The following is a 72089-nucleotide window of genomic DNA, read 5'->3' as shown; positions in this document are numbered from 1 at the left end:
ATCTTCCAGGTGTACGACGGGAGGAGAGGTGTCTCTCAGGCGGGAGACGGTGAAAATCTGAGGCGACCAACTCCCTTCCGAGCTCTTATGAAAACCTTTTCTGTGAAGTAGGACCCTCACTTTATCCCCCAGTTTGAGCTTCTTTTTCACGGAGGGTACGACGGGCTTCCCATTTATCTTATTGAACAGCTCCAATTCGTTTTTGGGCGTGACTTCGGACGGGCGGATGCCCAAAGTCCTGTGTTTGGTGGTGTTGTAGTCGCGCACGATCTTGGGAAGCGCGGAAACGAAGCGGTATTTTCCCGTTACTCTAAAATAACGGAATATTCTGTCGCGTAAAGTGCGTATGACGCGCTCTGCCTGCGACGCTTTGATTACTGGAGAGAAGGTAGAATACATCTGTACCTTCTTTCGTGAGAGATACTCCTTGACGGTCTTGTTGTAGAATTCCCCGCCTCTGTCGCAAAAGATGCGTGTAGGTACGTTACCTCCCCGAAAAAGTCTTATCATGGCCCTTTTCATTTCGGCGGGGCGCTTCGACTTTAGCGGGAGGGTGCGCAGAAAGCGGGAGAGGGAATCGATTGCTACGAGAATGTAGCGGTAGCCACCGTTGAATCTCTTGTATTTTGAAAAATCGGCGAGGTCCATTTGCCACACGTCGTTGATCTTGAGCGCGATGATGCGTCTCCTATTAAACTTTCTTCTGACCGGATGGTGGAGCGTGTAGGCATCCAGCTTTCTGAGAATGGCGAGAGCCTTCTTTTTGCTCAAGTGATGCGCTTTTCTATAGCGTTCCACACCCCCCAAACCACCCTCTGGTTTCTCATATCCCTCCATAAGTCGTCCACGCAATGGAGGCCTGCTGCTGCTGCTGTTGAGGCTCGCGAGATTTGGGTAGAGAAATCAGACGCAATAGTTTCGAGACTTTTGGGAACCAGGAAGGTTTCTTTCCCGTCTTACGTTGCAACAAATAATTGACGAGTTCGTAAACTGAGGAGTGTCTGATGGGCTTGCCCGACACGGAGACACAACCCTCGCGATCCCAGGAAAGAACCTTCTTTAATTCCGAGACGACCCTTTCCGCTTCCTCTTCATCCACCTCTGGAGAGAGGAGCGAATACTCAAAGTCATTTGTAGCGTCGGACGCCTTGTTTTTATTGTCGTAGGGGTCAAATCCGTACTGCTTGAGTATGCGATACAGTGCTTGCAGTATGAGTTTCACTTTGACGTCGTCACTCTCCTTCGAGGAAAGAATGTTTCCGATGGAGGAGGAGGAGGAGGTGGTCACTTCAATTCTCTTGGCCATTGGCGAAAAGGTTCAACACGGCGGAAAGCAGGAGAGGAACCACCGACGAAAGAACGCCCTGTCCTCGCTGCTGAGACAGATAGCGCTTCAAACGTTGCGGATTCTTGTGAATCTTTTTGTAGGCGAGCCGTCGTAAAAAGCGTTTGTGCTTCTTCAAACGCGCGAACGTATCTGGAGCTAGAGCCACCTTTCCGTTCAATACATTGAGGCAAATTTCGGAGAGGTGTTTCATGTCGGACGAGGACGAACGTCTCAAGACGTCGCGGCGGCGTGGAGGGGGTAGAGTGGAGAGTACTTTGAGTAAAGTGAGGTGAGGGCGGAGATTCATTTCGGAGCGTAGATATATTGACGTTCTCCCGGAAAGATATTGCTACGCAACCTGTGATCCTCGTGCGTATAGTTGTGAAGATCCACGAGTAAATATGCGTGGGGCGACGACATCGCTTGTTTATATGCGTCCAGAAAATACTCCAATCTTTTTCTGCCAAATAGCTGTTGGCCGAAATGTTCCATCTGGTGCACGCTGCGCACGGTGCGCCACAGGACGACGTAACTGGCGTTGTAGGATATTGTTCTAAAATGGCTACTGTCGAAAAAGATGTTTTGAACGAGTAAGAAGATCGACGCGTTGGCGTGGTGAGAACCCCGAATGAAAAGATCGGTCACCTCCTTCAAGGAACCGGCGTCGGTCATGTGATCGTCGACGACGATCAGCGTAGCGCGCGACGTGTCCCACTCTCGCGGTAGCTCCTTGGTAAATTTTACGGAGTCCCCGAATTCGTCCTGCATGCTCGGCGAAGCATATTTCTGCACGTAGAATATTTGTGATGGAGGCTTGTCCACCACGTCGTTCAGGTTCCTCAACACGTTAGCAACGAAAGTAGATTTGCCGCACATGGAGGGACCGCTTAAGATACAGCGAAAGGGATGACGGAAACGAAAAGGTTCGGGGGAAGACATGTTACGTGCGTACACGTTGCACGAAGAGAAAGAAGAGACTGAGACTCGAGGAGAAATGCATCGCTTTTATTTACACATCCTCGTCGTCGTCGTCCTCTACATCGGAACTGCGTTCCCAATACAGATTGTCCAGGCTAAAGTTGGACTTCTTTTTCGCCAGTCTGTCCGCCGCTAAGATGCGGTCGAGCGTCTTCATCTTGTCCTGACACATTTCTTGACGTGCTTGCAACCATTCCAGACGGTGGACTTGAAAGGCTTCCTCCACGATGCCGCGTATAAATTCGCGAAGTTCTTCGTTTTTTGTCTTTTCCTTGCGACGACGAGAAACGCAGGAGAATAAACCACACATGGCGTTTTCCACGTATCGGTCAGAATGATGACGCGAGCGCGGTGCGCCCTGCCTTTATAGAGATAAACGCGCGCGCGCGCAAAGAACGGAGAATGAAAGCGAAACTGAAAAGCCACCCGTCGCCGCTAGGAGCGCGCGCGCAGCAGAGAGCCGAAACCGAAAACACCCGCGGCCGGCGCAGGGGGCGCTAGGAGCGCGCGCGCGCGCATGCGCGGACGGGTGGAGCAGAGGGCGCGCGCGCATCCATAGCGGCCGCTGCGCGTCGCCTCTCTCAGTTTCTCTCGGACCGTCGCGGAAGACGGACGTGCGCTCCGCGCGCTCGCTCACTTTCTGGCTGCCCCTCGTAGAGAGCAGACGTATGTTCTCCGCGCTCGCTCAGTTTGTGATTTGACGCGCTCCTTTTCTCGTATGTTTGCCGTGTTTAGCGGTGACCGCGCTCGTGCTAAGCCTTTTCTCGCATGTTTAGACTTGTTTTGCGGTGTCCAAGCCTGTTGACGCATGTTTAGCGATGTGTGGTTCCCGCCTTGTGTTAGCTGCGTAGTGTTGAGGATAGGCCTAAGCGATCGCCCCCCGTAAGCCTCTTTCCTCGTATGTTTGCCGTGTTTAGCGGTGACCGCGCTCGTGTTAAGCCTTTTCTCGCATGTTTAGCGATGTGTGGTTCCCGCCTTGTGTTAGCTGCGTAGTGTTGTGGTTAGGCCTAAGCGATCGTCCCCCCCGTAAGCCTTTTTCCCCCGATGTGTACTGTTTTCTGTTTAGCAGTAGCGGTTAGACCTTTTCTCTTGCATGCCTAGACTTGTTTAGCAGTGCTGTCATTTTTACCTGCCGCTAGTATCTTGTTCTCTGTCTCTCTCCTCTAGAGCTATGATGGTGGCGCCATCTGGTGTGATGCCTTGCAACTAAGTGGCCACCTGTCGTCGATCTCTGCAACTACCCGACGTCAACAAGCACTGGTCACCCCGGAGCCGTTTCTTCGCCGCGGCATCGTTGATTTTCGAATAAATTGTTTCTCTCCACTCTATTTCTATCTTTTCATTTTATTTTCTACCTATTTTGTTTATTTTTTATCAGCTCAACTAGCCGGCAAGTCACATCTTTGTCTGGACGTGTCTTAGATGATCCCCAATTAGTGTAATGACTCCCTGGTGGGTCCTGATTAATGTGGGGGGTCCCAATTAGCTCTAATTACTCATTAATGGCGTCCAGACAAAGATGTGACTTGCCGGCTAGTTGAGCTGATACATTACTACTTCAGGGCAGATTTCAAGCTTCCTGAGCGCGCACAGACGGTGATCTCAGTTGTCTCGCGACGTAACAGACGGAGAAAGACACCGGCTGTCATACGCACAGCCATCCTGAAGGCTATGCCCATCTTTGTTGATGCACCCACGAATCCACAGGAAGACTGCCGAAGCTCTCCCACTCGTATTAAGTACCTGTAGCTTCAACTACAAACAGTTTGGTGCACACTCCCCAAAACGAGAACAGCTGATTGCTGAAAGATGAAAGATGAAAATGTTAGCCAGCTGTAGGGGTCGAACCCACATATTCTGGATTACAGTTTCTCTCTTGTTCAGCTGATTGCTGATTTCATGGGCGCGGCCATGCGAGCCGAGAATGGCAGTTCAACAAAGGAGCAATTTTAGGTAAGTTCGAACGTGGCGCCAGTCGTCGGTGCAACAATTTCCAGAGTGAACCGAGCTCGATCAGCTCAGATAACGCTTTGTTCATTCTTTTTCTTTTTAGTATTATGTATTATTATTTTTGATTCATTTCCAATTCTAATTCCAATTCCAGCTCAACCGCCCAGCGCGCTGACACTAGCGCAACGTAGAGTCAATAAATTTCTCGCTTCCTCGCTTCCCTATTGAAAAGAGTACTTGAAGTATATTCGTGTTTTGTGATTCCTTTTTCCCTCTCTACGTTCTAGAAACATACGGTTTCTGAGCCAAGACAATATAGTTACGAGCGCAGTTGACATACAGAAGTGTCCCGTACCGTGAAGACAACCACCCCCACCACCCCAAACGTGCACTCTTAAAAATGAACTTCATCAGAGCACGCTCCTAGCCAACAATCATCTCGAGTGACATCGTTCTCTCCCCTGATTTGTTGAAAACGAGAGGCGTCCGCCTTTTTGTGACACTTATGTAGAAATGTTAATTGTCACAGAAAGGCGGACGCCTCCCGTTTTCAACAAATCAGGGGAGAGAACGATGTCATTCGAGTTGATGGTTGGCTAGGAGCGTGCTATGTCGTGAAGTTCATTTTTAAGAGTGTGGTTGCCACGGTGTCGGTTTTGGGCCATTTGCATGTCAAAATTGAGGGATGGATATTTTAATACACGTACGTGTTTCAAAATTTTTAAACGTGGTGTTGATTTTAACTAGGACAGTCTCCCATATCGGTATCTGGCTTTTGTTCAAGACGTCCTTATTAGAGTTAATTAATGAATTTAATTGATTAGTCATCCTTATTAGTCATTATAGTCTCTCTTGGAAAAGATACGCGCCCGTAGAACTCAACTGTGAAAATGACGTGCTCTGGTGACTTTTTTATAAAAATTTGTCCAAGCTGTAAACACACACCCACACACAAAATAAACGGGGTGCCACAAACGCATACTTCGTGGTCGTAGCCATTTTTAATAGAGATTTTTTTAAATAAAACAACTAGGACTACGTGTACATTAGTTTCGCACTTACGCGTATGCGAGTGGAGGAAAACCGTATCTGCAACGTATTTTGGCATTCTAATTTCCAGAACTCACTAAGATGTTTTTTTTATGAAGCTGTTTTTCTTTCTTTCGAGAAACAGAAAGAGCAGAATTGCTGGCAATCGTTTTAGCTATGAGATGAATCCTTCATCTGTATGCTTCAAATTATTATCCACAGAGGTGTCATTTGTTTTTAGTGCACCGTTTCAGGCTTTCCATTATGCAGATACCTCGCTCGCACTAACTCGGAAGTCGGCAAGAGGGAGCGAGCCCTAACCCAACCTAACCTAAACTAACCTGAAGGAGAGCACTGCGGGACATGGAGTTAGAGATTGAGAAGTATGGCATATACAAAGAGGTCATCGGAGGAAAAATTCGGGTGGGGGGATGGGGGGCAGTGCCAGCACCGTGAAAACTCGAGGAGCGGTGGACTGTTCCCCATGCCCCCACATTCCGATTGATACCGAAACTAAACAGGAGCAGCTTTCCACGCTAGGGCTCCGGAACGAACCGACAACAGTAAAAAACAATAAAGAAAAAAGAAAAAAAAAACAAAGAAAAGAGAGGAAGGAAGCACAAAAAAGGTAAACGATGAAAGATCCAGCCTCAGAACATCACTTCCCTCATGTACAAAAAAGGTATATTCGCTTGAACCGCAACGGGACAAAAAACATTGCAACATTGTTCCAGCCTCAGAACATCAGTTCTTTCATGGTCAACAATTGCAAACACGTTTTTCTTTTGCCGGCCATCGGCATTTAGCAGCCTTTCTGAACCCTGATGTGGATTACAGGCCCAAATAATGACAAATGAGCAAGCAAGCATCCTCGCTGCTCATGTGTTGGTATTTTACGTCGTTTGAAGTGAAAATTGTTGCGCCTACCACTAGCGCCACATTCGCGTTCAAATTGCTCCTCTGTTGAACTGTCCTTGTCGGCTCGCATGGCCGCGCCCATGAAATCGGCAATCAGCTGTTCTCGTTTTCTGGAGTGTACACCAAACTGTTCACAGTTCAAGCTACAGATACTTAATCCGAGTGGGAAAGCCTCGGCGGTCTTCCTCTGGATTCGTAGGTGCATCAACGAAGATGGGCATAGTTTTCGGGATGGCTGTGTGTGTGACAGCTGATACCTGTGCGCTGAACTGAACTTCTATTTTTTAAAAAACAACTTCAATATATTGCAGTTGTAGCGAGATAGTTTCCTTGGTTTTGTCGCATATTGGGTTCACTTCATCTGCTTTTTCTTTTCGCCAAGTGGTGTAACCCACGCTTTGACTATTGCGGGTCCCTAAGGTTTGTGTGTTAGTTTTGGAAACACTGATATTGTTACATATGACACATTGTAGTGTACTGCAGCCAGCTTCACTGTTTGACTGATAATTTGCACGGTTACTTCTTCAATATTATTTGAATTACTTTCATCTGATACTGTAGCATTAAATAGGATAGGAATCCACTATGGTTTAGAATTATTTTTCCTTTGCAATGTCCCCACACTGATCTTGGTGACAAGTTGTCTCTCATTAAATTCCTTTTGAGTTGTATTTCACACTGCTTACAGCATAATGTGAGAATGAGAAAATGTATGCTTCACATGTTCTCAGCATCCTCTACAGCAACTGCTCCTGGGCTTAAAATCCAGAAACTACACACGAAAAAAAAATCAATGTAGAACAGACGACACATAAAAAAGGACACGACAAAATGATTGGGACTGTGTTATGCTATACATTTTTGTTTGTGTGTGTGTGTCTCTCTGGTTCTGCATTTTTGTGAACATGTGCCATGCTGCCGGCACCCTTGCCCTCTTGACACAAAAACGCCCTCAGACATAAAAATGCAGACAAAAAAGTAGAGAACTCCAACTTAACATAACAAGAGAGAACAAAGATGGGGACACAGGAAGCTTCTAGAGTCTTGGCCCATACGCAGTGACCCCTCGGTTTGTAACAAAAACCGTGGCCCCTCCCCGAACAATAGGGACCGTGCGACACCTAAAGGGGGCGCGCTGCTCCGTCGCGACAGCGCCGCCAGTGGCAGTCTTGGACGTATCCGACGTGATACCACGCCGCCCGTTCTATGCATTCTCAAGTGGAACCGTAGCTTGCGTGGCGACCACAGTAATTAGAAGGGCTAATTTTCGAAGTGCAAATAATGTGGAACCTTTCTGGGGCGCGAACGAAGTGAATGGAGACAAACTGCACAGAAGCAACCACCGTATTTATAATGCATCTAACAGTACAGAAGGAGAACAGCCACTCGCGTCTGTCCGGTCAAAACACCTGTAAGTGATACGTCGAGAGGATGGTTATTTGACTCCTCACAAAATCCTGGCTTGCTAGCGAAGGCTATATACGTGTATTCCTCTGACTCCAGCCATTTGTAATATCATGTTTTTCACTGAGTCTTGTTCTTGTATTCCTTTCGTCGTCTTTGCACACACATAGCTTCGTCACTGAAATTTACATCGCGCGTCCGTTTTATCCATACAATTAAACACGTGGGGTCACAACGTATTGCCTGAACTTGTACTGCAGTTTTTCCAGTATCTTCAGATACAATAACGCTAAAGAGATCCTCAAAGAAGAGAGTATGAGCTTTTACCTCGGCTACCGCCGTAGGCTTGCGGGACGACAGCTGTGAAATGGTCGGTGAGTAAATACTAAACCTTTTGGACAACGTAGAACTTCTGTTCTCACTGTGAGACTCGTCATACCGGGAGCAATATCGGCTCTGGGCACTGGCGATGAAACACCTCAATCATTATCTCGAAATAGGTTGCCGTTTGGTCGGTGCATTTGACGGTGATATTCAGCGGCGTTTCACCGTCACGAAAGTGGCAACTGTAAATCATTTATCATTTTGCAGGTCCTCATTCAGTTTCATTGAAACTAGAACAAAAGAAATAGAATATATTCGCTCATGTTGTGCACACCTCATGCAATGGCCAAACGCGCGTCACAAACGCTATTCGCTGCGAGTCCTCGGTGGTATTGGAAGCGAAGAAATCACGAGAAATTAAGCATCTGGTCCCTAATGAAGAGTTCTTTTAGGTGCTGGCACAGTTAGCGATGCTGTGGCAAAATAAGATGCCCGCACTTCACATGTAAACAAAGCTGGCTACCCGGCGGCTATCACGCAAGGTACTTTCTCCGGAGGCCGCATCGCGGCGCCACCAGTTTGTCGCACAGTCCCTATTCTCCCATTTCCTTAAACAGCGAACGGTTGTGCAATCTCTCATTCAGTTTGGCACTGATGATGTCCGTCGCATGATGGATGAAATGTCTGAGTAAACCTTGTTATTTTGTTATGTTAAGTCGGAGTTCCCTACTTTTTTGTCTAGTTATGTCGTCTCCCGGCTTTTGGAGTATTTTTGCATAAAGATGCAGGTTGTGAGAGGCACATAAACACTGCTTACATTGCTAACCTGTCTATCACAAGACATGTGAAAGGATTGCTAAATTAAAATTCAATAATACAAAAATGATTCTGAAATACATAATTCCAATAGAAGGGAGAGTAAACATTGGAATAACAGGTAAAGGTAAAGCACTGAAGTGTTGGCATTCTTCTGATGTGTATGATATACTGCTCTATTTAACCCATGACATATATGTTGTCAAACATTAACTTCTTGCATTCAACATCAAGATACGATACCTATTCCATCTAAGCGACTCGTCTCTACACGGACACGTGGCACACCATTTTGGCACAAGCATTTGATATCTCTGCTTGTTGGACATATAAAGCAAATACTGTGCCAAAATTGTGTTACCTACATGACATACTGCATCTGCTGAGATATGTTACGGGAGAAATGCTCCTGAAGCGATTAAAGGAAGTGCATACGAGTACATATACTTTGCAAAGTTGTTCCAAAGTTCCAAGTAGTTGTTACAAAGTATGTTCGTGTTGAATTGGCAAAGCATTATTCATCTCATAAAAGAAACTAGTGAGAAATGCGAAGCCGCAAGCACTGTTGCATAGCCATGTTCACAATGGGCAATGACGCTTTTCACTTTACGTACCGCGGACTGACTATGCTCAATGAGTGGTTTGCAGTGTTTATGATTGATGTAGGCCATGGCAACTACCGATGAACTTTGCAGATTGTGCAATGATATCTTTTGTGAACAAGACAAACCTCAATATATTCCCATATAATTTTTATCCTACAATTAATTGAGTTGAGGGTTTCAGGTATTTAAGTGTGCACCTCTCTTCTGATATTTAGTGGAAATCACACATTAGTTACGCATCCTCTAAGCCTCTTAAAAAATTGTCTTCTTGAAGTGGACACGAAAACTACCTTTCGCAGACAGTACGCTGCTGGCATACAAAACCCTTGTACAAAGTGCCTTAGAAACGGTACAAATGAACCATACTGTTCATCATAAAAACAAATGACATCACACTGTTCAACAGAGCCACCAATTTGGTACAGCTGAGCTACGCTCAAAGCTAGGGGGGACGAGTTCGCGTCAAAAAGGCACGGTCTTGAGGGGATTATGGTGGTCTCTGAGAGAGCACGCGACTTTCGGTCCTACTTTTCTTTCAAGAGGAGGCAGCGAACAAGTGCCCATTCGTGGAACCCAGCCCTCCCCTTCCGATTTGTTTCGGTATCAGTCTGTCTACCAATGTCATGATTACATTCATATTCTGTTGGGTTTCTTACGTGCCGTCCGGGGCATGTATGTAGGTAGGTATGCCAAGAATTTTTTTTTATTATTAACCTTTTTTGTAGTTTGAATCCCTCGAAAAACCATTGCACAGCACCAGAACACAAAGGCTACATAATGACCCAGTTTCACCAACCCTTTTAGCATCTGAACTAAGATGAACGGTCATTAAACTATCTGCTTCACTAAAGGAGTTATTACTGAAATATTCACCACATCACCGATGGAAAAAAAGAAGTGTCTGTTAAGTTGAAGAATTGGCAACCCTTGATATTGGTTCAGTTAACCAGAGTTGGTGAAACCGTGCCTATGGAAGTCACCGAAACATTGATCACATCACAAACCAAAGTTTGTAAAAAGAATTGAGTGCTAGCATGAAGTTTTGGCAATTGTGAGTAGCATTTGAACTGCTGCCTATGTAGCTCCAGCATAATTACAAGTAATTCAGAAAAAGTAGTACAAAATTTGAGGGTGCTCTACTCTATCTTCCTCTGCATGGTACTAAAAACTGTGATGATTCCAAGTGCTCATCCTCTTGGCCCAGATTCTGCAGCAAATTTATCAGCCATTTGTGTTCCTATTTGTGGTACTGTGGCAAACTAGCCACTCCACCCACCAACCAGCATTCCTAGGTTACACATAACATGTAGTTGAAGTGTATACGAAGAGGGGAGTCAAGTCCTGTAGACCAACGACGCGTTCCGGCTCTGCTTGCGCCTATGTGATCCCGCAGTTGTCAGCTGAAGGATGTGCAAGACTCTCACACCGCACGTCGGCGGCGGCGGCGGAACTGCACGCGATTTGTATGGCGCTTGTCTTCATTGCATCCTCTCCATCCCCAGCTCAGTGGTCCATCTACACCAACTCCAAAGCCGCCTTACAAGTCCTTCTCCACTCTACAGGATCGGGATGTCTGTCTCCAATGGTGCATGACGTCCTTGAAGTGTACACTTCTGCCGTATCACGGGGACATGACATCCAGTTGCAGTGGGTCCCTGGCCATTGCGGTGTTCCCGGAAATGAGGCTGCGGATGCAGCTGCCAGGCGTGCCCATCTAGCGCGTGGCGTTCGCACGCACCCCGTCTACTTCACAAGAGGGGATGCAAAGAGCACGATAAACGCAGTAGTGAAACGTCTGAGCGGGGAACACGGGCGTCGATGCGTCCCAGTTAACTCACTGCTGCACAAAGTGGACCCAGACCTGCAGTTTTTAATGCCCCCAGCGCTCCCCCGGGCCGTTACCTCCATCATTCACCGGCTACGTCTCAATGTGCCATACCGGCCGCCTCCTCTTAAACTTGGGAAGGTTTCCACACCGAATTGTTCCGAGTGCGGGGTATTGGAGGACACAGAGCATGTTATAGAAGCCTGCCCTCGATACAGAGAGCCTCGTCTTTCCCTTGAGGCGGCACTAGCCCGCCTTGACAATCGCCCTTTCTCCGTTGGGAAGGTTCTAGGCTGCTGGCCCGCCCAACACCAGGTGCCGGCATTGCGCGCTCTTGTGGACTTTATTACCGCTTCGGACTTGCTGGACACTCTGTGAAAACTTCGGTGACATTGTGTTCGCACTATATCTGACATTGTGCAGTGAGTGTTTCTCGGCGTCGAACGTCTCCCCCTTTCCTTTCCCCCGTCTTCCTTTATGCTTTATCCTGCTCGGTTGTTTGTTTGTTTGTCCTATTTTTCGTAGCTGACCTTTTTTCTTTCTTTTTGTTTACCAACAAACGCGTTTTGGAGTAGCCAGTTCTGACTGGGTCGGGACTAACGTCTCCATATTTTTCTTTCTTTTCCAATCCAATCCAATCCAAGTTCTGTAGATCACATAAACAACATACAGAAACCGACGCTGAAGATTTTTGTTTAAGTTTAATTTGTACAAGCTTTCGCGTGGAGGTCCACGCTTCCTCAGGTAGGACCTGAGGAAGCGTGGACCTCCAAGCGAAAGGTTCTACAAATTAAACTTAAACAAAAATCGTCAGTGTCGGTTTCTGTATTTTGTTGATGTAACATGTAGTTATAAGAGTGGTTTAAACCACCTCGCAGAAGTTGCAGATGTTGTTCATCAACTTTATTTTGAGATGGACAGGGAGTTTCATTGCCTGGGGCGATACTCTACCATAACTGCTTGTGGTGTGAGGAAGGAAATAATGTCCCATGGAGTCCAAAATTGCCAAAAGAGCTTTGAGAGCAGGCATTCGTGGGCTCGATTTAGCCACAAACCAAGCAATTTTACCTGAAAATGGCAGTTCGGAAAGCTTGGTAGTGTGGGCAGTGACACAGAATATACTCTGGGTCTTCTACAGCACTGCAGTGACAGTATCTGAGACAGTCAACTTGCCTCAGATGGTAATGACACTGAGCTGTAAATGCCCCATTGAGTCACAGTCCATGAATCACAGTGCACCATCTTGGCGAGAAGTGTTTTGTGGCATCCAAAAACCAAGCTCTGGGTCAACATTGCTCAGTATAGACGGGAGGAAAATGTCAGTTGTCCATTGACTGGAAGACTATTTTTACAATCCATTGATGTGTTGGTGAACGAGACCTGCTGTCTACATGACCACTAACAGTCCTTTGCTATCTTTCACTGTGATTTAATTAAACACCTCCTTCATGTGACGGTGTTCCCTGCACAGTTTTACCTTGCTGAACCACTTTTCGCGGCTCTTATCAAACATAACATTAGCAGTTCTTCGTAAGCTGAGGCCGAGGAACGCAAGAGACGTTTACATGATGTTTACGTGATTACCGTCGTGACCAATGGTCGACACAACAGTTTTGCGGTACGTTTTACATTGCTCACCCTGGACATTTTTCGCTACCCGATTTCCTGTCCAAAACAGCTACGACTGCATCAATGTCACTTCACCCATGAATTCCTTCATCAGTTGCACGCGCGTGTTAGCACACCAAGTCGTTACACGTCTGAAAAATAAATACCTGACGAAATTGGCAGAAGAAACATACGCTCTATTAGAGCGTGCAGTGATTATCCTTTTTATGCAGCACATCCCGCAACACCATACGGCACCGTCGTTACTCCATTTTCTCAAATAGCCTCGTCCTCAATGGTAGCCGAACGGCCGAACCGCTGAAGCGTTGTTTTCCTAGTATTCATACGCGTAGTTATTTACGCCTGTAACTTGATTAAATTAATGAATAATTGAGGGATACATGCTGAATACGACACAGAATTGCATAAGGACTCGTTATTCTGGAGTGTGACCCTCTTAAACACTGATTTGCTCACGTAAAACCATGCTTAGCACTGGACTGCATAGACCCATTGTGATTTATTTTGACAGCTTGGATTTCAAAGGATTGGAATTTGAAGGGTGGATTTCTTAGCGTGGATTTTAAAAGTTTTATTATTACGAGTGGGTAACAGGGTACACCCCTTCCGATACATTCGGAGCTCCGTATAACATGCGCCCCGCTAGTCAGGTCGACGTCAGAATTTCCGTCCTAGTAGGACTTGAGTCGCTCTACGATCGGTCAAATGGAACCATGGGTTGGTCTTTAGAAGTTCGGGGGTTGTGTGCAGAGACGCGTTCGTAACTCTATTTTCTAAACTTTGAGGCCCTTTTTCGGAAGGAAGCCCGCGTCGGACAGTTGTCATCTTTCTGGAGTGTACTCGCCTCAACTCGGTGAACGTGGGAAAATTTACTACAGCTGTCAAAGTCTTCTGGTTCTCGAGCTACCGGTTTCCGTGTTTACACTCCTCCCAATACATGGGACTGCCGGCTCTTTTTTTTTTCTTCTTTTTCGAAAAACGTTTCCATTGCACCTACAGAGTCGCGTTTGATATAGTTTGAAGCTCTTGACCTGCTCTCTCCAACCGCTTGAATCGCGTGAGCGCGCGACTCTCCGTTTCCCAGATATGGGCTTTGGAGTTGGAGGGTCATGGCGCTGGCGCCAGCAAGTCTGGCTGACGCCGCTCGGAGACGCTTGCGTGGGTGCCGTTTCTTTAGTGCCATAATCTCGCTTACCTAACGTCCAATTTACTGGAAATTTTGGATGCGTGTTCTTCGTTCTTTTCTCTGCAACTTTTCAATTCGCACCCCCGTCTATTTACTACAGGTTATGGCGTTCTTCCCGAAATTCCTTAGGCTGACTCTCCTTCTGCAACCTTCGTCCCTGTTTTTAGGTTTGAACCCTGCGGGAGATCTGAATCACCTATTAACGGATTCGTGCACTCCGAACACCGAACGGCTAGAAACATGCGGGATCTTTCTATCTCTCTCCATTCTCGAGTGAGGACAACATGGCAAGAGCGGCTGGCATACATGGGGCTGGGGGCATTTTTTTCGATGTCGGTTGTTTGTTGGCGTAGAAATGTGATTGAAGACTTATTTTGACGGGTAAAACGTCCTCTTTCCAATGGCACTGGTCGCCCGTACACGCGACTTTCTGCAGTCTGGATGTAGCGCGAGGAGAGCATGAAGGAGAGCCGTTACAGCCAGGCGGCGCCCTTGGAGCTTGGAATACCTCCAGCTCATTTGGAAGGGAAATCTTAGATGCGTTCGAACGCATGTCCAGAGAGCTCTCGTTCGGGAAGCGTCTTTCGTCGTAGTTTTGGTGGTTTTGATGGCCCGCAGTGCTGTGACTGTATTTCGTGCCTTACTAGTGGTATCTGGACCTGTTTCTGCGTGTGTACCTTGGAAGACCGAAAGCTGTTGGATTTCGTGAATTGAAGGTTAGTTGTGTGCTTGTAATGCCATGTTTTGTGCACTTTTTGCGTTGTATTCTTCCTAGCGTGTGGGTTCCTATAACGTTATCCGCTCAGTGCGATCATTACCCTATTGTTGCCTATTGCCTTATCCTCCATCTGTAATATTGTGCTCTAACCCTGTTGGTTAACCTGTATCATCACTTAACATCAGGTTGATATCATGTGTGATGCTTCAGCGGCCCTGCTACAGGGTACCCGTGCTCTAAAGATACAGATCTTCCTTTTTTGGTTATTAATTCATAATAACTCAGCTTGGGTCATGCATATTTTCCCCGGGTGTGGAAGAAATATGCACAGAATGTAAATAATCGCGGATATTATAACTCAACGTGCATTGTTTTCACCCTGTTCAGGTAATATCTTAAACTGACACCCTTGCTGTAGCCCCAGTTGTCATAGTTAATTGATCTTGCTGCTAACAAACAAAACAATTGTCTTTGGACCTCAAGTAACAGCATAATTGGGAAGTCTGGTTAACCTGTGCACGGGTTTTGGCACATTTTATGTGACACATAATGTATTATCCCTTGTTAAATCTGGCTTCCTAACTCGCTTTATTGTTTCAGATGCCTCCAAGAAATATATCTTAGGGCTATCATCTAGCATGATCTGTAAAGGTGTTGAAGACGCTGTACATCAGGCAAGAGTGTGATTGTTCAACAGACATGTCAGAGGGATGATTGTGAGGCAAGATTGACCAAGGGAACGGGTGATGAAAGGTGTTAACGCGGGTGATGGACCCGATGTCCCTGGCTATCTGCCAAACTCAAAAGTAAGATTCAGGAATACGGCATTTGGATAACACACAGACAGTTTACTAACACTCTGGTATGATACATACAATGAAAGACAGTAAAGATATACCTAGCAATTTGGGTGATGAAGGGCCGAATGAGCTAAAGCGAGGATCCAACAGACTAACGACGTATGGTGATGAACGTCGTACAATGAAAGAACTCAGAACAGCACGTGGCGCGCGCTTATAAGCATGTAGCGGCGCCACTGCTGGCTTATGACGATGACGGTGAGGCCGAATTGAACAGTGGTTGGCTCTCACACGCCCACCTCTAACAAAAAATGAAATGTCCTCATTTCGTTATTACACTGAGGAAAAATGAAACGTTACAATAGCGTTAATGCAGAAGTTAACTTTAAAATCGAAGCTGTTCTGAAACAGGATAAAAAAAACAAAAGAGAACATGATTCATGCCAGGGCCCTTGGCAGAAGCATGCAGCATCTTTTGTCCTGAAATGCAGAACAACCTAGATTTAAGAGAGTTTAATAATCCACCCTCAAATGAAGTAGTAGAATCTCCTGATTCTAAACACATTGTGAATTTGATAACATTGAAGAAGAAAGTTCGTAGTACATGATATAGCACAGCATAGCATGAGTAGCATTGTGACATGCAGTACATACACAGTACATACAGTGATACAAAAATGAAGGGAACTAGTGCGAAGAAGTGACTAAATTCTAAACTAAGCCACTAAATTCGAAATGCAGAAAGTTGATCTGAAGAGGTCAGTAGAAGGGGAATGCTAAACAGCAACAATGTAAGCGTGTGTTTGAGTGTGGCTGTGTGCGTGAGTAACTAAGAAATGTGGAAGTAACCCAAAACGAAAAGCACAAAAATGACCGCAAAAATTCATATTGCAGACACTGGATACATTTAAAGCAATGTAGTACAAAGTCATTTATGGACCAGAGCGTCCCCTGTCCATGAATGAACGACATTCACCAAGGCGTCCCTATGGAATGTGTGTACTTTGAAACAAAGTCAAACGAGGTCGTACGCATGTAATGGTACCCTTTGTTTGGTGACGCGTCCATACCTTGTCGTGTAAGGTGGACTAAGTGTTTCTTCGGATTCTGGAGAACTGTCTTGATGAACAGAGACATTCTCGTCACTGTCTATATCATGAAACGTAATGTTAGGATCCCAATCTGGCTGATCCTTGAACAGTTTCATTTGTGAAACATGAACTGTTTTTGTTATTCCTTCATCCAGACTTTGAACAGTACAAATGTCATGGGGATGTGTAGAAATAACTTTGAATACCTTGTCCTTGTACTTAGGATCAAAAGGTGAAGTTGAAAAGGATTCAATCCAAACTAAGTCACCCGCAGAGAACTGCGATGGGTTTCGACCGTAGTCGTAACGTCTCTTCTGAGAGGATAGAGCTTTTCCTAGGTTTTCCCGTGCTTCTGCACGTATGTCGTGTAGCATTTCAATGCTCTGAAGTCGCGACATGTCGTCAACGATTACACCAACCTGAATCTCGTTTTCAATACGAGGTTCAAATCCAAAGAGAAGGAAATGTGGTGAAAATCTAGTAGAACCTTGTCTTGAAGTGTTTATGAAAGAAGTGGTGTTTGCAATGTATTCGTCCCATTTTGACGGATTCTCAAAGCAATATTTTTTGAGAATATTCTTTATGGTGGCTACAGATCTTTCCACGAGACCATTTGCCTGATGGAAATAAGGACAAGAAGTTGTGTGTTCAATTCCTGTTGTGGTTAGGAATTTTTCCATGTTCTGACTCATGAAACCTGAACCTTGGTCAGAAACAATTGTCATAGGAATGCCAAAAGTTGTGTTGATCTTTTCCTTAATGAACTGTATGATATGTGACGATGCTGTTGATTTCACAGCCTGTGTTACTACAAAGCGTGTAGTGTGGTCAACACATACAATGATGTACTTGTTTCCATTTCCTGTTTCCGGAAGTGGACCAATGTGATCGAGGGATATTGTGGTGAAAGGTTGTGTGGGAATTGGTCGAGGATGTAAGTATCCCACGGGCTTCGATGTTTGTCTGTTGAAGCGCTGACAAATGTTACAACCCTGGACGTACTCTTTGACGTCCTTATTAATGGACGACCACCAGTATTTACTCAGAATACTGCTTTTGGTCTTGAATTTGTCCATGTGACCACGTTTATCGTGAAACTTAAGCAGTATCTCTTTCCTAAGAGATTCTGGTATGACAATCCTTGTTTTTGTCAGTCCGTTTTGTTGAGTGGTTTTGTGGCAGAGTATGCCATTTGACAACATGAATGTATTCCGCATGTTCTCAGCTTTGCGAGAAGAAATATTAGGATTTTTGAGGACTTCAAAAATCTCTAATAACGACGGATCTGACTGTTGGTGATTGGAGAGATGAGAATTCTCGGCAGTGAGAATTAGTGACGCAACCAAAGGTTGTGGGATGCGTGATAGAGCATCAGCGACAACATTGGTTTTTCCCGAACGATGGTGAATCTTCAGAGGAAGTTCTTGAAGATCGAGAACCATGCGAGCAAATTTTCTATTGATTTGCTGTGCATTGGTCATTAAGGAGACACTGTAGTTGTCTGTCCAAACATGGACGATAGGCAACCCGTACACATAAATACGAAATTTGTCTGTGAGTGCCCAATGAAGAGCAATGCATTCGAGCATGTTTGAATGCAGTTTTTCCTCTGTTGTGTTGGTTGCTCTGCTGGCATACTCAACAACATACTCTTTTCCATCGTGTTTCTGAGAGATGAACGCTCCTAGATGTTTCGCTGAAGCGTCAACATAGACATGAGTTTCTCTGTCTGGATCAAAATGAGCCAAAATAGGTGGAGATTTTAAGAGAGACTTGAGGTTACGTACAGCCTCAGTGTGTGTAGGTGTCCACTCTGACGTAATGTTGGTTTTGCCAGTGCTTTTGGACTGTTGCTTGTTTCGCAAGAGGAGTGATAGAGGTCGCGCAATTTCAGCAAAACCTTTGATGAATTTGCGAAAGTAAGAAGCAAAGCCCAAAAATCTCTTTACGTCTTGTATTGTGTTCAATGTATCGGGGTATTTGTCAACAGCAGCTGACCTCTCCGGATCTGGCAGTTTACCCTCATGAGATACAATGTAACCCAGAAACTTTATATGGGTCTGAATGAACTGACACTTATTGATCTCGATTTTGAAACCATAATTTTCCAGTATGGACATAGATTGGTCAAGAACATCTAGATGTTCGTCTATGGTGGAAGTGTAGATACAGATGTCATCGAAATAGACAATTACAACGTCCTTCCACTTGAGGGAATGAAAGGCTTCATCCATTACTGCTTGCCAAGTGGCGGGAGCACCAGTTGGACCAAAAGGCATTCGAACGAATTCGTAAAGACCGTCAGGTGTAATGAAAGCTGTCTTATGCTGGTCAGATTCCCTTATTTTGATGTTTAGGTAACCTTTCTTTATGTCCATAGTGGAAAAGTATTTGCCTTTCCCTACTCTGTCAACAGTATCATCAATTCGAGGCATACTATACACTCTTGACGGTTTTCCCATTTAGCTTACGGTAGTCAACAACAAGTCTGCGTGGTGTTGACGGATGGAATGGTTGATCAACAACGAAAACTGGGGAAGCGTAATGAGACTCAGATTTTCGAACAAGACCTAATTTAAGCCAGTTGTCGATTTCTTCTTTGATGAATTTTCTGTCATTCCATGAGTAGCGGTAAGACTTTACGCGAACAGGAATGCTGTCAGAGAGATCGATGCAATGTTCGGTCTTTGGACAAAATCCGATGTCATACTTTTGCTTAGAAAACACGTTCGCGTGCTTAAGAATGATGTCATGGAGTTTCTTAAGCTGTGTGTCAGTTTGTCCAAGTAGTTCAAGATTTCAGCATGCTGTACTTCAGTTTTTGCATCTGACTCTCGTACAACAACCCTATCCAAAGGAATGATGTCATTGACTTGTACGGTATTCACAAGCAAGAGGTCAGATGACTCATCCTTTTCGTCGTTATGCAACATGACATTTTCACATACCTGTGATGGCTGTGTTCTATGAAGGTCGACAACATTGCGGAATTCACTAACACGTTCACAAACACTGCTGTTCGCCGGAAAACTGTTTGACGAACTTGTTCTTGCGGAGACTGATGTTGCTTGACGAGATGGTATCTTCACCTTGTCCTGGGGTGCCACGATGTTGGTGCCAGGAAGAAGTGGGAAAGGACAGTTCCTTGGTGGAGATTTACGTTGTGTTGATGAACATGTTGATGTCGAGGCTTTGTTGTTGTTTACTTGCACGTTGTTGGAAGCGTGAAGGATGTGATGTGTTTTGATGTCTGTCGAAGTGTCTTGATCCTTGGATGTCGTGTTGTAGAAGATTATTTCCTGTATGGGTTGAAATTCTTCAGCGTGAGATGGAGAAAGTTCCTGGAGGAAGTCTTTCTTTAAGAACATGCTGTTGAAGATCTTACTAACACTCTGGTATGATACATACAATGAAAGACAGTAAAGATATACCTAGCAATTTGGGTGATGAAGGGCCGAATGAGCTAAAGCGAGGATCCAACAGACTAACGACGTATGGTGATGAACGTCGTACAATGAAAGAACTCAGAACAGCACGTGGCGCGCGCTTATAAGCATGTAGCGGCGCCACTGCTGGCTTATGACGATGACGGTGAGGCCGAATTGAACAGTGGTTGGCTCTCACAGATAAACGATATCAATAAAAAAATAGAAAGAAAGAAGCTGCATGATTTGTTATTTCCTAATATACACAGCACAATAGGGTGCACAAATTATACAGGATCACCACAAGAGACAGTATTCCGCCATTTTAGCGTATATGTAGGAACCTATTTGCATGTAGGACAAGACCCAACGTAGGTCCCACAATCAAATTGGATCATGTTTATATGTAGGATCGCATTTGCATGTAGGTCCCACAACCAAATAGGATCCTGTTTATATGTAGGATCAGATGTAGGACCCACAATTAAACAGGATCCTATTTGTATGTAGGTTCCTTCATCATGTAGGACCTGGTGTCATAATACCATATGGAGTCAAGTAGGAATTTCCAACAAGGTGTGCAAAGTGTGCTGGTAAGGGTCATTATTCCAAGACTTGTTCTAATAATGTACGATGCACAAACTGTGAGGGTAGCAACCCAGCGTATTCCAGATCTTGTCCTTTCTGGGAGGAAGAAAAACAAGTACTGAAAATATAAAGACAGAACAGAACATTACATACCGAGCGACAAGAGCACAGTTACACAGTTAAAGGAACTTTCTCTGAAGGGGCGCGCAGGGGAGTGGCACCACTCAGAGTTTCAGTGAAGACCCAGATCTCTGGGCCTCCACTCCACACTCCCCAGCACAAAGAGGTCACTGAGGTTCAGTGACCACACAACAAAACAGCCAGCGGGAGACTGCCGGAGCCTCTGAGGAGGTGTCCGCAACTCCCTCCATTTGGGACAGGCTTTCAAAGCACCCGTCTCAAAATGCGAGTATGAACGTTGATGACGCCGACTGCTTAACGCAGAAGTCGTCATCAAGTTTGCCAGGGTCCACTCATACTAAAGAGCAGAGAGGAAACAAGAATTGTGGAATAGGTAGGGACTCAAAAACAAAAGAACAGCAGCGGGTTCCTCCACCAAAGATGCAGCCTCCCTAATTATTACACACTGATGCACAAATTATTCTCACAGTCTTTATGTCGCCGGAATATATGTCAGTTCTTGCCCCTCCTCTTTCTCTCTACGCTTGTGATGAGTTCCAAGAGCATTATTCAATGGAATTGTCGAGGACTTCTCCGTAATCTTGACGATATCGATGATATTTCTGAGAGACACCGCACTATATGCCTTTGTCTCCAAGAAACAAATCTAAGTCAAGAAACGTCGGGCCAGCTATGTCGCTGGAACATTAATGGAAAAGACCGGATGAGCACAGTACGTGCTTTCGGGGGTGTGGCCAGTAGTATATGATCAGCTCAACTTGCCCACAACTTACACAGTGGCCTGGACGCCATTAATGAGCAATTAGAGCAATTTGGGACCCCCCACAGTAATTAGGATCATTCAGGGAGTCATTACAGTAATTGGGGAGCATCTAAGACGTGTCCAGACCACTGTGTGAGTTGTGGGCTAGTTGAGCTAATAAAAAATAAAAAGAAATAGATAGAAAATAAAATAAAAAGTTGAAGACAGATGTCGCCATCTTGAAGAAAGCGGTCCCGAACGGCCGCTGACCATCGCTGGGCAACGGTGCACAGAGGCAGGCTGCAAAGCATCGCAGCTATGACCACAAGTTCCGGACATCCTATGACGTCATCATGACATGTCTGGGCAGGTTATGACAGCTCTGGACATGCGAGGAGAAAAACACTCGTAATACAGAGGCTGGGAAAGCAAGAGTAAATATGCTAACCATCAATAGCTAACAACAAAAAGAACTAGTTGCACAACAAATGAGCCCACCACAACAGGAGCGCAGAACGATGCGACTGCTTCATCCGACAGCCAGCCAGAGAACTGACTCGTAATGGTTTTTTCTCCTGTATAAAGCCCCGCAGCTGCACCCCCTAGCGGTTACTTTCTCAACTAATCTTACGACAAAATTATCAAGAATCACGCCTGTGCTACTCCCGTTCCCAAGGCAGAAGAAGATAGAAAATGGCGGGGATGCCCGAACAACAGCAACCAGCACCCGACGTGCACGGGCATGAAAATCGCCAACAAAGCGGGGACAAAGTTGGCGAAAGAATTAGTTACACAACAAATCAGCCCACCACAACAGGAGCGCAGGCCGATGCGACTGCTCCATCCGAGAGGTAGGCAGAAACTGAGCGGGCGCGGGGACTGCGGAGCAACCAAGCGCACGTCTGCTCTCCGCGACAGCCAGCGAGCAACTGACTGGGGCGCTACGCATGCGCGCGCTCTTAGCGCCCTCTGCGGTGGCCACCTGCTAGAGGCTAAGAGAGAAGAGCATTCCTGCGCCCTCCTCTTGCGTTGCTCATCGGTCGTGACGTCATCCCATTGTCCCAAGGCTACACCGACCTTTTTCTTTTTCACACGGTCGACACAACTGGACAAGGTCAATCTGCAATGAAGCCATGGCATGACGTCATCATGCACCTGCGTGGCTCAAGGACGCGTACGCTCTAGACAGGGGACCTATTTTATTGAATCACTATACCAAAATTATTTCGTTTACTCTTCTATAACGATTGCATAGGAAACTATTGCAGAAGAGCACCATGCATGAAAACTAATCCTAGGAATTCCAAAGTCTTACTAAATGAGACTTGCAAAAGAACAAAATATCCTAACATGTAACTCCATCAATGGCTAATAAGAGGACTAGGCACTCGACAAATCAACACAGAGTACGAGTAACAAGGAGCGCAGAACGATGCGTCTACTCCACCCGAGAGCCAGGCACGGAACTGAATCGTAATGCTTTTTCCCCTCTATAAAGTCATGCATCTGTCCCTCTTGTGGTTGATTTCTGAACTAATTTAATCGTAAATTATTAAGAATAGCGCTATTGCCATTCAGGGCAGCACTATCGACATCGTCAAGACAAGAATGTTCCTTGTCAAAAAAAGAAAAAATACAAAGCATCAACAAAGGAAAGCATGCATGTCGGGGCATGTCAGGACACGTCAGGACAAATCGCACGACTGCTTGGCAACAGAGGAAAACAAACACTTGAACAGAGTGAAAAGACACTCACCATCATCGGAAACGTACACTACATTCCCTCATTGTAAATCTGCTCGTCACAAAATCCACCATTCACCAGTGACGAACCACACATCCGCACCCCATCAGAGGCAGACAGAACCCCACCGAAGCTACGCTCTTCTACTGATTGCCAACGCAATTGCCAGGAGCAGAATTAGCCAGAATTAGTCCACACCTGTCTGTGTCCAAGAGAGAAGTGAATCCTTGCGCCCCCTGCAGGCCTTGCTCATTGGTCGTGATGTTATCCTATTGTCCCAGGGCTACACTGTTTTTTCCACTAATGCTCCTCTAGACAAGGTCAACCTGAAACAATAGTCTCGCGGTATGACGTCATCATGCAGGTGCGTGGCTCAAGGACGCGTACGCTCTAGAAAGGGGACCTGTTATTTATTGAATCACTATCCCAAGATTATTTCCTTTATTCTACTATAATGATTGCATAGGGAACTATTGCAGAAGAGCACCATACATGAGAGGAGATTGTAGGAAAAGACCTCTATCTGTTTGTAAACAAATGACATCATAATGTTCGACAGCACCACGAGTTTGGTAGAGTTGAACTACGTTCACAGCTAGTGGCGAACAAGGTCGCGCCCAAAAGCCACCGTCTTGAGGGGATTACGATGGTTTGTGAAAAGGACGCGACCTTCTGTCCTACTTTTCTTTCAATGGGAGGCAGCAAACAAATGCCCATTCGTGGAACCCAGCTCTCCCCTTCCGATCTGTTTTGGTTTCGGTGTGTCTACCAACGTCATGATGACGTTTCTCAGGTAGAAGTTTATTAAGCATTTCACTCCCAAAGTCTTACTACACAGGAAAAAATAGAATAATGGTTCAGCAAGACATGTCCATCCCATCCGAGAGCCAGGCAGTTAACTGAATAATGATACTTTGTTCCTCCTGAATAAATTCACACACCTGTCCCCCTCGCGGTTACTCTCTGAACTAAATGAATCGCAAAAGTATTAAGAATAGCACTATTACCATTCAGGGCAGCACTATCGACATCGTCAAGAATGTTTCTCTTCAAAAAGGAAAAACTACATGTAGAAGGAAAGCATGTCAGAACAGGTCCAGGCATGTCAGCGCATGTTTTTCAGACAACAAGGTGGAAGAAAGCGAAAAGACACACTTGAACAAAGAAGAAGAAAACAAACCAGCATCAAAGTATTTCTAAGCACACGCACTCGTCTTATTCAAAAACAGTGCTCATCATAAATCCGTACAGGGCAATACACACCATTTTTCTATTGCTACACTTTTTTCCAGTAACGGTCACCGCATTGCTACATACTGCGTGACGTCATCACATCCTGTCTGAAGAAGACAGCGGCAAGAACTCCTATTAATTATTGAATCGCAAGAGTATTTCCTTTGTCTGATTCTTAATGACGTATACTTTTACAATAAAATTCAACAACAAAAAAAGTACCATGCATATTAGCGATTTTCACCCCCAAAGGCTCATCATGGTCATTAGAATCACATCACCAGTAAACTACCACTGCTCTTTTAAAATAATAAGTGAGACCACTCAACATCATCACCAGACTTATGTAATACATGACCCTTTCTATGCTCATACATTCGTTGTCTGAGGCTACACCTGCGATCAAAAAGGCGCGAACGCCGGGGGGCAAAGTTCTATTCGCGCTCGACGGAGGACTAGACAGAACGCCTTTACGGGAACACGATGGTATTCCTATACTATATTAATGATTATTGCATTGCAGTTTAGAAAAGCTACTACAAAACTATAATTTTAGGAGCCTTTTAAAATTCTACTTTCTATGGAAACTCTAAATGCCCTATTACTTGGATCGCCATTAATGAAGCGTTCCAATTTTTTCTCTCTTCCAATTTCAGTCTTGTCATGCAGTGAAGCAGACTCACATCCAAAATAATTAATTTACATTGAGGGTGCCGTGCTTCAGGAATTCCTATCCTGCGCTCAGATGCAAGCGTTTCTGCACGAATACCTATAACAGCGTACTTCTTCAACATACCGAGGTCCTAACAACATCTAACAAACAAGCAGAGAAACCCACTTCCCAGCTGTACCATGCGACTTTCTTCTGCGCAAAAGCAGTGATTTGAGGAAAGAGCAGCAAAAATTGCGCGCACTTGTGCTTGACTTCAAAAAACTGAAGGATATGCTAATAAACTAAGAAAAAGACACCCATTTCTGGTAGATAATTATTGCATAATGCTACATGTACAGCCGCATTGTCGCATTGAATGCACAGGCCAAGGGCACACAAATTCCTTTAAGCGAGCAGGGAAAAGGCTTAAGACCTCAGGAATAATCGCAGAGTCAGCACACATCGCTACGCGGCTAAGCCAAGATAAGAAGAAGATAATAGCGGCGGGTAAAATTGCAACACTGCTAAACAAGCCCCAACATGCCATGATGACGTCACAAACCAGGAAAAAGCACGCACACACAGTCATCAGCTCAGGAATGCACAAGGAGAGGTGCTATATTGTAATTTCTCCTCCACGCTCACATACCAGCATTTCTGCGCAAATACTTATAACTGCATACATACAAAACAACATACATACATACATATACATATACATATAACAAAAAACAAACAAATTCTATTCTCATGAACTCTCCTCTGCCGAGCGGCTTTCTCCTGCTCTACCTGGATGCCGACTTTTCCCCCTCACCTACATTCTGAGTAGCGAAAGAAGAAAAGAACCGCGAAAAATTACACGGCATTTGTTCCCCGCTAGCTGTAACAGCAAGAAACCGTAGCACACGCTAATAAACTGAGAAAAAGACACCCATTTCTGCCACCTGATAATTCTTGCATAATGCCACATACACAGTCGCATTGCCCTTGCGTAAAGAAAGCACAGGACAGGGATACCCAAATTTCCTTAAGTGAGCAGGGAAAAGGCTTAAGTCGAACCTCTCAGGAATAATCGGAGAATCACCGCTTATCGCTATACGCGGCTAGCACAACATGACAGCAACAAGGTATTAGCGAAGGGTAAAATTTGCAAGACAGTACTGAACAAGTCCAGACATGTGACATCGCATACAAAATACTGCTCATCGGGGAAAAGGCCAAGCCTCCGACAGAAAATCATATAGAGTATACACAACTTCATTTTTCTATTTCGCGTAAACTAAACGCGGTTTGCTCGGAAAACGACGTACTGAGTTTCTTAGGGAGCAGAGAAATATAGGAATTTGTACTCCGTGCTCAGATACCAGCATTTCTGTAAAAAAACCCATGACTGCAAAACTAAGCACTGCTTACTTCATGAAGATATCGAACACCCAACAAAATCAAACAAACAACCCCACTTCCACTGATAGAACACTATTCAGCTTTTACCACGAGGCTTTCTTCTGCGTACAAGTAGAGAAAATAAGCAGCGAAAATTACACGCACGTTTACTCGCATAGCTATAAGAGAAAAAATAAAATAACGAGGCACATGCTAATAAACTGTGACAAAGACACCCATTTCTGCTATCAGATAATTATTGCATAATGCGAAATACTCAATTGCATTGTCCCTGCGTGAAGAAAGCACAGGAAAAGGACACACAATTTATCTTAAGCAAGCAGGGAAAGTCACTTCTGCTCGGACAGCTTAATACCATAAAGTATGAATTTTTGCAAAGACAACAAAGATTGAATAGCGCCACGAACGTGACAGATACATACTAACAAACAAACAACAGCAGGACCGACATCGGGCACTCATAAAATACTCTGTCCAAAACAAAGACTTCACCAGGTTCGCGAGGCAATTCCATTAAAACCGCTCGTCCAATCCAACAGATAGTAATGCAAACGCGACTACCCTTATTTTTTAAACCACTATTTCACGCAATAGTACATAAATGTATCACTCGTGTCACACGAAAAGTCAAACGCTTACTTGTCAAGTGGGGTCCCAGCGCACGCGCACAAACACACACACACACACACACACATTTTCACACTCACAAACACAAAGTCTATTCACAGCCACATAAATCCATATTATTCCCCAGGTCAATAATTATCCCACCAGCGTCAAAAGACGGCTCACACATGTATGCGTACGCAAAGGTCTTCGTTCCGGATTTAATAGGATATCACCAGTTGACCGTCGCAAAGCAAAAAAAAAAAAAAAAAAAAAGAAATGCATGTTCGGCTATACATCCGAAGACAACGGTGCCGTGCTTCTACGCAGCGATCATTATACAGGAGTGAATTCACTTTCGTTTTTCCTTTTATTTCCTTGCACCCATATATTTTGCAAGAATACTATAGATCAGAACAGGTAAATGTGAACATCATTCGCTACACACTGTAGCTCTCATCATTTTTAAACCAAAGCACTTAACATGTGTTCATAGGTCTCCACTAAATAGGTGAGCCGATAATGACTCAAAATAAAATAAAATAAAATAATCATTCCAGCATCGCTGGCTGCAAGCTTGGGTACCCAACAGAGCAGCGCACTCCCATCAACACGCCTTGGGCTGACCTTACACACCCGAAGCCTTTTCTGAATACATTCTGCTGGCGCTGGAATAAAAGATTTATCGCGAGGGTACTACAGTGTCAGCTCTGCTTCTGTTTAAGTGATAAAACAGTGCGCTCACTCGGGGAATCGCGCGCGTCGCGCGTCCAAACCGCTAGAACGGGTCCGCGTTGCGCTCGCACGGGGAATCGCGCGCGTCGCGTGTCCAAACCGCGAGAATGGGGCCGCGCTCGGCTCGCGTGGGGCGCGGTTCGGGCGCACTGTTTTATCACTTAAACAGAAGCAGAGCTGACAGTGTAGTACCCTCGCGATAAATCTTTTCGGTCGAAAACCGGTCGAGGTGGCGGTTGAACCCCATCGAGCGACATTGCTGTGTCGATGGGGTTCAACCGCCACCGCGACCGGTTGCGCACTGCTGTCGAAGTCTGCGCTTAAATAGCACTCAAAGGAATGCACGCATCATTGTGTGCTTGATGTTTCGTCGACTAGTAATGGATATACTCTATGTATGTTCCATAAATGAATGCAACCAGTGCATTCAGTTGCTTTCAACCTAGAAAAATATATTCATTTGCAGTGGTTCTAATAGAATTCGCACTTGATAACCTGCCGTGTGTGCTCATTGGCAAACATGATTGAATATGACTAGTTCGTTCTGGGCCCCAGTTTTGAGGGATATATATATATATATATATATATATATATATATATATATATATGCAATCAAATAATGTTTGTTGCTGTGTTAATATATCACTTCTATATCTCAAAGTAATTCCCCTCGTCCTCCCAACATGAAACCAAACAGGTCACGTAAGATCTCCCATAGCTCCTTTTCGATGCCTTGTAGGACACCAACAGTCTCCTACATAGCCTAATATGAGACATGTAGGATCCCATGACTCACCTATATGTGAATGAATATAGGACATGTAGGATCCCACAACTTTCCCACATGATACAAAATAGGACATAAAGGATCCTACATCAATTTGTATAGGATAAATAGGATCTCATACAACCTATTTGGCTTTTTTCAACAGGGTGATTCTTTGGATCCTGTTTATCGTCAGGGTCTGAGACTAGTGCTTGGAGCCTTTCGCACATCCCCAGTTGACAGCTTATGTGCGGAGAGCAATGAATGGTCTTTAGGGAAACGCAGATGTTATTATCTTGCCTCCACCTATGCAATGAAAGTAAAATCTTATCCAAACCATCTGGCTCACCCCTGCATCAGAGCAACCCGGTTTCGACACCTTTTTGAGAAGAGGCCCTCTGTAACTCCTCCTTTCTGCATGCGGCTCGCACAGGAGATGGAATCTTATGGCTTCTCTGAGGGCACAATGGTCCTTGAAGCAAGTGGTAGGATCCCTCCGTGGCAGCTGCTGCCCAGGAAAGATACATCTTTACTGAAATACAACAAACGAGAAACACCCACAGCAGTGCTAGAACAGGAATTCTTATCAGTTAGGGATCAGTTTGGCTCCAAAACGGCTTCCAGTGTCTCGTGTGCGGCAGTCACTGACATGTGCACCAGATCCCACCGTCCCTCCAGTACCTTCTCTATCTTCAGCGCAGAGGTTTATGCTGTGATCGTGGCACTGAGCTTCATTTTACAATCCATCATTCAGTCGTCAGTAATTTACACAGACTGCCTCAGTTGCCTGCAGGCTGTTTCCAGCATGCGATCGCAAAAAAAAAGAAAAAAGAAAAACTACTGGTACAACGGGCCCAACACCTATGCAGCAGCAAAATCAACACAGATCATCAGTTAAGTATTTGTTGGGTCCCCAGTCATGTGGGTATAGCTGGAATTGAGCGTGCAGATAGGGCACCTGCTGAAGCACTATCAGCTGACACAACACCGTTTGAGATACCGCACCAGCACCTCAGGGTAGTCTTCAGGAAACTAACTAACAGGCGGTGGCAGAGTAACTGGGACATGCGCCAACACAACAAACTCCATTGGATTAAAGGGCGAATAGGTCGTCCTCCACATGTTCTTACAGATCGCTTGCACCAAGTGGTACTGTCCCGCCTGAGGATTGGCCACACAAATCTTACACATAGATACTTGCTCTGTAGAGAGGACTCACCTGAATGTGCACATTGCGCGCAACCACTTCCTATTATCCACATCTTGATTACTTGCCCTTCACATGAGCATCACCGTCGCCTCCACTTTCAAGAGCTGTATCGACACAGAATTCCTCTGCACCCAGCCCTCCTACTGGGCGATGAGCCTCTGGTAAACTTGCAGTCTACATTTTTTATAGATATTGGGTATCTAAAAGAAATTTAGGTTTTCACATGTTTTACATGATGTTAATGTTTTAACTAGATCATCCTTACTAATTTTTAACTAGTTCATCTCACCAGAGTTTTTGGCGCATTATGATCCTCGTTGTCGCTGCGCCAGAAACCTACCAATCATCATCATCATCAGTGTACAGGACGTATTGAAGGGTTACTTGTACCCACTAATACGCGAGACACACTGTGCCTCTCGAGTTCCCTAGCAGAAAAATGACCCCCAGGCTTCGCAAAAACAGAAAAAGAAAAGAAGAAAATGCTCCAAGGACATCGAACATGAAACAAAATTTTATGGACTGCACATACCTTTAAGTTGCAACCAGTTCATCATCGTTTGCCGAATGGAAAGCATACACGGTTCACTAATCCCAAAACACACACATGGAGCATACGTTGCACGGACACACAACCCATCCTATGTACCAGGCAGTCCTGCAAACGTCGAACACACAATCACCGAAAACTTCGAACAGGCTGACACTGCAAAACTCTATCAAGATCACCCTTAGTGAAGACAATGTGACAGTTCATGAAAGGGAATGGCCGACGAACAATCGTCCAAGCAAGTGACACCTGATCACGCTTTGATGTGAGAAGGAGTTGCAATTTTGCACGCACAGGTATGTGCGACCGTTGGCACAGGAAACAACCAGTAAAGAAACCGAAGTGAATATCGCGCTGGTATTGTTCCAACGTGAATGCTGGAATAGTACACCATTTTGTAACTCAAGTCCTAGCAGTAGATGCAGTCCCACGGTCACTTATAACGAAAGAATACAATTAGCCTGGTTTGTAATGTACATCATCGCTTCACCGATATAGCCGATCCTCTCCTGCCGCCATTTGCAACGCGTCCACGGTCTGCAACAGAATGTACTTCGATGGTTAAACACAAGTAAAGAGCAGGCGTCGTACGATGCATCACAGCTAGGTTGACTTACCTTAACCCAGTAAACCAGAAATACCCCAGGTACGTTCCACAAAGGTCGCACACGTCGCATATATTCGCCACGTCTGTCTCACATTAGAGCACTGCACGGGCCTGATTTTCAGGCCAGGAGGTGGTAGCTTGCTTGGGAACGCAGCGGGCAGCTGCGCGTGGGCGTATTTACATTGCGGTTCAAGAGAGACTCATCGCCGCTCTATTCCACATGCTCCGGTGTTATTTCCTCTTTCTTGAGCTTTTACGCGAACGAAATATATGTCAGAACACCTAACCTAACCGACCCTCTTTCCGGACTCTCATAAAAACGAAATATGTCAGAACACTTAATCTCACTGACTCTCGTGCCAGACCCTCACGAGAACGAAATATGTCGCAACATCTAACCTAACTGACGCTCGTGCAGGACCCCACACCAATCGTCCCCAAATGTGTGTGAGTGCACGCGTGAAATCCAGACCCATTCACGAAATAAGCATGACCACATGTAAAAAGTGATAGTTATCAGATGAGAATACCTTATATCCCATACCCAATTGGGAAAAAAAGTAACCTGAAACTTCAGCTGTTCAGTCTCGTGAAGTGAAATATGTTCGCGGAACATCCAAACCCGGAACATCCAAATATCCAAAATAGATGTCTATGCGACAGTTCTGGGATGTGAAAACAGTAGGAATCTGGCAGTCGCATGGATGAACTTTCTACGTAAACGGGCTCGCTGTGAAGCTCCAATGGATATTCTAACATCAAATTTGTGATATCGCAAGAATGTACCTGTGATGTATATGGTTTGCTGGGAAGCAAACATTAAACCTGTACTTAAAAAGCAAGGTTGTCATCCTCCTCAAAGGCGAGGTTAATGCGCAGACAACTGGCAACACAGCGGGACGAAATGCACTGCGGAAGAATACGCGGTGCCATGTCACTCCTCACCGGCGGAGCACGGAGCAACGTAGTACACTCCAACGAAGGCACACATATTCAACCGGCACACGCATTATTCAACAAGCACAAGAGTACACGATTCAGGAGGCACACATATTATCCAGCTGGTACCAAGCCGTTTCATACCGACGTGACGGCTTTGTACCTGCTGAAGTTTGGCGATGGGTATCGCTGTGCTTGCTATTTGATAACCGTTACGGCTACGGCGTGTGCAAGCATACAGATACAAATAATTGTGCTTGAAAACAAAAAAAGTGGTCAAGTTTTGTTTCGTGGTACCAGATGTGCAGAAAGTTGAAAAATTTTGAAAAGTAATGCAGAATCCAATTTGGTGCCAGTTGACCCATGACAATTAAAATGCAGTCAGTTCGTGTCAACTTTTTGTCAATTGGCTTTTGATTGACTAAAGTCAATAAAAATTAAAAGAAAGTAGGAAGTCAATACGACGGTCAATAAAAAGGAAGTCGATTGCTAGTTAAAAGTAAATTTTCCTTTTTGTAAGGGTAGATTGTTTTGCACGCCCCTGGCACACCTTTCTGAAGAAAAGAAAGCTTGTGTGTAGGGTGTTAGATGGCTGCAATAGTTACAGAAACCGATTTTGCGGGTGTATCTGTGGCTACTCGTGTGAAAGGAGCGTAACTGAGCAAAATGTTTAGCGTCCTCGTGGAATATGAATGTCGAGTACGCGGAAGCTTGATTTGCCCTGATGCCAAGATGAGTACGAAACAGACGCTCTCTTGATTGTGAGTTGATACTCGAAGCAATTCCTCACTTCAGTGTTTTCTTGTGAAAGTAATCAAATTAAACTCAGACATGAGAGAACTGATGTTCTGAGGCTGGAAGAACATAGAACGGGCAAATACATACAAAGCCTCAAGTTGCCTAAGAAATTAACGATGAAAGATGAAAGACATTGAAAAGGTTAGCCAGTTGTAGGACTCAAACCCACATCTTCTGGATTACCGGTCCAGAGCTCTAATCCACAAAATGTGGTCCAGAAGATGTGGGTTCGAGTCCTACAGCTGGCTAACCTTTTCAGTGACTTCCATCCTTCGTCGTAAACTTAGATTCCCTTTCCTCACAATTCGTTTTGATTTAAAGGCGAGCAGGGCTCTCGAATCTGCAGCCGCTCGCAGGACAAGCAATGTGTATAGTGTCTGTCTTCCCTTAGAAATGAAATGCTACTGCCCTCCTAAGTGAGCTTTTTGTTAATTATCCCATTTATGCGATGTTACAAACCTATTACTAAATTTGAGAGCGTATATTCTCATCCAAACGTATATCGATAGGCGATCTACTTGCTGGCTTGCACTGCGGCCTCCACAGGTGGCGCTGTCACCGTGGAACATTGACGGCTCGCCGAGGCGCACTGGTAGTGCCGACCCAAGATCGTGTCACTTCCCTACATGAACCACTGACGAGTCCCAACTAGGACGAAACAGCTGTACTCGGCTGGGAGTGCACGATCAAATTGTAAACATATATACAGATATATATATATTATGTAAGTGTGTTATATATATATATATTATGTAAGCTGGACAACGACAGACATATGACACAGAGCCATATTTTCCATGCTCATTTGAATCTGAATTTCGGGGTCGTCAACACTGGAAGTCATGACCATCACATGATTGATGACTTTTTCAGCAGACATAATTTTCCAGCATTAACTCACATCTTCTATTGCCAGAAATAGATAGCAATTCTGGTGCAGGAAGTACTGACTCCGGTGTATATGAGCAAGGCACATGATGGCGAACAGGCGCGACTTGGTGATGCTGCTACCAGAGAAAAGGATTGCCGAGCACATTGCGATATTGCCCACAGGTTTCTCATGAAGAAGTCGCTGGCTGTTCCACTGGTTCCTGCGGCCATTCTCACAAGTGATTGTAGCTCTTGCAAGCGTTCCGATTGTTGTGAGTCTCCACGTTTGTGACTGGTGTTGAGCACACGGTGCACACTTTTATGAGTTCTATAAGGCTGGAGCATGCCACGATGGATATGTCGGGCACTAATGAAGGCTGCGCTAGGAACCTTAGAGTAATATTTAATCTTACTGACATGACAAAACTTCAAAAGTTATACAACGCCACACTGTGAATAAAACAACGCTCCAGGAAATGTATCACGCAATTCTTCCCTGCCTTTGCTAGCTTGTTACAGCATGTCTGCTACATTTGTAAAGGAATGTACTGCTGTAAAGAATGTAAGTACTAACTGCTTTCTTGCAGATGATAATGAAGCAGACAGCGAAGGTAAAGAGCATCCTCCCACAATGTATCGTAATACTTGGCCATCACCATCCAACTCATCAACAAGAGCGCGTGTCTACCACATGTATTGACCTGTTTTGGGAAGCAGTAAACCAAGGGTTAGTGGCAGAAGGTTAGGTAATGTACAGGGAGTAAAAAAACTATGCATACACTCTCCATCACTGTCATAGTCAAGCTCGGAGCTCAGTGGATACAACGGGTCATCGCGCAAAGCCTCTGACCTATATCGGATGGCAGTGAGACATCAGTACGGCCTCATACACAGATGTATAAAATCAACCACATTTATGTTTTACCACTAGATTGACAGTCTATAGCCTTTGTTAGTTTTGTGACACAAAAGTCATCCTGATGAACATATGTATTCAGTATGACAACCCCAACCACGCCATGCTTTTTCAGTGCAATGTGAACCGTACTGACAAAATATGCATGATTGCATAGCTAATTACTAGTATTCCTCCTCAAAACTGACAATATTGGGTTTGTCATCATGCCCTGGTGATGAAACTGACAAGGACAAGAGTGTGTGTGTGTGTGGGGGGGGGGGGGGGGCTCCACAGCAGGTGTTGATGATCTAGAGAGAGCTTGGACACTGTCGCATGACTCAGGAACTTCCACTATGACCAAACGAGGTGGATACTCTGTAGGCACTGCCTGAGTGGTTGCATCTTGTGTGGGTGGTCTCGATTGTGTGACTGTGGGCTTTCCACCAAACGTCTCTCATCTGTCTGTGTTGCTGCATTTTTCATTGCATTCCGAGGCCCTATGAATGGGGACTGAATTGCAGTGAGCAACTTACATTTGTTAAACGAGTGAGTATTTTGCCTGTGTGAAAAATACTTTTTTCAGGACCATAATGGCTTGGTATTTTCCACTTATACATAAACACCGGGATATAGTTACATCATCAATGGCTTTTAACCAAGCAGGTGTTTGGAGTAAAAATCGTTAAACATGCAAGGGTGAAATAAACAACTAGTTCGCATCTGCAGAATGTATTGTAGTTAGTCAATATGGTTTTACAACGGGTCTGTGTAGAGTTTCAGACCCAATGATGCGGTATTAGCAGAAATTGTGCCACCTTTGTTACTACCTGAAGATGCAGTGTAATGCACACCAGACTCCTGGGAATCAGGTGGAGAGGGTTGCGGTACACGTTGGAAAAAAAGAACCAGAATACATCAGCGCAGGCGCATCAGGCTTTGTCTCATCTGCATATTTTCCGTGCATGTTCCTTCTTTCAACTGAACTACGAAAACACAGCACACATTTCCCCGATACTGCCCATGCAGTTCACCTGCGAACTTGACTACGCCAAACCATCGGGCAAACTCATGAGTACCATTCCGGCAGTGAGCGCGATACTAGTTTCAGGAAATGGGCCGATGACAAATATTGCGGCTCAATACGTATTTTTCTATTTTTACAAAGCAGAAAAGTATTCTTCACCATACTCACTTGTCTCTCCTAAACATAGAAATCATAAGGAGAGGCTAGAACCAAATGTGGCGCTGGCTCTGCGTCAAAACAAAGGATGCGCCATAGTGTGGCGGCCAGTGTTGCCATGTGCCAGTGCTGACTGCGGGCTGTCCTTGGCAGCTCGGTTTCAATGGTGAATATTGTTACTGTAATCAATTTACGAGGAAATAAATGTGCAGTAAGCATCAAATAAACATGAAGTAAGTAATACTGCCACCTTCCCGTGCTGTAATCACCTGTTCTTAAAAGGAAAGGCAGCCTTGAGTGCAAAGGGAAGCTAGCACAGTTTCGGTTCCGGAATTGCCGACAGCTGGCCGCGGTTATCGGCTAAAGCTAATTACGCGGAGTCCGACTTTGACGCTCGCTGCATCACAAGAAACAATGCGGCTGAAACAAGTGACCAGACATCCTTGACTAGAACGTTAGAACATGTGGAATTAGGGGAAACTCCGACGGAGTAATGAAACGCTTGAAAGACTGGTTTGACCCTGCGGATTTGTAATTCAGGCGGTCCCTCCTTTGTGGGACTGCCGCCACAGCCGAAAAATATTTGTCTCTCCAGGAAGAGCCTCGTAACCGCACAAACAAACATACCGCCTCAGGTGCATTCTGTCGCCGTTAAAAACATGGGGCCCTGACACCATAGAAATCATAAGGATGATTCCTTATGATTTCTATGCCCGTCACTGTTACGTTAAACTTTTGGGTTCGACGACTTGCTTTCTTTTCTTTTTACACAATTAATACACATTGAAAAGACAACATATGAAAAGGGGAGTGTCACTGGAATAGCAAAGACAGCAGAAATATTACATAATGTGAATTGGAATGATTTACAGGCTCGGCGCCCCCGGGGAAGAGGTGGTACCTCACAGCGCAAGCTCGCCGAGAATTCTTTGGGGCTCTGACTTTCTTTCTTTTTAATGTAATGGCCTGCTTCCTGGAGATGTGGATTACAGTTTTGAAGCCAGTGCAAGGAAGCTTCCCAGGCCGTAGGATCGTGGTGAATATTGTTCTTCAATGTGCACCGGCAATACCCACTATTCCCGCTGTTGTTGTCATGTCAGCATTTCTTCATTTGGAATAAGGTGTTTGGTGCTGGCTGGTAGACTTGCGAATCTTGCTGCACTGTGTCTGGACTTTTGCTTCCCGAATTGTGTTTGTGCTTCGGGCACAAGTCATGCCCATGTCATGCGCGCTTCCAAGGTGTCACACAAGACATTCTGCCATATCTGGAGTATCTTTCCACAAGTGAGTGTCATTATTCACTAACATTCCCTATCACCTTTATTGGAGACATAAAAATAATCAAATCATTATTTCTATTCATAGGCGATGGCAATTGTTGAGGTGCCATAAGTCGTACTTCTGTCAATATTATAGGTTTCCCCACCATGACCCCATACTTTCGCGACAGTGGTTTCAAAGTGTATCTGAGCAGTCTTTTCACCCTTCCCAGACTGAAAGGATATGTTCCAAACACTTCGAGCCTTCATGCTTTTATTTTAGCCACAACAAGAAATGGCTGAAGCCAGGTGCTATCCCCACTATTTTGTCCTGGAAACAGGACAGCAGCAAGGTAGTATATTCATTTCATTCAGTGATGCAGAGAGTTACACACTTTCGGGGTATTGGCAGCGTTTGCAACTGGTCGGGGGTCCATTATGTTCATTCTACACTTGTCCATGAAACATGCAGGAATGACACTCGAACAAGACGTGGTACATTACAATTTATTTCATATGCAAAAAGTGGTATAGCCTTTGAATAACAGGACAGATGAAAGCAATCTTGGAGCAAGAATGAGGTTGTGTACACACACGATGCTTGTCAAGAAAATAATTACTTACATTTGATTTCTTACTTACTTACATAATTACATCTTGTCACCTTTGGCAGGGGTAGGCAGTAATTATCAACATTTTTATTATAGTACAAGTAAGTAACAGTTCCAGAAAAGTACTAATGTCAGAGATATGCAATAGCTATGACTGAGGTGTAACAAACGTGCAAGTTCAAAATCAATACCTCAATTTCGAGCATTATACAGTGAATGCTCTTTCAGTCAAACGTCACATTAGCTGACACTTATGGTCAACTCAAACACACCATGGTGCACAGGGATAGGACTCTGTTGTAGAGTACTAGTTGAATTACTGCTTTGCTCAAACAAGAAGTGCTGGATACTGGCTGTTGCAGTTACTAAATGTTTACTGTAGCACACAGTTAAGTGCAACTAAGAAATAGGTATTACAATGTGTACTGTGGTACAAAGCTTTACTATTAATGCTTGGCTCCACACTCTGGCGATACCTTCTTCTGAAGGTGATGAAGCGCTTTCAACTGTTTGCGAGGCACGGTGCCACATTCATGTCATTTCAGAGCAGATGACTGCAGTGCAGTCTCCACAGCCTCTGAAATTAGGATTTAGAAAATTGTGAAAATGAGAGAGCGCAAGCAACAGATTTGAAAACACAGCCTCTACATGCATATACGCGCGGTGAAATTCCTTCAAGTCAAAATGAATTGAGGAGAACTCTGTTTTGGTTAATCACATTGTCATTAACAATGTAGCATAACTCTACCATAAGGTCCACTACATAGATCAAGAACATCCATTGGACCACTACAGCTCTGAGCCCGAACATATAATATCACTGGTGAAAGTGATCATGAAGCGGTTCCTGCTGTTGGAGCTGCACGAACTGTCCCGCAAGATAGCACAGAAATCCCAGAAGGCCTACATCATGAGCAAGCTGACAAAACAAGTGATCTTCATGAACCAGTGAGGCGGAGGTCACGACAAGACCAATAAACGAGTTCAATCAGTCATGTTCTTTACATGTGCAAATTCTCCTTTAATATTTAGGCGCCAAGCGTCCTACGTTTACTCAAAATTTATGCTACAACTATGACAGCACCTTTAAGGCCTCCCATTTCCCTGTGTTTGTGTGTCTGCTTAGTGAAGAACGCCGAGCTCAATGGAGGTCACATATCAACCCAGATCACCGTTCATGCATTTTCAATATGACAGAGTAGCTTACAATACTTAAACTTCTTGCTCAGACCAAGCTATATCGGTAACACGCACTGAAAATTTGTGTATTGATGTTGCATCCCCGTAAGAAATACGTTTAGAAATCATCCCCGTAAGAAATCCCCGTACACGTTTACAGACATTATTTGTCATGCTAGCACAACCTGCGGTTGAAACAGGTATACGAGACCTGACATAAAACGCTAGCATGACGTTGCAGCGTACAATATTGGGAGAGGTACATTCGGGAGGCAGAAAAACGAATACGTACCTGCACCAGCTGCCATTTTTCTTTTTGGTTTTTGTGGATTGGCTTGGTTATCTGGCGCTCATGCACTTCCGGTCGGCTTCGGCTACTACAGTATGGCGAAGCCCGCGCTTTGCCGTTGAGGAGGAAAGTCCCTCCGTTCAACTCTTTTGCTGTCTCACATTTTCCTCCTCAGGCCTTTGCTTCTAGCCTCTCCTTATGATTTCTATGCTCCTAAAGGAACTTGCACTGCACCGTGACCTTGCTCCTGCGCATCAATCAAAGATGTGGAGCAAACAATATGTGAACCTGAGATGATCAGGAAAGTTAGGGACTTACGCTATCGTAGCTCGCAGAAGCTGCTGGTGCTTTGAGACCAACCGGAGGATCAATGAAAACCGAAGATACCGCATCAGACTTGAAGGTGTGGCTTCGTCTTTCCTGGACGAGATATGCCGGGCTCACGCTGAGGTCTATCAGACCCGGAACTCGACACCTGTGACGTCACCACTGATACAAGTGCGGCTTTCAATCGGGGGTCGTGTCCACGGTTCAAAATTAAATAAATTCCCGGAGCCGAATCCAAAGGAAAGCTTTTGCATGCTGGCTCCAGGAAACATAAGAAATCGTATAACAACGCCCGCAAACTTTGCATGAAAGCTCCAGACAGTCCCTTTAAATTAATTTGAAAAAGTATGGCGTCCTGTTGTTGCCGGTACTAGGTAGCCCTTATGGTAAGTGGGCCACGCAGGCGCTTTTTGGAGTACTTTGAGTTGTAATTCGTTTTTAATAAGAAATAAAGGAGAATGTGCTGAAGATGTATAAACGCATTTTACCAGACGCAATTATACCGCCATACTCGTATTTCCTATTTGAATGCTTCCGTGCGTCGAAATGACGAACGACTTGATCACCAAAAACAAGGAGGAGAATGACACAAAATGCAAAACGGGATTGCCGAAGAAGCGTGGGGTCGCATTCTTCCTTCTTTTCCTTTTACTATTTATTTTACTCTTTTTCTTTCCTATCCCCTTTTTCTTCTTTAGCTTCTTCTTTTTCTTCTTCTCTTCGTCGTCGTCGTATTCTCCTTCTTCTTCTCCTCCTCTTCCTCCTCCTGCTTCGTCTCTTCTTGTTGTGGTTATTACCTGGTAGCCTTTGTGACAACTGGGCGGCGCAGTCGCTTTTTGGAATATTTTGGGTAGTAGTTCGTTTTTAATAAAATATAACAGAATATGGTGGGAAGAAGGACTTACTTAAATTAATTTGAAAAAATATGGCGTCCTGTTGTTGTCGGCATTGGTAGCCCTTATGGCAAGTGGACGATGCAGGCGCTTTTTGGAATACTTTGAGTTGTAATTCGTTTTTAACAAAAAATAACGGAGACTATGCTGAAGATCTATAAACACATTTTTCCAGACGCAATTATACCTCCATACCCGGATTTCTTACTTGAAGGCTTCCGTGCGTCGAGATGACGAACGACTGAATCACGAAAAACAAGGAGGAGACTGACACAAAATGCATAACGGGATTGTCGAAGAAGCGTGGGGTCGCATTCTTCTTCCTTTCCTTTTACTATTTTTTTTCTCTTTTTCTATCCTATTTCTTTTTCTTCTTCTTCTGATATGAATCCATACCAGAACGTATCAGCAGAGGTATCAGCCTAGTTGTTTTGAATATCTGTAATACTAGACTCTTACCAGAAGTATACCAGCTCCTCCAGGTGCTGATATAAAGTTTACTGTACATATCAGGTGCTGGTATCACAGGACATACTTGTAATACTGGCCGACAGCACAAAGATAACTGTAATATTAGCTCACATACGTTGATATATTGGCATGTACACACCGATAAAAAGCCATATTGTGTCCATAACTTAAAAAACCCGAGACTAGGGGACAAAAAACGACAAACACAGACAAGGTTTAAATTATGGATCTATACAACCAGCTCGCTTGCTACCTCTCATCCTCCCATATTGTGAGTAGTATAGAGCCGTTACGCACAACAGCCACTTTTTTCTAATCCAGTTGTAGAAATTTCTAATCCACCACCCATTTCTAATCCAGGTCAAGCCAGGTCTAATCCAGGCTCCACCCCTTCATGGTGATCCATCCAATTTCTATGTGATTGGCTACCCTTCATTGCCACATCTGCTCACTCGCTCATAAACACCAAATTAGCTATTCTATTCAATTCTAAGTCGGCTCATAGGCTTCCAAATCGCTCTTTTTTCTAATCCAGTTCTAGGAATTTCTAATCCACCACCCATTTCTAATTCAGGTCAAGCCACTTCTAAGTCCTCTGGTTGGTTGGTCACAGCTCCATTCCTTCACTCTGATTGACCGATCCAGGCTCCACCCCTTCATGGTGATCCATCTAATTTCTATGTGATTGGCTACCATTAATTGCCACAACATCTGCTCACTCGCTCGTAGACACCAAAATGATCTATTCTATTCAATTCTAAGTCATAGGCTTCCAAATCACTCACCTGTCTATTGGTCTGGGGGGGTGGTCACTTCCATTCATTTCTAAAACCTAGTGATTGGCCTATTGGCTGCCTCTCATACATGCTCGATAGACTCATTTGTCATTTCCACTCTCTAGTCACTCGGTCACACGCTTTCAACTGCATATTGCTTCATAATTTCAACCGCAACATAGACAACCACTCGTGGGTCAATTCCATTCATTCCTGGTGAGCGACGCTTTCTAGTTAAGCCAGGACAACGCTTCGGAACAGTAAGGACATAGAAAAACACGGAAAATAGTTTTCAACATTTATTAGACACATCATGGTGTTCTCAGAGAGATTGCAGTTCTCTCTGGAGCACTTCCAGCACACTGGACATTTCCGCCCCGCATCCATGGCGTTTTTCACATAAGTACCATGTGGATCACCCAAGCGTTCGTCCTTCTCCATCCACGGCTCAGTCCCAGACCGCACGCGAGAAGAGCATGTCACAGAAGTATCAGTTCTCTTCCTGCACATCTTCTGGAGCAAAAAAAGAACATTATGAGCTTCACTATTTACATCATCCATTTAAACTTACCATATTCACAGCTTCCGTAAGGGTAGGATTCGATGTCATTGCAGAGGTATCGCTTGTCGTCATATGCCATCAGACTTCTTTTGACGTTTCTGATGGTGTACATGCACTGTTTCTTTCCAACTATTGACACTTGCTCATTCGATACGCTCGTGTGGTTGAATAAGGTATCACAGTATGTCTCATGGAGGAGGTGCTTGCGTACAATATTTTTCTTTACCCCTTTAGCTCTTGCAATTTGCTTTTCTCCAGCTAGTTTGATGGAGTACATTTTAGCTTTCAAGCATATTACTTCTTCGATAGGTACACTACCAGTTTCGCTTTTGAAAGCCCCAAGTCTCCCATGATTCTTTTCACTGTATAGTGGATGATCCTGGTCGAAGGAAGACAAATCTAAGTGGTCGTCGGCGATCGCTCGTAACTGATCTTCGTAGTCCTTGCAGAATAGGCCGAGGATCAGAGAATCCGTGTCAAAGTAACAGGTAATCACTGGACAAGTGAGCTTACTCAAGAGGGTTTCGTAGTAGAATGAGTACATGGTTAATTTACTCAGTTCCAAAATCGTAAACCCAATCTGGAGCGGGAAATCGCATCGCACTTTTCTTTTGCGCATTTCGTACATGACACAATCCGGGGACAAAATTTCCATCCTCACGCATTCCGCCCGACTCCCGAGGCGACTCGCCGTCTCCTCATCGAAGGCTACTCGAATGTCCCGCATGTTAAATTTATTTAAAAGCGTTCTTCCGAATACCGCATTATTTGAGAGTTTATAGAAATTTTTTTCGAACGTCGTGCTCGAGGCAACGCGTCTGGCAACATTGTCCTCGATGTAGGGACGCAGGAATGGTGCCTGGCGAAATTTTAGAATTCGGTGAATTTTCGTCACCCTCATGCCCAATCTACAATAGAGTGCGAGCAACGCGTAATGAACGACGTACTCGACCTTGTCCTTGCACGTGAGCAACAGCTTTTTGCTGTTAGCTGGCTGATACATTAATTCTTCGAGAAGCCCTTGCTGGAATGGCGAGAGCCATTCCTTTGGGACGACTGCCTTCTCGGGAGCCAGGGGGAAGTACCTTGTTAGAGCGTGGATAGATTTTGGATACTCCAAGTCACATACGTACACATACCCCACCTCCGAATCCGTGGGGTGACGCATAAAATCCACGGAGCTAAAATCCTCGACCCATTCGAAATCACCGACAGGGAGGTGCTTTATCATACTAAATCCGTAAAGATTGTTGCAATCTATGTATGATATGTACACCTCCTCTTTATCAGGATCATAGCCGCTACACAGAGGGTTATTGGCACGCAAATGACGCCTGCTCGCCTGACAGAGCCCGCCTCTAACGCCCGATTCGATGGTTCTGTACATTTCCTCATCGGTAATCAATTCCAATTTTGCATTCGTATAATTTAACGCGCATTGCCACGAATAGGATGCCAGAGAAACGCAATGAAGCAATTCCAATCCACGTGCGCTGTAGCACAGGCGTCGGAAGTGCTGCATTATGTCTGCATGTAAGAGGGCATCCGTTTTCAGGTACAATGTGTTATAATCCCGTAAACTCGAGCACCCAAAATGTTCAAATACATGCACAGCGTACTGGTAGTCCTCATCGCTTACATCTTCCCCAGTTAGATCATTTCGAAAAGCGGATTTTTCTGGGAGACTCAACTCGTCGTACACTGCAAAAGAACTAAGGTAACTGTAAGGGAACACACCTTTACGAAGCAAAATTTTGTAGTCGTCTCCAAATACCTGCTTCAAGCATTGGAACGCCTCTGCACCACCCATGGATTTCACGGTTTCCACAAGCTCCCCAAGTGATGAATTTAGGTACTGCATGGTATCTCTGAAGAGGAAGGTACCAATTTCGAACGAACGAATTTTTTCCATGGAGCTGGCCACAATGAAGGGAGGTCGCTTCCACCCGAGAACGTGAAATTCCCGTAACAGTCCTGCCAAATCATAAGACAAATTGTGGACCATGATCGGCAATTTTTCTCTGGTAGTGCACGCGACGTTACAGGGGTTGCACAGTGTCGCGATATAATTTGTCTCACCCGCAGTACAATGCTTCGAATGATCATGATGCCGGACACGAGGTAGGTCTTTCGCGAATTCCCGTTTACAGTATGCACAGTGGGTGGCAGCTCTGTGCTTGGCTTGTTGTTCATCGCTCAGCACCATCGCAGCGGGGCAGGCGTTCAAGGCAATCATTTCATCACGCATTTCCATGAGCGCCTTCACACACTGCTTTGCCGCATCTTCCCCGTGGTGTGTTCTAATACGCATCACCTTTGAGTCGTGGGTACGCACGAGCACAGCACAGAAGCTAGAGGTAATGTGACGTTGCATGCCAACACCACTGGGTGCGAGTACGCTCTCAGTGTCCAACGCAACGACGTAGTTGTACTGCTGCATGTACTGTATTTTAGTAAACTCTACAAAATTTTTTCCCGGCTCGCAAAATTCCAACAGGATTTCGTTCACGTCCGTGCAAAGGCGTCGATGTTTCGCCATGCTCTCTTCCTTCACGAAAGAGCGTGTACAGCGTTCGCATACGAAATGGTTACTTCTTGTTGTCAACAAGCGTTCGAGGGACTTAATTCCAAAAAAATGCTCATCTACTTCCAACAAGTGAATTTTCTTTTCCCATTCTAGTTTTGGGGGTCGCGACACATGTACTCCCTGATCGACGTACGCGTACACGTAGACGGAAATCTTGTTTTGGTTTTCGAATTCGTCAAGATCAGAGAAGGATACAGGGAAGTGACTAGGCCACCAGTACTCTGTTGCATAATTTTCATATTTTTTCCATCGGTTCCTTTCCTGCGGGTGCAAGAGGGCAAGTGTATTGTATTTAAAGCACTCGCCCTCCTTACGCTCTGGTAAAGGGACATTCGTTAACACGTTTCTGCGTTTAGCCAGATTCGTGGGAAGTACCCCATTGCACCCGAATTTCTTAGTTTTCACAGCGGAAATACACAGTTGAACTTTTTGGACGTCAGTGGATACAAACCCACTACCCTCGCGCTGGTAATTTTCAATGCGCCCGGTGGACTCCTGAATCACATCCATCAAAGTATTTGCAATAGCTCCGTCGCTGTGGACTTCGCGAGCAAGCGCCATAAAATGAGCTATGTGTGCGGTTACATCCCCTCGATTTTCTTTCATCATTAGAACGTCAGAACAAATGCAAAACCTAAAGGGTATTCTTTGTGCTCGCAAAATAGCAATTATGTTGTGGAGGTGGTTCATTAAATATTGTCGCAAGTCCTCTACTCCCTGATCGTGAACAGATGCCAATAGCACAAACGCTTTGACGATACCTCGAAATGCGCTATCAGTTTGAAAGAAAGGCAGGAAGGAAATGTCCACATAGGGATGTGATCGCTCGACGTGAGCATGCAATGTGGCAGGTGAAATGTCTGGAGAAGATGGTGAATTCTCTTCCAATGGCTCATCATCCATGATATCATGAGGATCAAAAAAGCAGAACACGCATCTAGGCACTGAAAAAAAAAGAAGAAACACTAAGAAAACGTGCACCACAGAGCGTGGATGAAAAATACTTACTTTTGAAGCGAGCTCCGCACACTCCCGAAGCTATGCGAAGACTGCTGCCTCTTTACACATCCTCCCCACTTATATAGCGGCGACCTCGCTGCATGCCCCAACATGCACGGGTGCGAGGAGTTGTCATAGCCTAAAAATAAACTTGCTCTGCATGTTCAAGGTCGCAGCTTGCCCTTGGCTTCACGTAATGCTCCGTCCGCCTACACCATTGCCGCACCTGAGCGCAAAGTTCGCGCTCTCATCACACGTCATTCCGACATGCAAGTCGCTTCCATGAGCATGCACACAACCATCCCTTTTTGTTCACAGTGGCTATGGAATTTAAATAATATTACTTAAATGAAACAAATTACAGTGAAATGCAGATTCATCTCAGACAGGAATTTCTACCCTCAGCGTTAAACCCTCAGATACCAGCATTTCTGCTCGAATAGCAAAATAGCTATGACTTCAAAAATTAAAGCTAACAAACTACCATCAACTGACAAAACACCCATTTCTCCTATCAGATAATTATTGCATAATGCTACATACAGTCGCATTGCCCCTGCGTAAAGAAACCACAGGACAAGGGTACACAAATTCACTTAAGCGATGAGGGAAAAGGCTTAAGACCTCAGGAATAATCGCAGAGTCACCACACATCGCTACGCGGCTAGCACAAGATAACAACAAGATACTAGCGGCGGGTAAAATCGTATCACTGCTAAACAAGTCCCAACATGCCATGATGACGTCACAAACCAAGAAAAAAGCACACACGCGCGCGCACACAGCAGCTCAGGAATGCACAAGGAGAGGTGCTCTATTGGAATTTCTACTCCTGGCTCAGACACCAACATTTCTGCTCAAATACCCATAACTGCAAGATTAAGTACTGCTTACTTCATCGAGCACCCAACAAAATCAAACAAACAAACAAACAAAAACAAACAAACCCACTTTCCATGATAGAACACTATTCAGCTTTACCAAGTGATTTTCTTCTGCTTTAGCAGTGAAAGAAAAAAAGAGCCATGAAAAATTAACACGTACTTTTGCTTGAATAGCTATAACTGCAAAAAAAAAAAACCGAAGCACATGCTAATAAATGGAGAAAAAGGCACCCATTTCTGCTATCAGATAATTATTGCATAATGCTACATACACAGTCGCGTTGTCCCTGTGTAAAGAAAGCACAGGACAAGGGTACACAAATCGAATTGGGAAAATCACTTCTACTCGCGCAGCATAATACGATATCCGCTGATTTTTTTTACGGGCGAAAATTGCAATAAGAAGCCACTGCTATGCAAGTGCAACAACCCTTATTTTTAAACCAACATTTCATGCAATACCACATAAATTTATCACTCGAGTCACACGAAAAGGCATACACAATGTACTTACTGGTTAAGTGGGGTCACACACACACACACACAACACAGACACAACGAGCGACAGTGAAAAATAAGAAATTACACGCACTTCTGCTCGAATAGCAAAGTGTCAAGCATGACAAAACAGATTTTCTACCACCAGAAAATTATTAAACAGAATAACACAATATTCGCAAAAATTAAGCTTGTGTGGCAAACACACAACCTGAGGAACACACCTATTCACATCTGCTTTCTGAATTTGTTATACAGGCGTGAGCGATTCGATAAGAATATAAAGCACGCTGCTTGGAGAAAGCATATATCATGTGTAACGCAGTCTACTCTATTGAAAATGCGATAAACCTTATTTTTCAAACAAAAAAATCACAGTCGGCATAATATACGGCAATATCGGCTATATCACTGAAGTCAAACACAATGAACTTACTTGTCAAGTGGGGACCCAGCTGCACAAACGCGCACGCACACTCACACATTTTTAGTGCCTCACAACGAGCAAAAACCCAAGGTCTATTCACAGCCACATAAATTCATATTATTCCTCACGTCAATAATTATCCAACCATCGTCAAAACGGGGAACACGCATATGCCAATGCGAAACAATAGGCCTTCCCGCCGGATGTAATACGATATCGCCAGTCGACCGTCCCAAAGCAAAAAAGAAACACAGCATCTCAGGAATGCATGTTGCCTATACATCCAAGAACAGCGTGCAGCAATTATAACACAGAATGAGATTCATTTTCCTTGCCCTTTGTTTTGCTTGCATAAAAATATTTCACAAGAAATATTAGAGAGTGAAAAAGGAGAACAGCATTCGCTACACCCTGTAGCTCTTATCATTTTTAAACAAACCAGTTTTCATAACCACACTACCATTCACTAAATAGGGGAGTCACTAATGATTCAAATAAGATAAAATATCATTCCATCATCATTGATTGCAAACTTCACGCAAGAATAAGCAACTGCTGCGTGTCGTATTTTTCTTATAAGAAACACCAAATCTCGCCCTGTTAAATACCAACAGCAACGATTTTTTTGTATTTTGTATTTATTTTTGTCCTTTCCAGCAGCTCATTACTTTGTGCGAGTCATCAAAAATTAAAAATTTCTGATCTGCTGACAAAACAGTGTACGGGGAAACGATAACGGAGCGCGCGTCATTGCGTCAAGCGTGTCCTAACTGCGTGAACGGGCCGGGATGCGGCTCACGTGGGGGGGCACACTGTTTTGTCAGCAGATCAGAAATTTTAAATTTTTGATGACTCGCACAAAGTAATGAGCTGCTGGAAAGGACAAAAATAAATACAAAATACAAAAAAATCGTTGCTGTTGGTATTTAACAGGGCGAGATTTGGTGTTTCTTATAAGAAAAATACGACACGCAGCAGTTGCTTATTCTTGCGTGAAGTTTGCAATCAATGATGATGGAATGATATTTTATCTTATTTGAATCATTAGTGACTCCCCTATTTAGTGAATGGTAGTGTGGTTATGAAAACTGGTTTGTTTAAAAATGATAAGAGCTACAGGGTGTAGCGAATGCTGTTCTCCTTTTTCACTCTCTAATATTTCTTGTGAAATATTTTTATGCAAGCAAAACAAAGGGGCAAGGAAAATGAATCTCATTCTGTGTTATAATTGCTGCACGCTGTTCTTGGATGTATAGGCAACATGCATTCCTGAGATGCTGTGTTTCTTTTTTGCTTTGGGACGGTCGACTGGCGATATCGTATTACATCCGGCGGGAAGGCCTATTGTTTCGCATTGGCATATGCGTGTTCCCCGTTTTGACGATGGTTGGATAATTATTGACGTGAGGAATAATATGAATTTATGTGGCTGTGAATAGACCTTGGGTTTTTGCTCGTTGTGAGGCACTAAAAATGTGTGAGTGTGCGTGCGCGTTTGTGCAGCTGGGTCCCCACTTGACAAGTAAGTTCATTGTGTTTGACTTCAGTGATATAGCCGATATTGCCGTATATTATGCCGACTGTGATTTTTTTGTTTGAAAAATAAGGTTTATCGCATTTTCAATAGAGTAGACTGCGTTACACATGATATATGCTTTCTCCAAGCAGCGTGCTTTATATTCTTATCGAATCGCTCACGCCTGTATAACAAATTCAGAAAGCAGATGTGAATAGGTGTGTTCCTCAGGTTGTGTGTTTGCCACACAAGCTTAATTTTTGCGAATATTGTGTTATTCTGTTTAATAATTTTCTGGTGGTAGAAAATCTGTTTTGTCATGCTTGACACTTTGCTATTCGAGCAGAAGTGCGTGTAATTTCTTATTTTTCACTGTCGCTCGTTGTGTCTGTGTTGTGTGTGTGTGTGTGTGTGACCCCACTTAACCAGTAAGTACATTGTGTATGCCTTTTCGTGTGACTCGAGTGATAAATTTATGTGGTATTGCATGAAATGTTGGTTTAAAAATAAGGGTTGTTGCACTTGCATAGCAGTGGCTTCTTATTGCAATTTTCGCCCGTAAAAAAAATCAGCGGATATCGTATTATGCTGCGCGAGTAGAAGTGATTTTCCCAATTCGATTTGTGTACCCTTGTCCTGTGCTTTCTTTACACAGGGACAACGCGACTGTGTATGTAGCATTATGCAATAATTATCTGATAGCAGAAATGGGTGCCTTTTTCTCCGTTTATTAGCATGTGCTTCGGTTTTTTTTTTTTGCAGTTATAGCTATTCAAGCAAAAGTACGTGTTAATTTTTCATGGCTCTTTTTTTCTTTCACTGCTAAAGCAGAAGAAAATCACTTGGTAAAGCTGAATAGTGTTCTATCATGGAAAGTGGGTTTGTTTGTTTTTGTTTGTTTGTTTGTTTGATTTTGTTGGGTGCTCGATGAAGTAAGCAGTACTTAATCTTGCAGTTATGGGTATTTGAGCAGAAATGTTGGTGTCTGAGCCAGGAGTAGAAATTCCAATAGAGCACCTCTCCTTGTGCATTCCTGAGCTGCTGTGTGCGCGCGCGTGTGTGCTTTTTTCTTGGTTTGTGACGTCATCATGGCATGTTGGGACTTGTTTAGCAGTGATACGATTTTACCCGCCGCTAGTATCTTGTTGTTATCTTGTGCTAGCCGCGTAGCGATGTGTGGTGACTCTGCGATTATTCCTGAGGTCTTAAGCCTTTTCCCTCATCGCTTAAGTGAATTTGTGTACCCTTGTCCTGTGGTTTCTTTACGCAGGGGCAATGCGACTGTATGTAGCATTATGCAATAATTATCTGATAGCAGTTGATGGTAGTTTGTTTAGCATGTGTTTAATTTTTGAAGTCATAGCTATTTTGCTATTCGAGCAGAAATGCTGGTATCTGAGGGTTTAACGCTGAGGGTAGAAATTCCTGTCTGAGATGAATCTGCATTTCACTGCAGTTTGTTTCTTTTAAGTAATATTATTGAAATTCCACAGCCAAAAAGGGATGGTTGTGTGCATGCTCATGGAAGCGACTTGCATGTCGGAATGACGTGTGATGAGAGCGCGAACTTTGCGCTCAGGTGCGGCAATGGTGTAGGCGGACGGAGCATTACGTGAAGCCAAGGGCAAGCTGCGACCTTGAACATGCAGAGCAAGTTTATTTTTAGGCTATGACAACTCCTCGCACCCGTGCATGTTGGGGCATGCAGCGAGGTCGCCGCTATATAAGTGGGGAGGATGTGTAAAGAGGCAGCAGTCTTCGCATCGCTTCGGGAGTGTGCGGAGCTCGCTTCAAAAGTAAGTATTTTTCATCCACGCTCTGTGGTGCACGTTTTCTTAGTGTTTCTTCTTTTTTTTTCAGTGCCTAGATGCGTGTTCTGCTTTTTTGATCCTCATGATATCATGGATGATGAGCCATTGGAAGAGAATTCACCATCTTCTCCAGACATTTCACCTGCCACATTGCATGCTCACGTCGAGCGATCACATCCCTATGTGGACATTTCCTTCCTGCCTTTCTTTCAAACTGATAGCGCATTTCGAGGTATCGTCAAAGCGTTTGTGCTATTGGCATCTGTTCACGATCAGGGAGTAGAGGACTTGCGACAATATTTAATGAACCACCTCCACAACATAATTGCTATTTTGCGAGCACAAAGAATACCCTTTAGGTTTTGCATTTGTTCTGACGTTCTAATGATGAAAGAAAATCGAGGGGATGTAACCGCACACATAGCTCATTTTATGGCGCTTGCTCGCGAAGTCCACAGCGACGGAGCTATTGCAAATACTTTGATGGATGTGATTCAGGAGTCCACCGGGCGCATTGAAAATTACCAGCGCGAGGGTAGTGGGTTTGTATCCACTGACGTCCAAAAAGTTCAACTGTGTATTTCCGCTGTGAAAACTAAGAAATTCGGGTGCAATGGGGTACTTCCCACGAATCTGGCTAAACGCAGAAACGTGTTAACGAATGTCCCTTTACCAGAGCGTAAGGAGGGCGAGTGCTTTAAATACAATACACTTGCCCTCTTGCACCCGCAGGAAAGGAACCGATGGAAAAAATATGAAAATTATGCAACAGAGTACTGGTGGCCTAGTCACTTCCCTGTATCCTTCTCTGATCTTGACGAATTCGAAAACCAAAACAAGATTTCCGTCTACGTGTACGCGTACGTCGATCAGGGAGTACATGTGTCGCGACCCCCAAAACTAGAATGGGAAAAGAAAATTCACTTGTTGGAAGTAGATGAGCATTTTTTTGGAATTAAGTCCCTCGAACGCTTGTTGACAACAAGAAGTAACCATTTCGTATGCGAACGCTGTACACGCTCTTTCGTGAAGGAAGAGAGCATGGCGAAACATCGACGCCTTTGCACGGACGTGAACGAAATCCTGTTGGAATTTTGCGAGCCGGGAAAAAATTTTGTAGAGTTTACTAAAATACAGTACATGCAGCAGTACAACTACGTCGTTGCGTTGGACACTGAGAGCGTACTCGCACCCAGTGGTGTTGGCATGCAACGTCACATTACCTCTAGCTTCTGTGCTGTGCTCGTGCGTACCCACGACTCAAAGGTGATGCGTATTAGAACACACCACGGGGAAGATGCGGCAAAGCAGTGTGTGAAGGCGCTCATGGAAATGCGTGATGAAATGATTGCCTTGAACGCCTGCCCCGCTGCGATGGTGCTGAGCGATGAACAACAAGCCAAGCACAGAGCTGCCACCCACTGTGCATACTGTAAACGGGAATTCGCGAAAGACCTACCTCGTGTCCGGCATCATGATCATTCGAAGCATTGTACTGCGGGTGAGACAAATTATATCGCGACACTGTGCAACCCCTGTAACGTCGCGTGCACTACCAGAGAAAAATTGCCGATCATGGTCCACAATTTGTCTTATGATTTGGCAGGACTGTTACGGGAATTTCACGTTCTCGGGTGGAAGCGACCTCCCTTCATTGTGGCCAGCTCCATGGAAAAAATTCGTTCGTTCGAAATTGGTACCTTCCTCTTCAGAGATACCATGCAGTACCTAAATTCATCACTTGGGGAGCTTGTGGAAACCGTGAAATCCATGGGTGGTGCAGAGGCGTTCCAATGCTTGAAGCAGGTATTTGGAGACGACTACAAAATTTTGCTTCGTAAAGGTGTGTTCCCTTACAGTTACCTTAGTTCTTTTGCAGTGTACGACGAGTTGAGTCTCCCAGAAAAATCCGCTTTTCGAAATGATCTAACTGGGGAAGATGTAAGCGATGAGGACTACCAGTACGCTGTGCATGTATTTGAACATTTTGGGTGCTCGAGTTTACGGGATTATAACACATTGTACCTGAAAACGGATGCCCTCTTACATGCAGACATAATGCAGCACTTCCGACGCCTGTGCTACAGCGCACGTGGATTGGAATTGCTTCATTGCGTTTCTCTGGCATCCTATTCGTGGCAATGCGCGTTAAATTATACGAATGCAAAATTGGAATTGATTACCGATGAGGAAATGTACAGAACCATCGAATCGGGCGTTAGAGGCGGGCTCTGTCAGGCGAGCAGGCGTCATTTGCGTGCCAATAACCCTCTGTGTAGCGGCTATGATCCTGATAAAGAGGAGGTGTACATATCATACATAGATTGCAACAATCTTTACGGATTTAGTATGATAAAGCACCTCCCTGTCGGTGATTTCGAATGGGTCGAGGATTTTAGCTCCGTGGATTTTATGCGTCACCCCACGGATTCGGAGGTGGGGTATGTGTACGTATGTGACTTGGAGTATCCAAAATCTATCCACGCTCTAACAAGGTACTTCCCCCTGGCTCCCGAGAAGGCAGTCGTCCCAAAGGAATGGCTCTCGCCATTCCAGCAAGGGCTTCTCGAAGAATTAATGTATCAGCCAGCTAACAGCAAAAAGCTGTTGCTCACGTGCAAGGACAAGGTCGAGTACGTCGTTCATTACGCGTTGCTCGCACTCTATTGTAGATTGGGCATGAGGGTGACGAAAATTCACCGAATTCTAAAATTTCGCCAGGCACCATTCCTGCGTCCCTACATCGAGGACAATGTTGCCAGACGCGTTGCCTCGAGCACGACGTTCGAAAAAAATTTCTATAAACTCTCAAATAATGCGGTATTCGGAAGAACGCTTTTAAATAAATTTAACATGCGGGACATTCGAGTAGCCTTCGATGAGGAGACGGCAAGTCGCCTCGGGAGTCGGGCGGAATGCGTGAGGATGGAAATTTTGTCCCCGGATTGTGTCATGTACGAAATGCGCAAAAGAAAAGTGCGATGCGATTTCCCGCTCCAGATTGGGTTTACGATTTTGGAACTGAGTAAATTAACCATGTACTCATTCTACTACGAAACCCTCTTGAGTAAGCTCACTTGTCCAGTGATTACCTGTTACTTTGACACGGATTCTCTGATCCTCGGCCTATTCTGCAAGGACAACGAAGATCAGTTACGAGCGATCGCCGACGACCACTTAGATTTGTCTTCCTTCGACCAGGATCATCCACTATACAGTGAAAAGAATCATGGGAGACTTGGGGCTTTCAAAAGCGAAACTGGTAGTGTACCTATCGAAGAAGTAATATGCTTGAAAGCTAAAATGTACTCCATCAAACTAGCTGGAGAAAAGCAAATTGCAAGAGCTAAAGGGGTAAAGAAAAATATTGTACGCAAGCACCTCCTCCATGAGACATACTGTGATACCTTATTCAACCACACGAGCGTATCGAATGAGCAAGTGTCAATAGTTGGAAAGAAACAGTGCATGTACACCATCAGAAACGTCAAAAGAAGTCTGATGGCATATGACGACAAGCGATACCTCTGCAATGACATCGAATCCTACCCTTACGGAAGCTGTGAATATGGTAAGTTTAAATGGATGATGTAAATAGTGAAGCTCATAATGTTCTTTTTTTGCTCCAGAAGATGTGCAGGAAGAGAACTGATACTTCTGTGACATGCTCTTCTCGCGTGCGGTCTGGGACTGAGCCGTGGATGGAGAAGGACGAACGCTTGGGTGATCCACATGGTACTTATGTGAAAAACGCCATGGATGCGGGGCGGAAATGTCCAGTGTGCTGGAAGTGCTCCAGAGAGAACTGCAATCTCTCTGAGAACACCATGATGTGTCTAATAAATGTTGAAAACTATTTTCCGTGTTTTTCTATGTCCTTACTGTTCCGAAGCGTTGTCCTGGCTTAACTAGAAAGCGTCGCTCACCAGGAATGAATGGAATTGACCCACGAGTGGTTGTCTATGTTGCGGTTGAAATTATGAAGCAATATGCAGTTGAAAGCGTGTGACCGAGTGACTAGAGAGTGGAAATGACAAATGAGTCTATCGAGCATGTATGAGAGGCAGCCAATAGGCCAATCACTAGGTTTTAGAAATGAATGGAAGTGACCACCCCCCCAGACCAATAGACAGGTGAGTGATTTGGAAGCCTATGACTTAGAATTGAATTGAATAGATCATTTTGGTGTCTACGAGCGAGTGAGCAGATGTTGTGGCAATTAATGGTAGCCAATCACATAGAAATTAGATGGATCACCATGAAGGGGTGGAGCCTGGATCGGTCAATCAGAGTGAAGGAATGGAGCTGTGACCAACCAACCAGAGGACTTAGAAGTGGCTTGACCTGAATTAGAAATGGGTGGTGGATTAGAAATTCCTAGAACTGGATTAGAAAAAAGAGCGATTTGGAAGCCTATGAGCCGACTTAGAATTGAATAGAATAGCTAATTTGGTGTTTATGAGCGAGTGAGCAGATGTGGCAATGAAGGGTAGCCAATCACATAGAAATTGGATGGATCACCATGAAGGGGTGGAGCCTGGATTAGACCTGGCTTGACCTGGATTAGAAATGGGTGGTGGATTAGAAATTTCTACAACTGGATTAGAAAAAAGTGGCTGTTGTGCGTAACGGCTCTATACTACTATTGTGTGCTTAAAAGAGGCATGCCATGTCGGATGTCATATCAGCAAGAGTTGTGCTGGTACGGTGGTACATGGCATAATGGCATTGAAGAAGCTGCTTGTTATATCGATGGTGATACAATTAATCGGCACCTGCATTAAATGGGTTGGGACGCCTTTATAGACTAGGTTCGTAACATCATGGACGCATTGCACTGCAGGGTGATCCCGTAGGCGCGCTGATTAGGTTCTCCTGATATCGACCTAGGGAGCCTGGCGCCAGTGCGTCTGGTAACGCCGTCTGGAAACGCTTCCTGCAGTTTAGTGCCGTAACTCGCTCACTCTACGTCCGATTTACTTGTAATTTTAAGTGCCTATGATCCGTTCCCTGCGCTTCAACTTTCCAATTGGCACTACCAGTCTGTTTCCAGGGGTTAAGGCGTTGTTTTCGAAATTACTGAGGCGGCCTTCTCTCTGTGACCTTCCTCTCTCTGTATAGGTTCGAACACCGTGCCAAAAGCGCACACGAGCGGCACTTTTGGCAAATCAGGCTTCTAAGCCATTCAATCCAATATAGAGTAAACCGTAACTGTTGATCACTGTATTTGACCGTGCTGGTGTTTGCGAAGGTCTTGCTGGACTGCTTCATTTTCGCATTTTCCACAGTGACAATAGTATATACAAGGCAAGCTCCGACTTCAATGATAATGATATCGGAAAGCATTATTTCTTGTAATGCATATAGCGCTTGATGACTCTTCAGAAGGCCAGTGTAAGAAATTAGAGACGAGAATGACGTGTCCCGGATCACCTGTCAGGTGTTCCTGGCGCCTGCGCGCGTGTTTCGTTTTTCATTTTCTCTGCTGCGACGGACTGATCGGGCATTAGCTTCCTCTGGGCTCGTCCCGGCCACATCGGACGATTAAACAGCTCGTTGTCAAGTTGAAGTTGTTCTTTCCTAGAGCCTGTATTGTAGTAGATAGAACAAGGGTCGGAGAGTGTGTGCAGAAATAGCAACGTAGAATACACACAGATGCGCTGCCTCCTACCAACACCGTAATGCCGAGAAGGGACGGAACAACTTCAAGGATACGAAAACCGAAAGCAGTATCGAAAATAGTTCGTAAACGGAAACAGAAATGGAAAATTCTGCTGCCAAAATTGAAACTGCTAACGAGAATCAGAACGGAAACAGACCCGAAAGGTATGTGAAGTTTTTTGGATGGAATTTTTTTGATGTAGGAATCGGTGACGTTAGTATTTCCGGCAACGAACCCTGGTTTTATGAATGGTCTTTCATTACAGTTTTAAAGTCTAATAGAACTTGCTTCTGGGCGAATATACTATTCAGAAAGGCAAAAACAAAGCAGTAGAGACCGCTAGACGACAGTGGCCTCTTAAATACCGGGTGTTTTTTAGCTGCACCAGGAATAAAGATCTAGGAGTGCAGCATAGATGCCAGTTTTGCAGTTCAATGATATTAACAAGCGGACATCGTCTCGATGAGAGTATGTAACTACTAAATGGCAAATTACCTACATTTCATTAATTAACTCTTAATAAGAGCGTTCAGGCAAGAGTGAGAGAGCAGAATGTGAGAAGATCCTCGTTGAACTTGAAACCCATTCTATAAAAAATGCTCGAAGGACCACGTACGTTTAAATATCTGTCGCCGAATATTGCTTGTTTCGGCAAGCAAAATAACTGTCTGTTATACAACAGTATTGTAGAATTTTGCTATAATTATATTATTATACAATTATTTATTATATAAGTTGTAGTGTTATACAGGATGTCTTTTTTCCTTCGATACAGATTTTTCATTAACAACTATAAGAGCTATAGACATCCTGTTTCCACTTCTATTGTCTCTGGGCCGGCGGACGTCCTTGACCATCTGTTGCTCAACCGTGGAATGAATCATTATCTAAAAATCGTTAGTCGACTTTTTAATTATAAAAGCTACGAAGTTGTCCCAATGAGAATATCTGTCGCTTTCGGTCACCTGATATCGCAGCCGTTTGCAGAACAAAAATACGTTTGGTCGATCGTCCGCAAAAAATTCGTGAGGGAACACAATTTTTTTATTTATTTTGTTCATTGCGCATCTTCGGAGACGCGTCATTCCTTCACCCCCAAGGTGAGAGGGTGAAGGAGCACGGTGCTGCCTCATGCGTCGAAGACGAGCTTTAACTTGCGGAAACGAGACACGTATCCGGTGACGCTATCGGAACTGCCCTTACCATGGGTTGCATTTTCTGTTTTCTTTTAATCTTTTTCCAGGGGGTGACAGTGTGCTCTTTCACCCTCTCACATTCGGGGTGAAGGAAAGACGGGTCTCCGAAAATGCGCAATGAACAAAATAAAGAAAAAAGATGGTGTTCCTTCACGAATTTTTTGCCGACGATCTTCCGAACGGATTTTTGTCCTGAAAACGGCTACGATATCAGATGACCGAAAAAAAAAAATAAAGGACAGATGTTCTCATTGGGACAACTTCGTAGCTTTTATAATTAAAAAATTAATTAACGATTTTTAGCTATTTTGTCATTCGACGCACTACATTCCGCGAATGTCAGTTACTCGTCCACCAGTCCACCAGTGTCCACCAGTTCCCGTGGCATAGTGGATAGGATGATCGTTTTCCACGCCGAGACTGGGAGGTGACACGGGTTCGAGTCCTGTCACCGGCTGTGCTGTCTGAGGTTTTCCCTAGGTTTTCCGAAGACTTTCCAGACGAATGTCGGCACAGTTCCCCTGAAGTCGGCCCAGCACGCATACTAACCCCCGTGTCCCCCACTCCTTCCTGCTGCACTCTCTCCACCTGTCCACGTCTGTACGCGGCTCATAGCCATAGTTGTTTAGCGGCGCTAACACGGAATTAAAAAATACAACCAACTAACAAAATACAAGTAACTAATGAATTTAGGTAACTAGACATCTAGTAGTTAGATATTCACTTGGAAAGGATATTCGTCTGGCCGTACAATTCCGCTGCGAAAACCGCATCATGCTGCTTTCATGCCCTCCGTGAAGAAAAGAAAGAAAAAAGAAAAAATTGTGCAGCTAAAACACACACACAAAAGCTCTAGGACAGCTCTTGGTTCGTTGCGTGTGCGTGATACAAGCTCCATGGAGAGCCCACAACACCCGAATGTAGGAATGTCCGAGAGGGGTTCACTCTGTCCCTCACAAATAATCCGTTTAGCAGCGTTCAGCGAAGTGGGATACCACAGATTGGGTTGTGACCCTTCAGAAGACGTGGTACACGAATTTCGGAGATCATATCGGTCATAACTTATAGGCTTATAGAGGCTTTATAAAACAGCGAATGTGTGTGTAGGAGGGGGAGGGGGCTCCAACCGCCTAGATTTGCGACGATTCCGTCAGATGTGGCCTTCGGGTATCGCTTAGTGGTTCATGTGGTCGGTACTCTGGCGAGAAACAATACCTGTTTCGAGAGGTCCTATACTATAGAGTCTTTATGTCGCGCAACAACTATGATCATGAGCGACGCCGCAGTGGTAGGTCTGCGGCTCAACTAGTGCCCACCTGTCTTCCAAGGAACTATACCGGAAGCTGTAACGCCACGTCCTGCGTTCGTTCCAGCTTCACTCCCGCCCTCAACTGTGGTAAGTCATAAGCAGCAGTATAGCAGAACGCGTAATGAGGCCTCTCATATGAGTACGGTCATGTGTTATGTTCCAACATATGCACGTTCATGCAGGTCGACTTTAGAGGGCAGGTTTGGGATGCCATATAGGCAGTTCTTGTAGTGGATGTAGCTGCATGCTTTAGGAGGCTTCCTATTCGAAACAAAACGGGATGTTCCCTAAATTTCCCACGGGATTGGTGACATTCTGTTGTTATTATGTGCACGTGAACTTCTAAGCAAAGACTCAACACAAAAATGGAAGTGATGGCTCTGGGACGCTCGTCCACGCCAACGTGATCATCTTTGCGCCCTAGAAGATACCATCGCCCTATCACTCTAAATTTTTTCACACCCATATGAGTGTAATAAATGTAGTTTTGCTAGTTTACGCCCAGGATGTCTCATCCAAATGAAGCCATCGAACGGAAGAAGTCACCGTAGTTGGGTGTGTAGAAACGAAGCATTAGTCGTGGTATCGGTGTAAAATGGGTGCAAAATGGGCTTATAATTTCAGAATAGCGGTGGCGGTCTGGCAACGGTGTTGTGTTGTCCTCGTACCCTTGCGTTCGTCTTTTGGTTCGCGTGTTGGTTTGCTGTTCAATTCAAAGTGTGTCAAGTAGGTGGTGTGTTTATCGTATATTCCTTGACGTTACAACGAAATGTCCTAATATCGACAAAAGGAACCCATAAAGACCTTAGAATAGCGATGGCAGAGATCAACTGGCTTGTAGATGTGCAATCCGCCGGTGTGAAGTGCAAGCGTAGTCTCCGAACGCCAAATCCCCGTGCAGCAGTGGCGTCCTGCAACGTCCCTGCTAGAAATAGAAGACATGATCTCATTGACTTCTCCCCGAACATTTAATGAGATCCAATGAGAAATGAGACTGCCAATTCGTTCAACGTGTGCAAGCCGACTATTTCCCATTGACTGAATTGGAAGTTAAGCAGGGAAGCAGCCTTCGCGAAACCAGGCTCCGCAATGTTGTGTGGCGAAGACAACATCAACGGGGTAAGGAACCAGTTGAATGAATTGACTTAATGGGCGTCAATGAGAAACGTTGATTTCCCGTTGATTTAATGAGATCCAACATACTGCGTATTACAGATTGCACCAGTAGAAGCCAGTTTGAGGAATTTGCCTAACCTGTATCAATGAGAAACTGCTTTCCAATTGATTTAATGGAATCCAACAGGTTGCATGGTCACGAATACAATGAGTGAGAAGCCAGTTGTTGAAGGAACGAGTGTACTGGCGATCAACGGCACACCATCATTGTCAAATAAGTAATGATATGACTAGGAAGAACGCCGTACGTCCGTGTAGAAAATGAATTAATTCAGGAACTCGTCCAATTCGAACAAATGAAATTCCAGAATACACATTTTATCGAAAAATATTGCGAGTGAAAATCGAACGAAAATCTGAAATTAAAATTTATTCGGAACAAATCAAGTGAGCGGCCGTTGGCTGGTGTCCCCAAGGCTGGACAAGTCCGAAGAGGGCGCGTTGTAACACGTTTCCATGCCGCACCACACAATAGCTCGTCCGCGTTGGATATAGTTCGCGTTATTTTAAATTTCTGTCAACATATCCTCAAAAGTATATGTGCCGCGGTAACTCCGTATTGCACCTCTTTCTTTACGCTACTGTTTCTGCATTCCGTACAGCATTCTAATGCACGTAAATGGAAGCGTATAAAAACCAGTTGGCAACTGATTAGTCAGTCTGTTACGAAATGTCGAAGTGTTAGGATGGGCGCCGTGGCTCACATGTTGCTGGCGTCATTCGGGCTTCGTTTTGAGGATTTTATTCGTTTCTAAGGTATGTAGTATTTCCTAATTCTCGTCTTTTTATTTATTTTATTTTTTTTCTTCCGTTTTTTTGCGGAATAGCAAGCCGACATAGCGTTTGGTGACCTTTCTTCCTTTTTTCCCTTTTGTTCTAATAAATATATCCCCATCACCACAGCCGGCCTGTGTCGCAGCCTAAAAAGTGTTGGCGCCCAGCCCACAAAAGTGCGCAGCTGTTGGTTGTAACACTGGAATCAACATGCAAAGAGAAAAAGAAGGCAGAAAGAAAGGTAATTGCTGGCCTAGTGAGCGCTGTGCAATCTGGGATGCAATATGGAGTGAAGCATTCATCACCAGGTGCACTCTGTAGACCGGCCTCAACACAAGGGGAGCTTTGTCCCGACAGTGTGTGTATGCGTGTGTTCTTTTATTTTTGTACTAGTCCCTTGTGCTCCCTCCTCAGGCTCAAGGACATATGCTTGCACGTGCCATAACGTGTAAGGACAAGGCAGAAAACCGAGCTTAGCAGTATCGTAGAACAGCACGCCTCTCCTCGGAAGATCATGAACACTGTCTTAATGCATAACATCTGTGATGTGACTTTGTGTTATTGTACTAATGCCATAATAAACTTAAAACTGCTTTACTTAAACATTATAATATTCATGTAGCCGATGCGTACGCATGCGAAACATACACACACCAAAAAGTAATAATAATTGGGTGTTTACGTCGCGAGACAACTGAGATCACACACCAAAAAGGAAACACGCACTTTGCATAGCGAGAGTCATTGGTTTGCCTCTTCCGTTGGTAAAGGTCAGGAAAAATTGTTGGAACGTAAGAGAAACCCCTCCTCCTCAGACTTAACACCATCGACAAAGTGTTTGCTACACACTTTGGAATCTTCCGTTGGCGTCCACGGGGTGCCGCCAGGGCTGGGCATCAAAAAGTATATGTATTGTATGGGCTCACGAAATGGCACGTACAGGTGGTATCGCGTAGATTCACACAGTCGGATCTATAATCTTTGGTCATATGACATACACGGCCTTGTACTCAAGGAAGTAATACTCACTATTAGTATATACTCACTCAGTATATACTCACTATTGCCGTTTTATAGCAGCAATTCATTTCTCCCACCGCTGCTTCTCCCACGCCTTCCTAAGGAAGGAATAGAAAGCTGTCGTCTGCGAGTTCTTGTACGTGTTCGTGCATTTATACACGTGTAGCAGTGCAGCACCTTCATCCACATCGCTACTGGTGCGAGGCACCATCTCACGAGGACGATCATTAAAGCATCAGTCGGGCTCTCGCCACTAACCGAACAGGTTGTCGTTCTTTAGAGCTCCCAACATTGGTGACCCGAAGGTCGAACGTAAGGATCGAACATCGTCCTTAACCGCCATGTCCGTCGACCATCAAGCCCACCCGCCGCCTCCATCTAACCCATCTTTATCTGCAGTGGCTGTCAAGTTACCACAATTTTTTGACCGCAACCCGGCCGTGTGGTTTATCCAAGCAGAGGCGCAATTTCATCTCGCTGGCGTAACATCACAACTGACGAAATTTTACCACGTCACCTCCACCCTCACCCCAACTGCGGCCGATGAGGTGTACGACGTCCTCGCCGACCCCTCGCCAACCACACCTTACGACCAGCTCAAGCAAGCCCTCCTGGCCCATCCTCGCCCAGACGTCCCAACTTGCATGATGCTAGACGCTTCGGCTACTGCCATGGGCGCCGTGCTCCAGCAGAAGATGTATGACGACTCGGATGATTGGACTCCCATCGGTTTCTTTTCACGCAAATTGCGCCCTGCGGAAACACGCTACAGTACGTATGGACGCGAATTGCTCGCCATATACCTCAGCGTCAAACACTTCCGGCACTTTGTCGAAGGCCGTGTCTTTACCATCTTCACGGATCATAAACCCTTCATCTATGCCTTCCGTTCGTCCGGTGTTAACTACACCACACGAAAGCAACGCCACCTTGCCTTTGTGTCGGAGTTCTCGACCAACATACGCCATGTCTCCGGCCTACAAAACTCCGTTGCCGACGCTCTTAGTCGCGTAGACATCGCCGCCGCTACCACCTCTACCTTGTCACTCGACGTCATCGCCGATCTGCAGCTTCACGATCCCGAGTTGGCCTCCTACCGCTCCTCGCCAACACGTCTTGACCTCAGGAACGTCGCGCTGCCTGGAGCTTCGTCAACCGTCTGGTGTGACGTGTCTACCGGCACACCCCGCCCTTTTCTCCCGCAAACGATCCGCCGTGCTATTTTCGACCAACTCCACGGCGCGGCCCATCCCGGCGTCCGGGCTACACATTAGCTGGTATCAGCTCGCTACGTCTGGCCCAACATGCAACGCGACGTCAAGCGCTGGGTCCAATCCTGTCTGCCGTGCCAGAGCTCCAAAATATCCCGGCACACGTCATCTCCACTTGCAAAGTTCCCGGCACCGGACTCTCGCTTCGCTCATATTCACATAGATATCGTCGGGCCACGTCCACCCTCGCAATGCTTTCGCTATCTGCTCACCATCATAGACAGATTCACCCGCTGGCCTGAAGTCGCCCCGCTTGCTGTCATCACAGCCTCATCTGCAGCTGCAGCCTTCGTCCAGACATGGGTCGCCCGATTTGGCGTCCCGGTAACCATAACGACCGACCGCGGTAGGCAGTTCGAGTCCGGCCTCTTCGCCCGCCTTACCACCATACTCGGCTCTCACCGCGCTCGAACCACCGCTTACCATCCTGCGGCGAACGGCATGGTAGAGCGATTTCATCGTCGTCTCAAGACCGCCCTCAAGGCCAATGGCAGTTCGTGCTGGACCGAAGTGCTGCCTCTCGTGCTCCTGTCGCTTCGTGCGACCGTTAAAGAAGATTTGGGCTGCACGCCGGCGGACGTGGTTTACGGCGCCACGCTCTGTATTCCCGGTGACTTTTTCCCGACTCCAGCCAATCCTCCCCTCGCTGACCTGACCTCCTACGTCGACCGCTTGCGCAACACCATGGCCCAACTTCGCCCTCAACCTTCGCGACCTTGCACACGACCCTCCTTCCAGCACCCACTTCTTGAGTCCGCCACCCATGTATTTGTCTGGCATGATGGCACCCGCAAGCTTCTGCAACATCCTTATGATGGACCATTCCGTGTCATCAAGCGCTCTCAGAAGCACTTCACGCTTCAGCTCGGAAACCGTCAGGACACAGTGTCCATCGACCCTTTGAAGCCGGCATTCTTCGATGAGCCCGGAGATTCCTCTTCCTCTTTCGCGTCGGTTTCTGCCCCCACCTCAGGAGTGGTTTCCCCCGTCGAGCTTCCCTGCTCACCGTCTCCCAGACCCGCCACCTCAGCAACTACCCGCTCACCTCGCCACGTCCGCTGGGTCCTCCCCCTTGCCACCGCCTGCCCATGACTGTCGACCGCTTCGCTAAGGGGAGGGCCATGTAGCAGCAGGGTACATGTAGCAGTGCAGCACCTTCATCCACATCGCTACTGGTGCGAGGCGCCATCTCACGAGCACGATCATTAAAGCATCAGTTGAGCTCTCGCCACTAACCGAACAGGTTATCGTTCTTTAGAGCTCCCAACACACGCAACAATTGATCTAATATGGCGATTACGTCTCAAGACATACATATTACGGGATAAAGCAGGATATACTTTGCAGCTGCAAGCACTTGTCAAAGCTACAGCCAAAGCGGTTATTCCGGCGGCTCTCCTAAGACGTTTGTCGTTGTCTGCCGGGTGGCGGTGCGGTGGTCGTCCTACACATCGCCTACACACCGCTTTCTAGCCAGTCTCACAGCCTACGCTTTTGCAACCAGCACAAGCCAGAGAGGAGGAAAGCGATACCGGGAAAGAAGCACACGGTCCGCGTGCTGTCCTTCTCTCTGGCTTGTGCGGTAAACTGTTTTGAACGTGCTACCCCAGCTAGACCCCGCTGTGCTTTCAATATGGCGGCGTCCACGAGAAAACAATGTATGCAAGCTACATAGTTTCTGTCACATCTCAGAAGGTTACCTGAGGAGGGCCAGGCAAGATGTAATGCATCTTTTGGAGTTTTCTTAAATGAATCGTATTTCTATACAAAACAGAATATTCTGAAAATTATCCATGATAAATTCTTTGACACTCGAGCAGCGCCTCGCACTCTGTACTGGCGACAGCCTTTTCGTTCGTACATGGCACCCCAGATTCCTTACATATCCAGCACGTTTTCCCCCAAATCCGGCCGAGATCAAACATTTAGTGCGGAATTATTTATTTATTTAAAGTACCCCAAAGGCTCATCAGAGCGCTACATGGGGGAGTAGGATGATACAAGCATGTCAGCAACACAAAGACGATGAAAAAAAAGTACAAAACACTGAACCAGTCATATTGCCTGGCTGGCACGAAAAGTAGAGCATACAATAGAAAAACATAATAGTACATTATAAAAAGAATACAGACATCAAACGGAAAGTTGGCCACGGAAATTATCGTAGTCAACGAGCTCAGCTAGGTCAGAGGGAAGGTCGTTCCAGTTAATTGCGGTTCGACAAAAAAAAATCGCAAAGGTGTCTGTTCGACATTGAAAACGATTTACTTTGCATCGATGGTCGAAACGTGGGAATATAACTGTAGAGCGGGTAAGCGGAGAAATGTTAGGTGGGATACTGTTGACGAATCTGTGAAAAAGTGATAACCTGGCGACGGTTCGGCGACTGTCCAGGCTAGGGAGCTCAAGTAGCTGTTTAATTGCCGTTACCGAAGAACCAGGGAAGGGTATCGGTAATGGTAACTGAAACAGAAACGGTATATTACCGAAATTTGAGATGGTAAAGATAACGGAAACGGAAACGCATGCCCTTGTCCTCCATTACCGGAAACAGAAACGGAAACGAAAATTATCGTCCGGTATTGAATTCCGGTAATGGCTATTACTGTTGTGCGATGACATTTGAGTGACTTTTCATTTTATTTTTGTATTTTGATGATTCCATTCCCTGTAATTCTCTAAATTCTACACGACAGCATGGAAACAGCGCATTATTGGATACCGAGGGTGCATCACCCGCTTACCTACGCGTGACATTACCTACCTACATGACATCAAGACACGAGACCTACACAACATAGACTCCACACACTCTACTCCACTATAGCACAGCGATGACAGCATATGCTTTTTATTTTTATTTTTTACTTTCTTCATTTCACCATGGTTATGGCAGCATTGTTTACATCTGAGAGCGTCCGCCTATGAATGTGACATTGGATGAAAGTTACGCCCATCTTGGGTTGCTGGACTCAGAGTGACTGAAGACAGCAGTATGGCTGAAGACATGTTCCTACACTTCTTTGAAAATCTTGCAAGATGTGCGCATCCTAACAACGTAAAATTACTTGTGTAGTGTGTACGCGGGACAGCGGATCAGCACTTCGGCAAAACAGGGTGCTGACAGAGCCGGACTGGCTGTCCTCGCGCAGCTCTGTAACAGCCGTTCCATTACGGGAAACAGTAACGGAAACGTAACGGAAACGAAATTAAATGCTGGTATCAGAAACAAAGCTGGTATCTGACATTTCTGGACACCATAGGACTTCGATCGTTATTGTGAAGGGGCTCGTTATTTTATTCCCCCCATTCCATCCAGCAATGGGGTAGAGTATCGCCTGTGGCGATGAAACTCCCCACCCTCCAAGGTCGAAAATAAAGTTGTTGTTGTTTAGCAGTAACGAAAATGGAAACGGTAACGAAAATACGTCCGTTATCCTTCCCTGCGAAGAACTTCGCGAGTAGTCGCTGACAATGAAACGAGCTGCTCTATTCTGGACAGCCTCTAAAGCAGAGCACAAGTATCGCTGGGGGGGGGGGATCCCAGATAGCTGAACCATACTCCAATTTGGATCTAACTAGTGAAACGTATGCTAATTTTCGGATACCCTGTGGGGCCGACTTAAGGTGACGTCTAATGTACCCCAGGGAGCGATTAGCATTCTTAATTATTGATTCGATGTGTTTGTTCCAAGTTAAATCCTGGGAAAGATGAATACCGAGATATTTGTAAAAGTCGACCCTGACAAGAACGTAGCTGTCAAGCGAATAAGGAAATTAAAACATTTGGTTAGGACTGTGACGAAGAAAAAAAATGACGTTAAATTTATCAAGATTAACAGGCATGTCCCAAGTCATGCACCAGGAGTGAATTAGAGAGATGTCATATTGTAATGCAATCTGGTCAGCAGGTGATGAGATTTTCCTATAGATTACATAGTCATCGGCGAAAGGACGTATAGTGGAGGACATGTTCTTAGGGAGATCATTGATGAAGATTAGGAAAAGAAGGGGACAACGTACCGAGCCCTGAGGGATACCAGACGTCGCAGCAAAGGAGGAAGGACAGTCGTTGCACATTACAAATGAGGAACGGTTAGTGAGAAACCTTCGGATCCAGTTGTAAGACTTAGGGTCAATATGTGTCGCGCGGAGCTTTTCGAGAAGGTAATGGTGAGGTACGTTGTCGAACGCCTTGCGAAAAATGGCGAAAAAATAGCGTCAGTTTGTGAGCGGGTATCCGCATTCATGAAGAGGTCGTGAAGAAAGCATGCAAGCTGTGTCTCGCAAGACCGTTGTCTGCGGAAGCCATGTTATAGCGGGTAAAAAAAGTTGCTCTCCTCTGAAAACTGCGCAACGTGAGAGTAAATAAGGTGCTCCAATAATTTACAACAGACACTGGTCGGCGAGATCGGCCGGTAGTTACTGGCAACTAAGCTGTCGCCTGACTTAAAGACTGGAACAATGTTCCCTACTTTCCAATCATTCGGCAGCACAGACTCCTGTATGGATTGGGAGAATATGTTGGAAAGGAAGACACTCGAAATTTCCTTTCTCATGCGTAGAACTTTAGTATTGACGTCATCAGGCCCTGAACTCGTGGATGACTTCAAAGATTCAATTAATTTACAAATGCCCGGGGCACTGATGCTGCCTAGGTCTGCACAAAAATGAAGGGGAGTATACTCGCAACGGTCTTCGTGACTAGTAGCAAAAACCGATGCAAATTGTGTTGCGAATAAGGAAGCGGCCATGTTAGAAGATACCGGGTTCCCACTGGAGTCAGCTATACGGATTATGTTATCTTTTCGGGGGGATATCTCCTGCCAGAACCTTCTTGGGTTATTAATTAGCAGAAAGGGTAAGTCACGACTGAAATATTTGTTCTTAGCTTTCCTCAGCGCAGATATATAAGAACTAGCGCACAGATTGTACTCCCTCCAAGAATTAGAACAGTTAGAGCTCTTAGCCTTCCTAAATAGTCGCTTTTTCTTATTACGCAGTGCCCTGACTTCGTTATTAAACCAGGCCGATTTTGGATGGCGTCTTATACGTAGTGTAGGAACATGTAATTTTGTAAGGCGGTTGAGGGTGTCACGGAAAGGCGCCAGTTATCGTTAACAGACCTCTCATAGAAGCCCAAAACAAAATCATCATGGAACATACGTAGACCATCGTTAATCGCGTCAAAGTTTGCGCGTTTATAATCTCTGATTACTTTCGTTGAAGTGCTCCTATGACGGGTAGGAGTGCTCGATTTTAACAAGAAATGTATGACCTTGTGGTCACTCAACCCATCAAAAACAGAAAGCGATGACACGTCATCAGGATGCGAAGCAAAAACTAAATCAAGTACAGCTTCCGGAGAAGATGTAATTCGCGTAGCAACAGACACAAGTTGCTCTAAGTTGAACGCTAGGGACAGGTCAACCAATGCGGCACCATTAGCAGATGGGCGAGCTCTCACACTGGTCCAATCTACATGAGGGTAATTGAAATCACCGAGCAGAATTAAGTGATGACATGAAAACTTGCTGACAATATACGATAAGGAATCGTGTAGGGACTGTACAAATGAGTCAGGGGTACCAGGTGGTCTTTAGCACACGCCAATAAGAAGATTAGGATACACGTGTGACAAGGACACCCATACAGATTCAATTTCAACGCTAACTTCAATATGGGTGGGCGACAGTGTTTTTTTTTACTGCAATTAGTACACCACCTCCTCTCCTTCCTTCTCTATCACATCTGAATATATGATAATCGGCGAAATATGGGTTAAGCTCATCATTACAGACATCAGATGATAACCACGTCTCAGTTAAACTAACAATATCCGAGGAGCAGTCATACAATAGGCTACACAGGGCATCAAGTTTGGGCATGACGCTTCTAATATTCGTATAGAGCACAGAGAGCGATGGCACTGTTTCAGTGATGACAACGGGTGGAACAACATGAATATTATTTAGCTACGATGGAGTTTCTTTAGCACAAGATTCTTCCTGGTTATAAGAGTAGCTCTTGGATCCGATGACTAGCTTCTCGTACCTCAGTTTGAATGGAACAGCCTGGCTTTTGCCAAACTGGACCAGTTTCTGCCGGGCGAGTCGAGTAGCGGCAGAAAAATCATTGGAAATTCTTAGGTTCGTTCCCTTAAGAGCATGACTGGATACGAGTACCTTGTCTTTGAGTTTAAAAGAACAAAACTTTGTAACAATGGGGCGCAACTTATTGGCATGATAAGAACCTATGCGATGTACACGTTCAAAATCCGACGGTGAACACTGAATACCAAGTTTACTGTTACACAGATCGATGACCTTCAATTCGAACTGAGACCATGTTCCTCCAGCTATGTCAGATAGCCCAAAAAAATAAGGTTAGATCTTCGAGAACGATCCTCAAGGTCATTCAACCGGGACTCAAGACCCCTCACGCGTGTTGAGGTGGCACTGTTGGATAGCGGAATCTCAGAAATGTCCGTTGGAATGCTGTTCAGAATGTCTGATTGAGTGCTCTTAACCTCTGACGAATCTTTCTCAACCGAGTTCAGCTTAGAGGATAGGGCAGATAGGGCTTCATCGGTGGATTGCTGTCTTTGTTGGAGTGATTTCACAATGGACATTAATGTGGTTACATTGGTATCTAGTCTAGACAGTATTTCCAACGCAGTGGCTAGCTGTTCTTGCTGAGCCTTTGTCATCGGGCCAGGATTTGTTTCCACATCACCAGATAATAGAATCGCTAGCAACTTGTGGGCAAATTCTTGACATGACATACAAATACAAACAAGCCATGGGGAAGGCAGCAGCAGTATCAGACAGGGATCATCACAACTCTAGGAGTTATCATCAGCATTACTAACCTGTAATGCAATGAAGAACGGATGAGGCATACTGCCGGAACCGCTGCTGCCGTTCCCACTGAAGTCGAAGTCGTGAAGACACGGTTTTAAAGGATTATGTGATGACGTAATCAGAAACCGGAAGCACGGAGCTTGAAGGGGAATGCCGATGAAGTAGATGCTTAGTCCACGTGCCGAGGACATACTATGTCCTGCGGAGATAGTGCCCTCGTCGGGGACGATAAGGTGGACTGGTAACCACACGCTGTTGGATCGAGGCACATGAGGGTTGCCGAGCACTGGAGCTATCAGCAGCTGTAATGCAATGAAGAACGGATGAGGCGATATACGATATACGATACTTCTGATTTTGCTTACTAACTTCTAGTTTTCTGACACAGAAAGTTCCATATGAGAGGTACATATATTTCCCTATGCGTGCTACAGTGATTGCTATATTGATGTGTGTGGCTTTCAGAGCTTGCTCAATGCAGCTGCTTTTTCTCTTTCTTTCTTTTTTTACTAGACGTTTCTGAAGATCAGGAGTAGAGATCACAAAACGAAAAACTTGGTGCCAGTAACATGTCTTGAGGAGCTAAACAGAGTTTCTGTGGGTCATGGAATTTGTCAGGAAGGAGACATACAGGTATGACACTTTTGTTATAACGTTTGAGCTTCAATTGCATTGTTGTTCTAAAAATCTTTGTAACACCAGTTATTTGTTTCTAGGTGTATTTAATGGATGAGTTATCACTTCGCTGTATGGTTGCTGGTGCTGAGAAATGCCTCGATGACATTTTCATTGTCAAAAATGGACTATGGAATCAAGGTATAGTGCATACATCTCCGGATGCCACTTTACCCTCTTGCTTGGGGCTTTAAGTGCCATTTTTTGTTTTGTTTTACTGTTTAGATCAGTCAACATGTGTGAGTGTACCTTCACCAATCCCACAAATGCCTCTGCTCTCACGAATTTATTACCCTTGGGAGAGCCTCAGCAAGACAGTACTTGATGCATTGGAAGCAACGACAGGAAGTGGCAAACGTGGCTGCGCCATGGCCCTGCATAGCATGGCTTACCTGGATAGAGTACAGCAGATATTGTGTGCAAAAATGTTGTAGCATGCATTGAAATGTTGTAGGAAAACATAGCACATACTGCTAAAATATGACATTTAGAAACTTCCGTGATGTAGTAGAGTAACAAAAAACTGGTTTGGAAGTTTAGATGGTGCTCTATCTTAGATTAGCTGCGGGCCTGTCTTGCAAGAACCTTCCTTATATTATACTACATATTTACTCAGCTGGTGCGATACACACTGTAGTAAAAACAGCAGGCGATGTAACACACACGTATAGCAGAGGCCATATCAACTGCTAACCTTTCAGAGACATTCATATGCTTCACATATGGCAGTGTCTCTGCCATGCTGAACTATGCTCATAAGCATGTTTCACGGGTGAAAAAAAAATCGTATCTATGTGCTCAGAAATGTGTTGTGCTACTTGCAGTGGCGGACGTGTAGTGTTCTTTATAAACTTATTTGGAATAGCTGGTAGAGAAATGGGGTGTTTGTCCTGATCATTACACCATGTGAAACTAAGAATAGTTCATGCAATTATTTTGAATACTCATCAGGAAATTTTATTAATTCGTTGTGATTTTAGGCACCTGGTTGGTATCATTGAGAACGAAGGGAGCCAGCAGGCATAAAAAAATCAAGAGGGCTACATACATAAATGCGTGAGGCAATGAGGGCCGCAGATGAATATAGCAAGAAGTGGGAACATTTAAGTTGTAAATGCTTCCTACGAGCATATTACATTTCTTTATCCATCAAGTGATTTAATTTGTTGTGTGTGATACATAGCGGTCAAATGTTCCGCCACCAAAGTCATGCACAAGTTCTTCGTAGTCTTTTCAGTAATTTCCAAAATAAAGGGTTATTATTGAAAAGCTATCTTCTCTGGACACACAAAACATGAGAATTGAACAATTAACAATGAAACAAAATCTCTGGATCTCGCATTGATCATTAAGGACATTGATCATA

At 44.9% G+C, this 72089-nt stretch overlaps 2 protein-coding genes across 4 annotated transcripts; one reads left to right on the top strand and one right to left on the bottom strand.

Annotated features, from left to right (window-relative positions):
* Nucleotides 1–41878: 41878 nt before the first annotated feature.
* On the bottom strand, nt 41879–45671 carry LOC135375577 (uncharacterized). The gene is made up of 3 exons (XM_064608257.1): nt 45651–45671; nt 42065–45586; nt 41879–42006 (listed from the first exon to the last, which is right to left on the bottom strand). Coding segments are annotated over exons 1-3 (3546 nt in total). The 5' UTR covers nt 45652–45671; the 3' UTR covers nt 41879–41983.
* A 4725-nt stretch (nt 45672–50396) lies between these two features.
* LOC135375578 (uncharacterized) lies at nt 50397–54534 on the top strand. 3 transcript variants are annotated; one of them, XM_064608260.1, is made up of 3 exons: nt 50397–50762; nt 50827–54348; nt 54407–54534. In XM_064608260.1, coding segments are annotated over exons 1-3 (3546 nt in total). In that variant the 5' UTR covers nt 50397–50761; the 3' UTR covers nt 54430–54534. The 3 variants fall into 3 exon arrangements, with proteins under 3 accessions (XP_064464330.1, XP_064464329.1, XP_064464328.1); XM_064608259.1 differs by having other exon boundaries at nt 50397–54348; nt 54410–54534; XM_064608258.1 differs by having other exon boundaries at nt 50397–54348.
* The last annotated feature ends 17555 nt before the right edge of the window (nt 54535–72089 follow it).

Source organism: Ornithodoros turicata, unplaced genomic scaffold (assembly GCF_037126465.1).
Source record: "Ornithodoros turicata isolate Travis unplaced genomic scaffold, ASM3712646v1 ctg00000895.1, whole genome shotgun sequence".
NCBI lineage: Eukaryota > Metazoa > Arthropoda > Arachnida > Ixodida > Argasidae > Ornithodoros > Ornithodoros turicata.
The sequence above is the reverse complement of the archived record's forward strand: the minus strand, read 5'-3'. Positions and strand labels throughout refer to the sequence as shown.

Coding starts and splice junctions, on each gene's coding strand:
- LOC135375577 (XM_064608257.1), bottom strand. Junction 42,007..42,064: donor TTACGGAAGCTGTGAATATG/GTAAGTTTAAAT, acceptor TTTTTGCTCCAG/AAGATGTGCAGGAAGAGAAC.
- LOC135375578 (XM_064608258.1), top strand. CDS start 50,703: ATGTGTAAAGAGGCAGCAGTCTTCGCATCGCTTCGGGAGTGTGCGGAG. Junction 54,349..54,406: donor TTACGGAAGCTGTGAATATG/GTAAGTTTAAAT, acceptor TTTTTGCTCCAG/AAGATGTGCAGGAAGAGAAC.